Source organism: Diadema antillarum, unplaced genomic scaffold (genome assembly GCF_040938485.1).
Source record: "Diadema antillarum isolate AM-2024a unplaced genomic scaffold, OU_Dant_1.0 scf00000204, whole genome shotgun sequence".
Taxonomy (NCBI): domain Eukaryota; kingdom Metazoa; phylum Echinodermata; class Echinoidea; order Diadematoida; family Diadematidae; genus Diadema; species Diadema antillarum.
Window position 1 is genome coordinate 942,229 of NW_027271093.1, and position 65,083 is coordinate 1,007,311.

A 65,083-nucleotide genomic window follows, 5' to 3' on the forward strand; every position below is an offset into this window, starting at 1 on the left:
GCTGTTATTTTCATGTGGATTTAATTTTCAGGAATTTTGTGAATCACTCTTGGGCCACAACTTCAACAAAACATGAAAATTATATGTCGCCATCTGATATTGATCGCATAATGTTTGCGGCGTGCAAATATCAACATGCTCATTTCGTGGCATTTGGCACCTTCCAAGCCTGGGCAAAACCCTGGCCATGGCTGGTCAGATACACTCATGCTAGTATGTTTAATGTCACGCACATTCTTCCTCATCAACGAACCTCAAGCGCAAGATTGCAGTGTCTTGGTTGCTGGGTGTGCATGCTGTGTGTTTGTACAATGTAGTGAGAGTGATAGCCGCAGTGTCCAATTGCGAAAAACATCTTGCAAAAATGTCTGTGACCTCCTCATTTGTGATTATATCTGTACTCAAAAATAAAAGCTTTTACAGCAATAGTTTAGCCATGTAAAAAATTTAAAATCCTTCAGGAGGAATAATGGGCAAGTCCAAGATAAGGTCCCCTCAGAAGGCAAAATTTCATCTTTGCTCAATATTGACATGTTTGGTATCATTTTGAAGCTTATGAGTTGAAGTTTTGATATCCGTGAAGGAAAAAATTATATTATGTAAATTTATGCAAATTTCAAGAGCTTCATTTGCATAAATGTGAAACACAGCGTTACGTATGGGACATTTATAAAAATTCATATTAATTCAAAGGAAAGCAAATAATATTTGATTAATATGTGGACATAAGAAGTTCATCACATAGTTTAACTTGGTATGAAAATTTAGGGATTATGCAAATGATTATGCAAATTAGCTCGTGTCCTATCATGAGATGTCCCATACGTAACAAAATGAGGTCATTTTTTTAGGTTTTCTCTGAAATTGCTAAGGTTATTTTAATGCCCTTTTGGAAAGTTCTAATTTATCGTTTAGAGAAATTAAATACCAGAGAAAAAAGAAAAAAAAAGTAAAAGAAATATTTTTTATTAGGCATTGAAATAATGTTACGTATGGGATAAATGCGTTACGTATGGGACATCCTCATACATATTGCATGGGAATGCATGTAGCTACATGTAGCTGGGAAGGTCTCTCAGTACACAAATGGTCAATCATCCTGAAGAAAGCATCCCAACATTGTAGCTACTTTTTGAGTTATAGACACTTGAAACAATACATGAACTTGACTGAACAATTTTCAGAAAGGGGGAGGGGAAAATGGCAAAATATACAATGAAAAATCAGCATTAAAGGGATGGTATAGTTTTTTGTAGAAATGGGGATTCAATTTTCAACATTTAAAGAGATGATTGGAAACCAATGATATGAATTACTTAAGAGCATAAAATCCTAAGACTAGAGGAATTCAAAGTTTATGTGATGGAGATCCAATTTGAAATGGTTGTGATATATATATAGAAGAAAAATAAAGTAAAATGATTTTTTTTTTTTATTGCAAGTGATACACAAATTGTCCTTATTCAGTTTTCAGTAGTAGCCACAACAAAATTCATGGGTATACATACTGAGTTGTGACTCGAATCAATGACCTGACTGCTAGACAGACATCATATATCAACTTGATCACTGGGGTTCCATGCAGCAGGTATTGCTTATTTGTTAAACTTAATATTTCTTGTGTCAAGTTGTTTTTTATTGAAAGTAAATGGCAAACTGCCCTTCATCAATGCAAGTAAACACTTTAAACTATTCAATTTTTCAGTAGTAACTATCTTGATAAAAATAGGGCATACATACTCAGGTTGGTCATAAAAAATATATGATTGAATGTGATTATGATGGTAAATATCTGGGGAATATTGTTCCCTTGTCAATCTGGATCAGTATTTGAGTAATTTCAACTGATTCCACCTCAATAATTATGCAAAAATTTGTTTAAATGGGTATTTTGCAAAATCATTTTGCAAAATACCCATAAACATGGTTCTCCACACACTAAACGAATGGGGGACAAAGGGCATGCATACCCAGGTTGGTCATAAACATATAAAAATATGATTGAATATGATTATGATGGTGAATATTTGGGGAATATTGTTTCCTTGACAATCTGGATCAGTATTTGAATAGTTTCAACTGATTTTACTTCAATAATTATGCAAAATACCCATAAACATGGTTCTTCACACACTAAATGAATGGGGGACAAACTGTCCCATACGTAACTGTCCCATACGTAACACGTCATGTCTGTCTTTAATTAGAACCTGTAATTAGAGCTTTTTGCCTAATGACATGAAACTTACCTGTTATAATCTTGAGTGTCGTGACTTTCATCACAGTGAGTTACAAGTTGTAGAATGATATACTTTCAGAGAGTTTTGAGGTTGAAAAAAATGTTCAAAAAAACAAAATTTTTCTGGTCCCATACGTAACGGCACATATTTTCTCTTCTAGAATATAATTGTCATGGTCATTTTTCTCAATTTTTTACATGATTATACTTCTTCTAGATATCAATCACCATGATGAAGTTCAATATGATCAAAGGCCATTAACACTATTTTTCAGGTCATAAAAGTCTCTGAATGTCCCATACGTAACGTGCGCGTTATCTTGGACTTGCCCCTATCTATAAGTTTTCTCCTCCCCCCCCCCCCCCCCCCATATGAAGCCCATATAATAGTTTGCTGAAAACGTGTCAATTTCATAAATATTTCATTAAAGTCCATTTCTATCTTGGCCTGGATGTCACCACACCTGGTCACGCGTCCAAAAATCTGGGCAGAACTTTCCAACGACATTGCATCGCATGTGCTAATTACACAAGCGCAAGAAAACAGAATCACAAACTGTTTAAACCATAGAGGCATAATACCTTGGCCCTATATACATTTGCAGATATAGTCATTGCACAATATTGAAGAGGCTCCCACATACATTGTACATACAGAAAACAGAAACAAGCACCAAAGAAGAAGAAGGAACCTTACACAAGGTTAATGGTATCCCCTCTTAATATTGACATACAATTGTATTAAGCGTATGGGTGAAACCACACAGGAAGGATACCAAAACACACCCGATTCAAAATTCCACAAAGCTTGAAATTGTGACAATTTGACACGACGTAGCGTTGCAAATGCAGACAAACGATGAAGACTCCACACCAGTAAACATCTGAGAACAGCTACCCAAATTTGGTGGGAAAAAATACAAAAATACAGACTTCTAAAAAAGTTAAATATCAGAAGATTTCTTCTTTCAAAGCATGTGCAAAATCGACAGAATTTAAATTTCAGATATTTTTGGTGGCCCAAATAAGTTCGCATGTTTTCAAGGTGCTTTATACCCAGTAGTGTAAAAGGCAATGAAGTTTTCCCAAAAATAATCTTTTGAATCCTAAATTGCCCATCGTCACAAATGTCATATTGTGTATACCATGGAAAAATAAAAATATAAATGCATCAGACGGATATGTATTCCAGAATGAAACCACAGTCTCAATCATGGCAGAATATATTAGATTTGGAGGTCTCCCCATGTTACATCAACTACAAGAACAGATAAAAAGATAAGAAGTAGTGAAAGCCAAAAATGTGAAAGATACATTGTATGCCTTGCCAGAGACTAGTCTTGGATCAATGAGGCACAAAGGTTAATATTTCTCTTGTCACATATCAATTCACAATTTGCACTTGAATACAGCTCTAATGCTGCTAATCTTGCCCCACGGACAGATCTGGGTCACCAAGTCTACTGTATGAAGATTACGCAAGGCACAATCCACCAAGCCCACAGTCACCTTGTCATTATCAGTGCGGTGTCCAAATGGCTAGTTCTCGCACGGCCATCCACTGACCCTGAGATTTTAGCACCAATATCCGCACGCAGGCCACCTTGCGGGGAAAGCGGTCGGAGACATCCGCGACGTCTAGCTGGCCGGCCAAGAAACGGCCGACCTCAACATACTCACCGCACTGTGGGAGAGGGTCTGCGCCGCTGTTCTGCAGTAATACCGGACTCAGCTCCAGGGATCCCTCCAGGAGGGTGTCGGCAGGGTGGTTGGTGGAGCCTGTTGTCACGGCGATGCGGGTGATGGGCGTCGGCTTGTCGAAGACGAGGATGACCGAGTCGCCCTCTTGAGGGGCAACCGCCCAGAAGAAGCCCGGTTGCATGCTGTAGCACAGCTTTGGCAGGTACATGCTGAAAGCCTTCATGCTGCTGTACACGACACCAGGAGGGTTGTCGCTGCCGCGGAATTGCCGTTCGTCCGGCTCGAAGAAGCGGTCCTTAGCATCCATCTTCTTGTCCTTCAGCGACGACTGCATGCCCATGTGCTGGAAGAGCGAGGGCGCTCTGAGGTGTGTGTCCTGCTGGCCGTTGAGAGCATAGAAGTACTTGTACAAGAAGTCGATGGGCTGGTCCTCGTAGAAGAACATCACAAACTGGGCCAGGCGGTCCAAGTCGGACGAGTGAAACAGCTTCCCGATGAACCCCAGGACTGAGAACTCCAGTGTCACCCAATCGACGTCTCTCTTCATGTCGATGTACTCCCGGATGGCGCCGACAAACCCTCGCGTCGTCACCACGTCGTCCTCGATCTGCATGTAGTAGTCAGAGAGGCTCTGCGCGTAGAGGAACATGAAGGAGAAGTCGACGGCCTGCTTGGCCCGCCACCGCACACGGTCGTCCGTGTCCCCAAAGTTATTCTTCAGCTTGTCCAGGGGAGGGTAGAAAGAGGGCGGGGCCTGGACGACCTGCATGAACCCATCCTCCAGGTACTTCAGGTATTTGTCGAGGAGCGCGTTCTTGATGGCGTGCCGCTTCTCCTCCTCCTGGTCGGCCAGAAAGATGAGGATGCCGAGGTCTGCACGCTCCTCCGGCGTCGTATTCTCGATGAGGGAGTCCAGAGTGCCGAAAAAGTAGGTCTCGCTCTCCCTCTGTACCGTGGGTATTCCGATGGTCAGAAAAACTACAAGCGGAAAACAAAATCCCAGTCAGATAGACGTTCAAGTTCAGTACTCAAGTTTCCATAGAATCCCCACATTGTTGAAGCAGGTTTACCAATCCTAATTGTCAGCAGTTTCCATAAAAAACATATAAATTGTTCTGGATGGCTGGTTGCAATGCTAGTACATAATTCTAAAAGATAAAACAGTATGCTGTGCATGCAGACTAATGGAAATGTACCCAAAAAAATAAAATGCAAAAATTAAACAAAAAATCGTGTACACCACGCCCAACAAATTTACCACAATAAATGTTTTATTGAAGGGCAAGAGAGCAAGTAAAAGCTAAGTTTCCATTATGAACATAACTCTGAAATGAACAGGAATCAGAGTCATACCTCACATTTCTTATATATGATTTCTCATTTCCACTCTCTGCTTTATGAATATCTCAAAAAATTTAGAACCATTCAACCACATACAGTGTCACTGATACAGGGAATAGGATGCAAATTGAAGACCTACCTGGTACTTCTCGTTTGTATCCCAAGACGAGGGATTTCTCAAGGTCCAAGTTGCTTGGCTTTGTCCATAGTTGAGGTTTATTACATGTTGTATTCTGTAGCATCAACATGAAAATTGTGGGAGCAGTCCAAAATGACTGGCATTAATAACAACAATATGAAACATTTTAATACCCAAAATACATCATTCCGTGCTGGTGATTATGCCCTTCAGCATGCTGTATGTGTTAACCCAGCACAGACGGCTCATCATATTCTGTCTGAGAGTCCCAACCTCGGCCCATCTGCAAGGTGAACCAGCAGGGTTCGAAATTGCCGATGGTCCGCTGGCCATTGGCCACCCAAAATCATGTCGGACTAGCTAAAAATCATAAAATTCTGAAGTAACTAGTCCGTCTGGCTAGCCAAAATATTGCTTCAGTGTCAAAATTGATTCTAAGTAGTCCGCCTGGCTAGTTAAAAAAAAAGTTAAGTGCGACCCCTGACCAGTCTCTCTGATCAAATCCTATACCTGAAAAACCCTGTCCTGGATCTGGCAGCTCCACAACATCATACAGAGTACAGACCTCCCAACCTTTCTGCCTGAAACATAAGGATGATTTGGCTCAAAAGTGGGAAAACAATTCCCAAAGGAGTGTACAGTACAATTATCACGAAAAATAGGAAACTTCTAATGAAACATAACTGGGAAAGGTCAAAATTCAGGGTTTTTTTTCTCTAAATTCAGTAAGGTTGGGAGGTCTGAGAGCAGATCATACACTATACAACAATGAAGATGCTCTTTGGGTGTGAATATCACACAAAAATTGATAATGGTGTGGGATGGGCAAGAATTTTTGCTGTTGTTGTTGTTAGAAGGGAAGGTTAATTTGCTGAACTCAATTAAAGCCTTTAGTTGTGTTGCACAAAAAAAAAATGTACAGAATACTCCTAAAACAGAATGTTTGAAGGATTTTAGCCCACACATTCATATTTTAGCATGTCATCTTGACTTGTAAGCAAAGTCAAAACATTCAGTCTCATTGTAAAAACAAAACAAAAACTGAGAGTAATATGAAAAGAAGAGAATAGATAAAGGACACATGAAGAGAAATCACAACAAAACAAAAATCTTGCCTCAGTCCCTTGTAGGACTAACAACAGATTTCTTGTCTATAATACAACACAAAATTCTGCCATTGTACTGAAAAAAAAGACTCTGAAATATGGGTGGGCATTTCAAAGTACCCATTTATGAAGACTTGAAATCACTAAGTTGCAGAGGCACTGGCAAAATGCTACTACTGACAGACAGAAACTTAAAGGAAGATTCATGCACTAAACAGCAAAAGGAGTGGTCATTATTGCCAATCCATCAGCTAAGCTGAAGAAGCGCCATTGAGGAGTCATGAAACTGTTCTGACAATGATTTACACTGGAGGCCAATCGATGAGATTTAACCCACAGTTGACAAGCTTTAAAATAAAAAACTTGAACAAACTGTAATCCGCCTGATATCTTACCTTGCCATGAAGTTGTTTACTGTCCGTGCACTTCTGGCGCAGGAGGCTAACTGTGTCTAAAAGAATGTCACGCTGACCCACCACCTTTTTCATGAAGTCTGCCTGTTTTCCTGAGAGGTTATTATCTGGGAATAAAAAATAAGAGAGACACAAACACCGTGGGAGTGCTGCAGAGTAGTTGACAAGACACTGGATTTTATAAAAACAGATCTTCACAGGTCCCCTTGTATAACAAAAGATGTTAAGATGGCAACTCTTGCTGGAATAGCAACTTTACGTAGCAACAGCCCATCAGGAAGCTGGATTCTTGTCATTACCATGATGTCAATTGCCATTCCAGCAAGAGTTGGTATCATAGCAGTTTTTTATGAAATGGGGCTCTGATCTTGGCTTTATATCCTGTGCAGAGTATTCACCCTTGGACAAGATGTCTTGTCAACAATGTCCCCGTAAACTACTGAGCTTCTGCCAGTCAGCCAGTGCTGATTCTAATCCTTATAGCAGAGGCTCCTGCATACTCCAATTAAAGCATTCTTGTATCAAGTTGGTTTTGTTGCAACTGATAGACAAATTAGTTTCTGTACTCATATACATGAGACCATGCATCACAAAACTAACAAAAAGTCGCACCCCTTGATTTTTACGTGACGGCTCAAAAAAGGTAAAATGGGTCAATCAGGTCATTCTTTGGTTTTTCAAAATTTTCTGAAAGAGCTATCCTTCTACATTATTCTTTGGTTTGGGATCATAACATGAATGGGAAAGTGTGTTTTAAGCAGTTTTTCTACAACCCTTTTTGGGGGTAGAGTAGAATGATCAGGTATGTCTTAGAGGCCCCTTCTCATTTCTTGCAATCCTTTGCACACTCTTCACTTTGAAACTTAAATTAGACTTTCAAAAGTCTAATAACTTTTGAAAGGATAATACTACCTGCTTTGAAAGTTGGCATTAACCATGGACAGAATGTATCGAATAGAACATGCTCAATTACAGCTTAACCTGATAATCCTTTCATTGTTGTTGCTCAGACGGTTTACATCCTGTGTTTTATCCCTGTCATCTCACAGCTGGCACGGCTTGGTAAAGATTAAGCGTTTGAATAGACTCTGTACTTCAGAGCCTCTAGATCTTTTCTCAATACACACTCTTCCAGAGCAAGAGTGTGTGCTCTCTTTCAGTATTTAGGTAGGTTAGGGGAGTCCATTTGAATTGAGTTATACATCATTTGAAAGCTTAGAGTCTGCTCTTTCAGAATCTGCACTTTACTAAAAATCCATGTCAGGCGACTTGTTGTTGGTTTTGTGATGCAGGGTCACATTCACATATTATAGTGGGTATGATGCCTGTCTGGTTTAAATCAGGAGATCATTGGTTAGAGTTCAACCCGAGTATGTATGCTCATGATTTTTTTGATTTTTTTTGATTTTTTTATTTTTTTAATCATGACTTCTACTAGGTAAAAATACCAAATATCCGGCGCTTATTTATGTCTATTTCTTTTATGTTATACTATTCATAAACCCAAACGTATACATGATCATCACATTAAGTTTACTTTTTAAATAAATCCATATAACATAAGATAAGTGAAACTTACTGTCACATCTCATGTGGCTAGCTTTCGGAAACACATTAGTCACTAGTCTTGAATACAAATGACATAAACCCGACATATGTTAGAAGTTATATAACCTGCAAATCTTCTTCAAAGGTGTCATTTTCGTAAGTTCTTTTCCCCAATGCTTTGACATGTGCCATCTGCCCATAAGATGGCCACAGAGATCACTATACTTATAGAAAAGGTCATTATAAAGCAAACTACATTCTTACAGGGCTGCCAACACTGGGAACTAGTTGAGAGTGAGACTCCCATAGGCCAATGCTATAATTTAGGAGTCAACATGAGTGAGATCAATAGAAATGCATGCAAATGAAATAAAGTTTTAGAGTGAGAAAGGACCAAAATGAGTGAGTCTCACGCTCCATGCGTGAGAGTTGGCAGCCCTGTTCTTAACGAATGGCACATACCATTTGAGTTGTAGAGTAGTCTCGCATTCCAGCAGCTGACAATACACAGGACGACGACGCCAGCATACAAGAGCTTGTGGACGAATCGTGAGCGGCCCATTCTGGCATCCCGAAGCATTTCCTGCGCAGGAAATCGTGTGTGCATCGCCCCGTGCGTTCAGCCTGAGGACAGCCCTTGAAGCAAAGCGGCTCAGTCAAACCTTGTCAATAGACTATGCATAGAGAGCCTTTCATGCCTTCACACTGTGTACTCAAGAATGGTGCATTAACTGCATCAATACCAAGGCCTTTCTTTCATCAGAATTTGTGGCATTTCTGGGTTGGGAGAAAAAGAAAGAAATAAAACAATGTATATTAAGTGTCCAACACAGCAGCAACTTTAACCGACACCCCTCTATTTATAGCACTGCGAGTAAAGAACGAACTTTCATGAATGAGACTATGTGCAGTGCCAGTGGTTTTGCATTCTTCACAGGGGATTTGATGATGCCGAAATATTACTGAAAAACAGATAATAAACAAGATCAACAGCAAAACAATGATACCATAGATTATGAATGCACATTGGAAAAGCATTAACTTATGTGCATTTCTTACGTATTGTCAATGGAGGGTAGGGGTGTTGGTTTCAAAACTACGGCCAACTGAGCGCCTCAAAATAACAACCCACGCATTCGAGGCAGACGTCATCTTGGAGCATGTAATTTACCGCAAATCGCATTTTGAATGCGCGCTTGTGAATTCAGAGTATTTTCTTTAAATTCACATGTGAGTAAAATTTCAGGCAAAGGCTTCTAATTGTTGTGAGATATTTTAAGTATCTATTGATAGAAAAAACATCAGGGTGTCTAGAGTTCTATGTGTTACGTGTTGGACACCCACCTGCCCAACTATAATATATTCTAAAAACACAGCATAAACTGACTTTGAAGTGACATACATTACTTGTAACGAGTTACAATTGCATCTAACTGTTAATTTAAGTTTAATACATTGCATTTATGAGCCCTGCGCCTGTCAGCCATCGTCCTGGATCCCCAGCCAGCAGCTACGTAGCAAGCAAAAAGGTAAACACGCATGGTAAAATCATTGCCCATATTGGCAGAGTAGAACCTAATAACGTCGTTAGGTCGGACGTCAGGTAGCATCTAACCCTGTTAGTGTTAGAGCAGTAAATTAGTGTAAGTTGTAAAATCTCTAATTGTGACATTGCATTGGGCTAATCGACTGGGTTTCAGCCTTAATTGCCCTTATTGATAGTTACATTGTAGTAGTACGTTAGTATTAGTAGCCCGACAGCTGAAATGGCTAATCTTTGATCTCTGATATTAATGTGCAATTTGCTCATGTAAATTACTGTAGTGTAGTTTACGGGCATTCTAACGTAACACTGTGAACACTGAAACAGTTAGAAGAGTAAGATTAGATCATAATCTAGTCATACTAACAGTGGTTTCCACTGACAATTCGACAAGCTCACAAGCTCCTCAGCTCAGCTCACCTCAGCGTCAGGTATTTTACAGGTCTCTCTACTCTATACTATAGCTCAGCTCAATGATCAGTGCAGTGACAGGGATCAGCTCGCTCATCCGGGTTGTGGCGTCTGCAATCTTTGCACTTTCACAGTCAGTGGAGAGCTAAATCAAAGCCTGTTTTTGCTATGCTGAGCAAGGTTCGCGTTTAACACACCTATCCACAACACAAGTTCTGACACATGAACGGACCAGGCATGGTCCCTCTACATCACCACTGGAATCAAGCTAAAACCTCTGCCTAAGCTTCATCATGACGATGATTAATTTCCGCAATCCCTGTCGTCACACTTTCACACGTATCAATCCATCCCTACACACGACCGACGAACTCCTACCACCGCAGCATGCACAGTGGAATACTGTAGTACTGCAGTACTCTCACTTTCCATGGTGTCTGCGAAACGCAAAAATATGCAGACAAGATTAGCGTTCTGACCGTTCGCTCTTTGGGCTTACCTATTTGCTGTTCAAGTCGGTTGCATGATCGATGAGTTACCCCCCCCCCCCCACCCGTTAGAATCTTTACCCCCCTATCACAGGTTTTTGATAGGGAAACTGACAAAATTGAGCCTATTATACCCCCTCAATGAAGGAACATTCTTAAAAATGAAATGACACATCAATATTTTAAGGTTGTCACTCCTCCGACCTTTTTGGAACTGTTAAATTTAGCACTCAAAATATTAGATGTGCCAATTCCGAAATGGTAGTTCAACATTTTGAGTGTTGAATTTAACATTAACAAAATGTTGGAGGAGTGGCAACATATAAATATTGATTTTGGGGACTTTACCATCTTATTTTTTTTTTCGAGTGGGGTGATGCCAAGGTGAAGATCGAATGTCCACATCAGCACTTGCATGCATGGACAAGAATATCGTTCGAGACTGTACGTCACATGCTGAATATACCAGAGAAGATATACTTTCCTGCGATAAGAAGGCCAGCCCGGCATTCTTTGCTGCAAAATATGCGTTGGAATAGGGGGCAAACACAAAAAAAAAAGAAGCCGCACTGCACCTATATTTCGGGGGTTTTCGGGGATTGACATTAATCCTGCTCGGGACCCTATTCCAAGATTGTTGGGGAAAGACTTGGAAACTACCCCTGATAAAAATATTTCAAATTTCTATGAGACCCCCTATTTCAACGGTTTCTCGGAATTTTTCCCCAAATAGAGCTCCTAAAATACACCTCTTTGCCCGAAAATCTAGAAAAGCGTATGAGGTACATTGGGACGACCACCTGAATTGGGGGAGCTGGAGGGGGGGGGGGGGGATTCCGTAAATCAATGCAATGATGAAACAGTTTGTTGGAAACTAATTCTTACACGCTGATGTCATTACGTCTTTGCCCGGGGTCTTCGGAAGTTTGAATGGAGCGAGTGTACTCATGCCAACACCATACATGGCCGGCGGATTGGGAACCGGGGGGGGGGGGGGGGCATTTTTTTGCACCATACAAAGGAGTACATAGTAAGGTGTCACCACTAAATTTGGGCCCCTACCCCAGAAGTGCGTAAGTGGCACTAGAAAGAAATAGATAGAAACGTTGAAGTGTGAGCGCGGTAAGGTTATTTTTGTTTTGTTTTGCTTTTTTTTTTTTTTTGCTTTTTTTTTTGCGCTGAAGACCCCCTTTTTTTTCTTTTTTTTTTGCTTGTCAGCTGAAGAAAACTAAATTTGGGCCCCTACCCCAGAAGTGCGTAAGTGGCACTAGAAAGAAATAGATAGAAACGTTAAAGTGTGAGCGCGGTAAGGTTATTTTTGTTTGTTTTGCTTTTTTTTTTTTTGCTTTTTTTTTTGCGCTGAAGACCCCTTTTTTTTCTTTTTTCTTTTTTGCTTGTCAGCTGAAGAAACAGTTGCGCTAAAGGACCCTTTTTTTTTTTTTGCTTGTTAGCTCATGTAACCCGGAAGTGCCTCTCCCCCTTTTGAAACGGACATAATAGCCTATAGTGTGTCACCACCGTAAAATGTTGCGCAAAATACAATGTAAAAGTAACATGAAAAAAAAAACTGGCATGATCACTCTTGATGGTAGGGTCAAGGGTAGCCTGGTCACACAGAAATATTCAGAGTTTACATATTCCATGATTTTCATGATGGATATTATCCTGTCATCATATTGAACCTGATCCATGGCGACAATATCTTATTCAACTTAACAAATCCATGAGAAAATTGTCAGATGGAATTGACACTTCTAGAAAATAATGCTTCATAATAATAATACAGATTTTGAAATAAATTATGCATTTCTTTATTCCAGTATCACTGTCATACTTAACATCATGAAGCGGATGCCACCACTTTACCCTTTGTTGGAGTGAAAGGCATAGGTCAAGGTAGGTCAAGGTGACACTGTCATACTTAGGGCTGTTGTGCACATTTTTATTTAAAAAAAAATCATTAAACAGAAATTTAACATAGAGAGTTTTTGCTTTGTTTCAACATCAAAGAAATCATAAAGATACAGCACGCGGAGGATTCATTCTAGTTTCTTGCTGAATTGCTCCCTTTTAGATGTTCAGAGCTCAAACCCCTTTTGATTCCATCTTGATGAAAGTCACTATTAAACTCCTACTTCTAGTATCTTTGAAATTCAGAGAGACAGAAGAATATCGATTGTAGAGATGAGAGATATTTTGTAAAACCTAAGCACTGCTACACTCAGCAGAAAGCTCAGAGATTTTCAATATAAGTTATTACATGGGGCAATTTACAAAAAGAAGCATATCTCTTTTGTTTGATTTTGTTGAGGACTATCTGTGTTATATTTGCCATCAAGGCACATACACTTTTTGGAATTTTTCAAAGATGCAGTCCTATACCAGGAGGTCACTGACAGTTGCTATATTCAAGGGAACTCAGAAACGGAGATTGGTATACTATTCATTTTGGTATAGAAATGATCTCTCTATGAGAACAGATTGCTTCTCATGCGGTGATCTGTCCTCTCGGGACTGCGCTTTATAATAAAAAATAATGATAGATAAAATAATTTCACATCATGCATTACGTAAATCGACAGCTCTATGTATAGATTTGTTGAATTTCATTGTGGTCCTTGAACAGTGAAAAAATACTCCGAAAAATCTTAAACAAATTACACTGAACATTGTTGATGACATAAGAGCCTCACATATTTCAAAAATGTATTAGTGTAATTCCATTACAATACCACTTGCTTAACAAGTTCACCTGTGTGGAATGTATGTATGCCATCTTTTGCTTCCTTTAGCCCCAACTCACGCATTCTTATGGTGAGGTTGACATGTCATCATCCTTGTTCATTGCAATTTGTTGTAAATTTTGAAAACATCCTTATTCCTCAACCAATCACTATAAATTCTGAAACTCTGTACTCGGTATAACTGATTTGTAGTTGTTCAAATGTAAAAGTCTGAAAATCACCCGGAGGTCTCCTTTAATGATGAGAGCCGCGACTCAGTGATCGCCCCCTCAATCATGACTATACCCGGTCATTTCAGGATTATCCACATGAACATTCCACTTCTTATCACACCGATTCACAACACAAGAAAACTCCACTCTCCTTCCTTTTAAGTTGCCTTTTCACTTACCCCATCTTTTCTCTCTACAGTAATTTTCAGGACTTCCCCATCATGGTGTATCGGAAATCTCTCTCTATGTTAGAATACAGTAATACGCAGTACAGTTATTTTCATGATCAAATATTTATCGGGCGCGATCAAAATCAGCCATTTCTTTATTGCCTTAGGTAAAACCAACATTTAAGTTATATCGTGTATATAGGGAAAAGGAACAAATATGCACTACCAAAATAGAAGAAAACTAGGGAGTTCATTTGCCGAAACGGAAAGGTTTAAGAAGAAATTGCACATCCTTGGTATTTCATTAAAGTCTTTAAGGATACTTCAGGCCTATAAATGTGTATGTACGTGTTACTGAATGCCTACATAACTAAGTGTGTATGCATACATCACATACATTAAAATTTTATCAACACGGATGTCATAATAGTAATCTGAATTGTAAGCAGGCCCAGGTAAGCAGGAAGGTTCTGATGCGTAATAAGTTGATGTCAGATGCTCGTATGAGGTATTATGCACGTGTGTCGTGACGGTTAGCAGACAGATCTAACTGTGTGGGTGTATGGAGATAATGTGGGTGCATTATGGCTGAGGTGAGGACTTGGAAATAGTGAAGTGTGTCTTGCATGGTGCTGATAATATTATAAGTGCATGACATTCTTGTGCTTTATGGGCGACAATGACAAATGTAATGGCAATGTCAATGACAATGACAATAACTGTTTTATTTCTTATACGGCCCTTAATTGGGGCGAGGAAGAAATACAAACATGGTCGGTTAATACTATAAATATCATAAATGGCAATATTGGCAAAATACTATAATGATTAAATCTACAATGAAATCCCATTAGTGAAAGAAAATTGATAAATGGCGGGAAAAAAATTAAAGGAGACTTCAAGATTATTTTCAGATTATTGCAAATGTAACAGTAGGCTATATACTCCAACATATCAAAATCAATCACACGTTGAAGAGAGTTTCAGAACGATGAAATAAAAGCTTTTCATTGAGAATGTATGCCCCAAAACGCAACCCAAGAGTGAAATTTCTAGAAAGTCATGTGAAGGGTCCCCTTAAAAACTTTGACAAGAAAAATATCAGATGTAAGGCATTTCTATGTTTATTATGGATTGGGGTCGAGTGAATCAAGAGCTAGTTTCTTTTTCTTCTTTTTCTTCTTCTTCTCCTTCTTCTTCATATACTTCTACTTTTTCGTAAATCCCATCAGAAGTGAGATCCTCTTGCTTGTTTTTTTATTGTTGTGACACTACTCTTTCGCTTACAGATATTTTCGCGAATGACGAGGTCATAGACATTTTTGCGAGATGTTGTTTTCGCGAATCGACACCGACGCTTACGTTAATGTTCTATTAACAAAGCGCATGGATACATTTTCGCGTGTTGTTAAATTCGCGATGCAACTGTGATTCGCAAAATTCGCGAAAATTAAACCCTCGCGAAAATAACAGCTTATACAGTAGGCCTATTATAACCACGCAATATGAACTTATTACCTCCGCCAAGGGAGGAGGTTATGTTTCCGTTACTGTTGGTTTGTTTGTTTGTTACCTCCGCCAAGGGAGGAGGTTATGTTTTCGTTACCGTTGGTTTGTTAGTTAGTTAGTTTGTCCGTGTGCAAAATAACTCAAAATGTAGTTAACGGATTTAAATGAAACTTGCAGGAAAGGTTTAGAATAATACAAGTAAGAGATGATTAAATTTTGGAATTTGGGGGGAATTTATGAAGGATTTTTTATATTTGGCAGGTAGGGTCAATGAACTTGGGAGTTCAGGGTGCGCGTATTTGAGGTTTACATGCGCGCACTAAAGTGAGTGCCAGTGGGTTCTCTAGTTTCTGCTAGAGAAACTAGAGAACCCCAACTTCCCCAACTTCCCCAACTTCAAACGACCCCAACTTCCGATTGAAATATCGGAAGGTGTCAATCAAATGAAACGACTTAAGAATAACAAGGCACCAGGCCTTGATTTGATTTTGAATGAACTTCTGAAGAATAGTTCAAAAAATTTGGTCAAGTTGATAACCAAATTGTTTAATCTTATATTCGACAGTGGCATTGTCCCAACAGATTGGGTAAACGGTTTGATAAAACCATTGTATAAAGGGAAGGGCTCACGAGATTGTGTTGACAACTACAGAGGTATTACATTATTGAGCTGTGTTGGGAAGCTATTCACGGCAGTATTAAATGATAGAGTAACTTTGTTTGTAGAATCACAATGCCTGTTAGGAGAGGAACAAGCTGGTTTTAGATGCGGATATTCAACTATGGACCATGTATTTTCATTACATGCTATTCTTGATTTTTATTTACAGAGAAGGAAAAGGGTGTATACAGCTTTTGTTGATTACAAAAAAGCATTCGATTTGGTTGATAGATCTTCACTGTGGTTGAAATTGTTTGACCATGGAATTAATGGTAAATTACTCCGGGTCGTTAAGGATATCTATAGAAAGTCAAAATCCTGCGTTTTTTATAACAATTCTAAATCAGATTTTTTTAAAGAGTAACATAGGTGTAAAACAAGGCGAGAATTTATCACCATTATTATTTTCGTTGTATTTAAACGATTTTTCGTCATTTCTGTCTCAGAGATACCCTGGCCTGGATTCTCTTTCGTCAGGTATCAATGAAACGTGTTCTACCGAAGAAGTGAATATGTTTGTTGATTTATTCACATTACTATATGCAGATGATACGATTGTGTTGGCTGAAAATGCTGAGGAACTCCAGTTAGCTCTTGATGCTTTATTTGATTATTGCCAATTGTGGCATCTGACCGCTAATACTGCTAAGACTAAGATGGTTATTTTTTCCCGTGGAAAAGTTACAACAGCTCCTACCTTTCTTTTCGGAGATGGCAAAATTTGTGTCTGCGATGATTATGTTTACTTAGGAACGACGTTCAATTATAATAATAATTTTAAGAAAGCTATAAACAAACAAGTAACCCAAGCCAAAAGAGCGTTGTATTCCATGAAAAGTAAAATTTTACCTCTCCTCCTACCAATCGACGTAAAACTAGAGCTATTTGAACATTTGATCATGCCTATTTTGCTCTACGGCAGTGAAATTTGGGGTTTTGAAGACCTCGCCCAAATTGAAACTTTCTTTTGTAGATATTGTAAGGAACTTCTTGGATTACATAAGCGAACTCCGAATTGTATGGTTTACGGAGAATTAGGTAAAGATAGACTACAAAAAACAGTGACCCTTCGGATGTTAATGTTTTGGTTTAAACTTGTTAACAGTAATATGTCAAAGATAGCGCATGTTTTGTATAATTTTCAATATGTTTTATCGGCGAGGCAAGAAAATTCGATGACATGGATAATTAGGATAACAGAAATATTTAACAACTTAGGTTTAACTGCAATTTGGCACAGCCAAGCATCACATCTCACTTTAGCTGGCTTCAAAAGTTTACTTAGTACCAGATTAAATGATATTTATAAACAAAAGTGGCATAGTAATGTAGACAAAAATTCTCAATGTTTAAATTATCGAATTTTTAAGCAGGATCTTTATTTTGAGAAGTATTTTCGACACCTTAATGATTCACAGGCAAAAAATTTATGTAAATTCCGTTGCGCTAATCATAAACTGCCAATTGTTTCTGGAAGATACAATCAGATTCCAAGAAACGAAAGATTTTGTACCTATTGTAATGAAGAGAAAATTGGTGATGAATTTCACTACCTTTTTCAGTGTAGACTCTTTAATGAACAACGAAAGAAATACTTTAAAAAATATTACTGGAAATACCCAAACACTATGAAGATGGATCAATTATTTAATTGTCAAAAGAAAACAGTCCTTTCCAATTTAACCAAGTTTTATAATTATATAATGACACATGTTTAGATTATTAGTATTTTTTATCCTTTTTGCAAATACTACATGCCTTTTTTACAGGCTGTGCCTTCTTTACAATTGATATATAACTTATTTGTCTTTTCACTCTCTCCTCCTTTTTTCTTCCACCTCTCTACTTCTTCTTCTTCTCGTTCCCGTCTCCATATTTCCTTCATTCTTGTTCACTTAGCGTATGAATTCATTTCCGTATGTCTTTGCGTTTTTCTTTTTTCTGTTTCTATTTTTTCTTTTTTTTTCTGAACCAAAAGTCACTCGTATATCTTTTGTTAATTCACCGGTCTTGTGTCCTTCTCACTCTCCCTCTTCACCTCCATATCCCTTCTCTCTCTCTCTCTCCTCTCCCTCTCTCTCGTCATATTTCCCTTTCTTTGTTTTGTTTTGGGTTTTTTTTCACCATATATCGTGTATATATTGTATATTTCTGTACATTAATTTTTTTTTTCTTTTCATCAATCGCATTTCATTCTTATTTTTTTTTTTGTTATAGTTGTTTTGTACACTTTTCAGAGTTATTTGCAATTATTATTTATTGATATCGTAATGTGCTATATGTTTTTCATTGGACTCCGATACCCAGAGTTTGGGTTGTGAGTAAATAAACTTTCAAACTTTCAAACTTTCAAACTTTCAAACTTTGCTAGTATAGGGCGAGGCGCGCCGTGCAGCTGGTGGTTTATGACGTAACAAAGGCTTCTATATTGGGAAATAGGGCGCCTTTCAGCACACAATGCTATAGAAATCACTGAAATCTCTATGGAAGAACAAGATCAGTGGTGGAAATGAGCTGCATGCTTAGCGGAGGCAGTGGCGTATCTAGGGAAAACGGCGCCCGGGGCAAGCGCGAAAATTGCGCCCCTATTTTTCTGAAAAAGTGTTCAACCCCAACCCCATCCCGGTAGGGACTTTAAAAAAAGTCCACATGATATGCTTTTTCAAGCACTTAAAAGGGGTCTTTTGAGGGTGATTTAAATGTAATAAATTTTGATAAATTTTGGAGAGCGAGCGCAGCGAGCGAGCCGAAAATTTTTGTATTTCAGCTTACAAAACATGGAATTCTTGTTATTTTTTGGTTATTAGATCTTACAATTCTAATCAAGATATAGTGACGGCCCTATAGATAACGATTTATACCAACAAACTGAGGACTTGAAAAAATACTCTAAATTAGTACGAGCGAGTGAGCCGAAATTTGTATATTTCCGCGTCATCATCACGTTTGTTCTTATCTTTTTCTTCTTTTTTTTTTGGATAAATTTTGGCGAGCGAGCACAGCGAGAGAGCCGAAAATTTTTGTATTTCAGCTTACAAAACATGGAATTCTTGTCATTTTTTGCTTATTAAATCTTACAATTCTAATCAAGATATAGTGACGGCCCTATAGATAACGATTTATACCAACAAACTGAGGACTTGAAAAAAAAATGCTCTAAATTAGGTCGCGCGAGTGAGCCAAAATTTGTATATTTCCGCGTCATCATTACGTTTTCATCTTGTTTGATTTGGTTCCCCCCCCCCCCGTATGTTCGAAACCGTTGGCGCCCTCTTTTGATCCAATCGGCGATCGCTTCAGAACGAAAGAAATTGCAGCCGCTGCTTCATGTAACATTTTGCCTGCTAAATATAAAATGACATGTGTGAACACAATACTCTCTAAAAAAAAAAATCGTGTGAAAATATTCACTCTTAAAAGAGTGAATACAAAAAAGGGTGAATTTAGAGTGAAATTGGAGTGAATTTTGAGTGAAAATGTTCATTTTCACTCATTTTGGAGTGACCTCAGGGATCATTCGAAGATTTTGGAGTGATCCCTGAGGTCACTCTAAAACGAGTGAAAATAAACATTTTCACTCAAAATTCACTCCAATTTCACTCTAAATTCACTCTTTTTTTGTATTCACTCTTTTAAGAGTGAATATTTTCACTCGATTTTTTTTAGAGAGTAGACATTTTCATTTTGTCCGCGTCATCATCACGTTTTGTTCTTATCTTTTCTTCTTCTTTTTTTTTTGATAAATCGTGGCGAGCGAACGCAGCGAGCGAGCCGAAAATTTTTGTATTTCTGCTTACAAAACATGGAATTCTTGTCATTTTTTGGTTATTAAATCTTATAATTCTAATCAAGATTATTGTGACGGCCTTATAGATAACGATTTATACCAACAAACTGAGGACTTGAAAAAATACTCTAAATTAGTACGAGCGAGTGAGCCGAAATTTGTATATTTCCGCGTCATCATTACGTTTTGTTCTTATGTTGTTTGATTTGGGTTTTTTGCGCCCCCTCCCCTATGTTCAAAACCGTTGGCGCCCTCTTTTGATCGAAGCGGCGATCGCTTCAGAACGAAAGAAATTGCAGCCGCTGCTCCATGTGACATTTTGCCTGCTAAATATAAAAAATATAAAATGACATGTGTGAACACAATATACATTTCACTTTGTCTGCGTCATCATCACGTTTTGTTCTTATCTTCTTTTTTATAGTATAAATTTTGACGAGCGAGCGCAGCGAGCGAGCCGAAAATTTTTGTATTTCAGCTTACAAAACATGGAATTCTTGTGTGAACGCAATAAATATTGTCATTTTGTCTGCGTCATTATCATGTTTTGTTTTTATCTTGTTTGATTTGGTTTTCTGCCCCCCCCCCCCATTCTCCCTTCCCCCGTTGTTGTTGTTTTTTTTTTTCTTCTTCTTCTTCTCCTTTTTTTTTTTTTTTTTTCGTTTCTTCGTTATTGGCGCCCCCAAGGAGTGGCGCCCGGGGCATGTGCCCCCCTTGCCCCCCCCCCCCCCCCCCCCCCCCCCCAAGATACGCCACTGGGCGGAGGTCTGCGCTCTCACTGAGTCTCAGAGTGCTTTTCTAGTTGCCTTTAATATGTGATCGATGTTGTTGAACAGTTTAAAGGAAGTCGAGTAAAGATTTCCGAAAAACAAAAAATACAATGATCACTGGCATTTAGAGATTATTTATAAGAAGTAGAGAGTATAAGAACTAAGCTCTTTGATTCGCGTTATAGTTTATAAGAAAAAAAAAACCAAACAAACAAATGTATGGTATCCTTGAATTGATAATGATGAAATTCTTCTGTTGAATTTTACTCACGTAGTCTGGTGTAGCATAATCGACGTGTAACGTTACGTGTCTGCTCAGCGTATCATTTGAGGCCAATCTTTTCTCTTCTTTCTAGACCTGCTACATATTGTTTTGTGCAAAATTCACGGAATGGAAGAGAACAATAAAAAGGTAAATATGTTTTACTATTAGCTAAGTACCACCACCTCTTGCCAAAGATCGTAGCGTAGGCGTAGAGACCAACCACGTATGCACGCAAGTCACACACCGCTTAGTCCCACGCCATTCAAAATGATGTTGGGTGACCACAAAATTGATATGAAGAAAATATTTTCATATTTCTGGCAAAATTAAAGAGTGCTTGATTTTTTTTCTTTCAAAAAGCATAGTGAACAATACTACCCTTAACATGTGTGAGTAATAAGTAGAGAGAATTCGTAGTTTTCACGAAAAAAAATAATTAAATTTTGCAGAATGAATGCCCTTGGCCTTGTGCGTCGCTGTTCTTCTTCTTCTTCCAATAAGTATACATCACTCTCAAAGAGTATTGTCGTACTGGGTGCTATAGGTGTGACTACAGGAACAAACATCACATCTGGTGCAAGAAGATAAACTTAATGGTGCAAGTAAAAGAAAACCCTCCTTAGTATGAGGGTTATCGGAGTGTAAGTGGTTTCAAACTGCTCCGAAAGGTCTCGAGAGACGGAGCTGAAACCACAGCTGTGGGAAGGCCATTCCAGATGCAAACAACACTTGGGAAGAAACTGTGTTGATAAGAGAGGATTCTGCAGTGATGTTAAGCTTGCGGAATCCACAAAATATCAAGCAGCAATTTCTCACGTCGGTGAAAATCAAGATCTGAAACTCTAGCGAAAAATATTACTCCGACGACGAGTCTTGGTTTTATATTAAAGGCCTGCACGCTTAGATTGCGGTTGGTAGATGTGAGCGATGCTTCCAGAGTTTGTAACCTTTGCAGCGTCCAAATATCAACATGATCACTATCGCAGTATCACGTACCACTTTCAAAAGTATCAGTCATCACCACATTTTTATCTTGGAAGTTTGGTTTTGTAGACAGCATGCATCTAACAAAGTCTGTTTATCAAACAAAATAGTTCCAGATGGCTTGTCATGAACAGAATCATGTCGATAACAATAATTCATATACTGTATACATCACCGCATTCTGTCTTGGAAGTTTCGTTCTGTCATGCCATGTCTCATGCAAACATAGAAATTGCATATGTGGGACTGAGCCAGGTTGGCTTTTTCACGATGGCTGCACAAGTCTTGATGAACACCCGCGAATCATCCAGAAAAAGATTGTAAAATATGCATCCAGGAATGACAGATTTTCATTCAGAATAGGTCTAGGTGGCCAGTCATTAATATTTTCAATGAGGTTTACTCAAGTTAGTGACTTAAAACATGTAAACAGTGAGAAAATATAAAAAAATTTTGGGAGCACGAGAGAGATGTGTGTTCCCGCGATCACATCCCATAGCCATAGTTTATTGTAAATTTTACTTGTAAATTAAGGGAGTAAACTAGGACGTAGACTTAGTTGTACTTTTCTAGTTGTGTGTAGTCTACATATATAGACACGACACTAGCTTACTAATTGTTCCAAGGAGATGGGGAGGTGATTTTAAGACAGATGTCTTGAGGAATTTTATAACATTCCTCCTCCTGTGTAGGAAAGAATTCCATTAAGCCAGACATATGATATAGTCTCTGTGGAACATGTCCCTGACAATAAAATACAGATTGATCTTTCGGTCAAACCAAGGTCAAGGAGGTACGGCTCCAACTGGTATGAGCTGGTCGCCTAGTAGTACCTCCTTGACGTAAACCTGATGTGACATCATAGACTGAAGTAGTCTTCTCATCCAATGATGGCTGCACAAAAACTTAAAATTTGTAACTTTTTAACAGAGTCAGTGTTGCGCGCGTCCGATATTCCCTAAAAATGATGTGTTCTATTATTACATTGCTGCATTCGCTCCATCCACACATTATTAATTTTGGTGAACATGCCCTTTATATCAGTGCTGCTAGTGTTTGTGTGATCGTGGCAATCACCTCTCTATTCTGGATGAGAACCCTGGTCTGTAGCAATTGCCCCAATGGGCCCCAATGCATTATGAAGCTTGGCATATTTTCAAGCTTTGAACCACTGACTGTAAGTGTATTTAAATGTCCGTATCAGTGTCTACTGTGTTTGCTGTTACAGCTCTGTAACTTGATTGGGGGGGGGGGGGGCATTGATCTCTACACCATGGGTAGTTGAGGTTGTACCCTGACATTCTATTTAGATCTTCTACTCCTCTTGAACCCCAGCTAGATTGTCGCCAGTGTCATCTGCAAAGTGTAGATTTATATTGATCTGCCTCCAATACTGGCAGATCCCTGATGATGCATATTTATACCTCAGGGTTAAAACCCAACACTAACTTTAGTGAAGTGAGAGCATAGTATTAATCATGAGTCAAGCTATCCCCTATTTCATATGTGGGCTAAGATTGATTAAAAAATTTGGACTTTTCATTACAGCCAGCTACATTATTTTGCCTGACCAATTCAGTGCATGAATTCACACCATAAATTACGTAGAGATTTCCAGAAAAGCATGTGCTCCAACTAAGACTGATAAATGTGATGCACATAACTGAGACTCAGAAACAACGCATTTTACTCTGACAAATTAAGTGCAAAAAATGAAAAAAGAATGGCTAAAATCAGTACAGTTTGAAGCAAATACTTGCAATGATTATGTTTTCTTTATTTGTTTATTCTTTGTTTGTCCAAACTTTCTCTCATGACTGTGGGGATTTTTTTGTAATTTGTAGTAAAATGAATGTAATAATCATTGAATGATTTGGTAGTTTTTTTTTCAAAACTAAACAGTATTTCACATACTGTTTGTGTTAGATATGTATACAGTAGTTTAACCACTAACATCTGCATACTGTTTATAGGACATCAATATTGTGAGTGTATTTTGCAAATTCTTATATGAATTTGCAAGTGCTAAATTTACCATTGAGGATCACTTTCATAAAATGCCATAGAAATACCACTTTTTGGAAAGAAAAAGAAAAAGAACATATCTTACCTTGGATACAAAAAAACAATGCAGTAGTGTTACAGGAGGCAGTTTGGTTTTTCCCCCAAGCTGTTAAATTTGCAAAATTTACAAAACTAACAAGTAATAACAATGAAATATACCTCATATGTGACAAATGAAATTGCATTTGTGCAAATTGCAATAAATATAATTAATGCACAACAGCATCTAATTCCATTACATACTCTAGGAACATCCCCGTCAGCTGATTCCAGAGTTACTTGTCCAGTTCTACAATCTAGGATGGGTGACTGGTACTGGAGGGGGCATATCCATCAAACATGGGTAAAGTTTTAAAACACTTTATTTGTCACAGAGAGCTTCCCATCACATCTGCGCACCATTTCATAAAAGATGTTAGGATGACAACTCTTGCTTGGAATGGCAACTTCCCATAGCAACAGCCAATCAGGAAGCTGCATTCTTGTCATTACCATGGCAATTGCCATTCCAGCGAGAGTTGCTATGATATCAACTTTTTATGAAACGGGGCCCTGATTTCTCAGGTTTTATACAAACTAATGCATTTTTTTTTTCAACTAATTCTTAAACACGTATGTTATTTAATGCTTTGAATCCAACTTTTCTTTCATCTTTCGATGAGGATGATATTTTGTTGTGCTATGTAGGTAGAAATGTTGTGTAAATTCCTTATGTAAATGCAATTAAGTTAGATGTTAATTGTACAATATCAAGATGGGATCAATAGTCAGTGCTTTGTCTAATTTTGTTCATACATGTATTTTCATTTCCTGATTTCTCAGGTTTTATACAAACTAATGCATTTTTTTTCAACTAATTCTTAAACACGTATGTTATTTAATGCTTTGAATCCAACTTTTCTTTCATCTTTCGATGAGGATGATATTTTGTTGTGCTATGTAGGTAGAAATGTTGTGTAAATTCCTTATGTAAATGCAATTAAGTTAGATGTTAATTGTACAATATCAAGATGGGATCAATAGTCAGTGCTTTGTCTAATTTTGTTCATACATGTATTTTCATTTCCTGATTTCTCAGGTTTTATACAAACTAATGCATTTTTTTTCAACTAATTCTTAAACACGTATGTTATTTAATGCTTTGAATCCAACTTTTCTTTCATCTTTCGATGAGGATGATATTTTGTTGTGCTATGTAGGTAGAAATGTTGTGTAAATTCCTTATGTAAATGCAATTAAGTTAGATGTTAATTGTACAATATCAAGATGGGATCAATAGTCAGTGCTTTGTTTAATTTTGTTCATACATGTATTTTCATTTCCCAATTTCAACAGATTTATACAATTATATCTAACTCTTATAGAGTTCTTGTACCTGTTTGCTCATGCTTTATGATATTGTACATATCTAACTCAGTAAAGTTTTCAGCTCTATGTTTGTGTACATATAAAATGCCATGAAGGATATAATTTCCCCCTTTCTCTTTTTCTTTCAGAAATGATATTTACATAGCGCCCTCTGGTGTCCAAAAAGAGAGAGTTCAGGTACGTGAAAGATTTTTGCCTCTTTTTTGTCTTTGTTTGAGTTTTTTTTTTTTTTTTTTTTTTTTTTTTTTTTTCAAATCTTCCCAGTATTGAAAGAAAAAAAAAATACTTCTGTTTTGGAACAAGGTCGAGAAATCCCCCAGATAGAATACTGTAGCTGAAGACTTACAGTAAGTCTGAAGCAAAGGCTGACAGGGTGTTTAAAAGTGAATTCCATATTCATCCAAGTATTTGCACAAGAATCTGCAATGGTTTCATTCTTGCTAAAATAGCAGAGTTCTTTCTCTATTTTAGCAGTAAAGTTATTTCATTTCTGTAGTGATAGATAGGTAATGCTGTAAATCATAGCTCTTTCCATTATATACTGATCAATGTTTTCATCAATTTGCATGCCTCTCAGGTATATTGTTGTATATAGGTACGTTGTCTGGTTTGTTTATTGTAGAGATTGACGTGTGTCTGTTTTTGATGAGAGGGTTTTGCTGTGCCCATTTCTAATTTTCTATGACATTTAGAAAAAAATGTGACTATGGGATTAAAACAGTTACTGTCTGTGATACAGTAACTTTTGTGTTGTTTTGCTATATTTTGTTTTGTTTTATGTTGCTTTTAGTCAGAAGACCTCTTTGTGACGAATATTGAAGGCAAGGACATTAGTTTGCCGCCCCCAACCAAGAAGCTCAAGAAGAGCCAATGTACTCCGCTCTTCATGAGTTGTTATACACTAAGAGGTACCTGTTTGGTTGTTCCTTTTTTCTCCTCCAGAGAAACATTATCATCATCAAATTGCAAACTATTATGATAATAGCATCTCTGTCTTTTTCCCATTTTTTCTTACTTCTACTATTACAGCTACTTTTTGTGCTTGTTTTTCATCATTATTATTGTCATCATGTTACGAATATGTTCATGCTATGAATATTATGATGATCAAATCATAAGTAATCATACATTGTATTGATGTTGTCATTGGCACTATTACAAATCCACCTTCCCGGGACTTCTATATGCTGCTTGTGATGGTTCCCTAAAAAGCCTCTACATCCCAAATTCCATTGTTGTTATAATCATTTTTGTCATCAATATCATTACTCCTACAAGTAGTACATAGTAATGACATATGTAGTGTATACATTGTAGTGCTGTCAGTTTTATTCTAATGATGTACCATAATCTTTGTTAACAGCTCTGTCATTGACTTCCTTATTGAAAACTATTTTTGCATATAAGACTCTTTACTGCAATGAGACTGAAAACAATCAGAGCGAAACAAGATAGTAACGCAGTTATGACATCATAAGATAGGGACAAGAGTTGGGCACTTTGATATTCACGATGGTTTGAGTATGGCAATGAGACAACTTACTCAACCTCCCACTTGTCCAGTTTCTACAATAATGATGATAGAAGTCTCTTTTTCAACCTACTTAGAGCATGGTGAGGCATATGCACATGAAACAAATACATGTAGTGTATGATCATATCATGTATAATAACTTCCTATCTGTAACGAATTAGCCATGGTTTCTATATGAAAAGCAGGAGCGTCGATCCACTACCCCCCCTCCCAAAGAAAATATGGGGGGGGGGGGGCAAACATACCATTTGCCCCCCCCCCCCCCATAACTTCCGAGGTGTGGAAATTTTCTTGCTTTATTTGATTCTTTTTTCAAAAAAATGTCCTAATATTTCAACATACGGATGCACCAGATTACTGAATTTCAATTCTGAAAATGCAAAAACTCCCTTCGTGGGAGAGGGGGATACCGCCTCCAACACCCTCCCCCGCTCGGTCCATTCCCATAGACTTAGTACATGTGTACACTTTTAAACTGACAGATTTCCGAATATTTCACCACAAGTGTGCACCAGATGGCTGAATTTCAGATTTGAAAATACACAATTAGATTTTCCCTCGCGTGCGAGGGGGCATATCTAAATCTTGTCCCTCCCCTAGATTTAAAAACAGATCGACGCCCCCGATGAAAGCTAAAAGTACCACTGCATCCTGATTCTGGAGATAGTCGACCCGCGAGTCGACATGTACGAAACTTGATTTATGGCACAAGCCGCCAGAAGTATTACAATTGTGATTATCATATTCTACAAATTGGCGTTGCTGTCTGCTCCTCGGCAACAATTTGCTTCCTTTTGAAGGAGCTGGGGCCTGCATTCACACGCACTCCAAGTACGCAGTCCTGGTGACGTTACTCTCCAAAGGAAAGGAGTTCCGAATTACGCACCAAGAAATGATCAAGGGAATTAAGAAGGAGAGAACAGGTGGATACTACAGGTAATCAACATCATCAATCATCCACGTGTACATATTCGCAAGCACACACACACACACACACACACTCTTATTATACAAGCAATCCTTTGTAGTATTACCCTTAACATATAAAAGTCGATGGAATGTATGCTTGTCATTAAAAAAAAGAATTGTGGAAGTCTCCTTATATTTTCTTGATACTAAATGACGTCAGAAACTGTAGTAGTCGTCGATGATGGCAATACTCAGGGGCGGATCCAGGGAGGACCGCAACCGGCGAACACCCCCCCCCCCTTTATTTTTTGTTGAAACAAAAGAAATAAAAAGAAAAAAATGGGGGAGGGGTACGTGCGCCCCCCATTTAATTTTGTAAACGCGCCCCCTCTTTACGGAATTCCTGGATCCGCCCCTGATACTGGCATTGAATTTTACAAATTCTCAACCTTTTGCTTGATTGTCCAATTTTCTTCAAACTATCATAAAAGTGTCTTCAAATATTGTGCTTTCACTCAATACACATTTGGGTTTTGGTCTCCTTTAAAGTTATGGTATAGTGGTGGATATGAGGATTGAGCTTGTACAATTTTGCAAGATGCTAAGAAACCACTTATGAAATGTTACAGAGCATACCATTATAAGAATTTTAAATTTTATTTGATGAAAATCAGTTTTTAAATGGCTCAGATATCCAAAAACAATGTAAAACAAAGAGATCCTTGTAAAATGGGTCCCACCTTTTATTAGTATTGCTTGTTTTGGATATCTCGGCCATTTCAAAACCAATTTTCATCAAACAAACGTTGAATTCCTCTTGGAATTACATACTCTTTCATATTTCATAAAAGGTTTCTCATGATCTCACAAAAAAAAAGTTAGAAACCTGAAGCCAGGTTTCAACCAAAACTACATTGTATACCATCCCTTTAAAGGAGAATTAAACATGTGGATTTTGTGAAGGCAGCAATATCAGTTGAACTTGTCAACAAAGTTCGACGAAAATCGCACAATCCGGTTAAAAGTAAATGTGTAATAATGACGATGATGAATATGATAATGGTAATGATAATAACAATAACAATAATGATAATAATAATAATAATAATAATGATAATAATAATGATAATAATGATAATAAAGTTGAACACGTCAACGAAGTTCGACGAAAATCGGACAATCCGGTCAAAAGTAAATGTGTAATGATAATGGTGATGATGAATATATTAGTGGTAATAATAATGATAATAATTTTGATAATAATAATAATAATAAGTATGATAATAGTAATGTAATATGAACATTTGTAATGCGCAGGTTTCCATCAGGAATAGATGCTCATAGTGCAGAGAAAGGCTGAAAGAAAATAATTAGCAATCTTTTGGGCGTGCATTTTTTAACGGTTTTTGGTTATAACAGAAAATTCTCGCGGTCCCAACTATTGTATCTCGTTATAACATGGTTCGCTTGTATATAGGCATATTATTTAGAAGCAACGACAATATTCCTCGAGGGATAGAGATGAATGTTCTTGTAGGTCTTATAGCCATTTATAATTATCATCTATATTTTGTTCTTGGCATTTTGCAGATACGACGAGGAGCTGGTTGTACCGATCGTGGAGAACACGCCGTTTGAAAGGGATTTAAAGGTACGGTTTAACAGCGCTTTTCAGACACATCGAGTTACAGTTTTTTCATGCGACGTATTGATATGAGACAATTCAGAAACAACCTCCCAATATACGATATTAATCGTATGGCAGCATCAGATCTCGTGCACTTTCATGTTTCATTAAAAGTTCATTAATACGTGTCAGTCTCTCCCTTGCGCATTCCGAACTTTCGGCTTTGCACAGCGGGTTTTTTTGTTTTGTTTTTTCCTTTCTTTCTTTCTTTCTTTCTTTCTTTCTTTCTTTCTTTCTTTCTTTCTTTCTTTCTTTCTTGCTTTCATGACGTTGGCTCATTTTGGAAGTTCGCGCTATTAACCCTAGCGCAAGCTGCGGATGACCCTTGCCTGTAGGCCTGCTTTAATACACGACATATTGAACTGAGACTACTAGAGCATTTAGACACGAATTTATTATAGTATGTCGTATGAATATAAATATCCGGGCGTTCAGACACATAAAAACACCCTTTGTCCATACGAGAACTCTCCCGTGGGATCTTCCCCATATATCAAGTGATGGAAACAGGGCTCTGTTTCACTAACATTGAAAATGCTTTGAGCCAAGCAATGAACCCAAAATTGAGAGAGATTCAAATCAGATCTAGTCAGGAAGGATACACAGACATTCAAGATGTATTCTAGAGCGTGCAAGGTGGGCGCAAGATATTAATCCCAAAATGGCTTATTGAGACAATAAAATAACATCTGAGGACTGATTAATCCCAAAGTTGTCCCTAAGATCTGTTGAATTGAACAAAGGATTGATTTTAGTGCTTAGTGAAACACCACCCTGCTTTGCTTTATGTTTCATTCTTCTGTCGGGCCCTGGGAATTTGGTTCCTCTGTCTTTCCGAGGAAGAACCATACTTTCGGGGATTTTCAAACTCCGATGACGAATCTGAAAAGAAGTACTGTATAGGCAGTCCGACCTCTGATCTCCTATCCGGCCTCCCTTTATCCGGATCATTCTATTATCCGGATGCGATCTCTGCGTGATTTCTTTTTTAAATCTAATAATTATGGGAAAAGGAAGATTTCAAGCTCAAACAAAGTTCCCACACAAACTCACATAGATTACATGTTGTTCTCAACATAATCAGTATACAATGTACATTAATATCTAATTTTTATCTAAATAGCATGTACGTTGGTACTACCCCGAAATTGCCGCCAGACCGTGGACAGAAAACTAAAACTTTTTATTAAATCAGGGCACGGACCAGGCGATCGTCCTTCGGCAGCTGCGTGTATCAAACATTGAGTCTCCAATATCCGGCCAAATCCCTTATCCGAATTAGCGCCGGTCCCGTCATGTCTGGATAGGAGAGGTTGGACTGTATTGAGAAGTCTTCGGTGGTAGTCCAGTGATCTCGTCTGGTTAGTGGAGGTCACACTTTGAAGGCCATTACTCAAAGTGCCCACCTTATCAATAAGCTTTCACATATTTTAGGTGCACTAAAGGGAGAAAAAAATAATGTATACCAAAAGCCCTGAATGAATAGGTATCAAAGTGTCTTCTCACTTTAATAGAATGGCATTGCCTGGGGATTATCTACAATCGCAATACAAAAGACCTTAGCCATTTCATCCACTCATAAAGGGCGGCCTTTGCTCTTTGAACCAGGTTTATACCGGTACGAGAGGTTGGAAGTGGTGGAGCGACATATTGTGCTCGGTACACATGAGAAATGTCTGTATATCATTTTACAAATAAGTATGTGTAAACATACAATTATTATTGGTATTATTATTATTATTATTATTATTATTATTATTATTATTATTATCATTATTATTGTTCTTATCATCATCATCATCATTATTATTGGTAGTAGTAGCAAAACAGTAGTAGGCTCCTATCAATTTTAGTGTTAGCATTTATAACGTTAATATTAGTATTAGTACAGTGACTGATATAAATGCCATTGTTGTCACTATTATAGTCATAATTCATCTTCTGCCTGTGACCGTTTCATGGTGACTGGACTCGTCTATAATGCTTTATGATAAAACAGCATCAGGTCTTGTCATATGTAGCGTAATTAAATTCTTAACATGTCTGAAATTTGCTATATAAAAACTAATTAATGTTATTATCGTCATTGTTGTCATATCATATTGTCATAATGATAATTAAAATAATAACCATATCAATAATATTATTCATAACGACAATAATAATAGTAATAATAATATTCTTATCATCATTACTATTTTTGTTATTAGTATTATGTTTATTATTATTATTATTATTATTATTATCATTATCATTATCATTATTATTATTATTATTATTATCATTATCATTATTATTATTATTATTATTACTACTATTATTATTATTATTATTGTTATCATCATCATCATCATCATCATTGTCATTACTGTCATATCTGCCTTTTCTCTCCCAGGGTTCATTAGAGAAGGCAATGGAAGAGTATCCAGACACATGCGCGGTTCTCGTTAGACGGCACGGCGTTTACGTGTGGGGAGAAACGTGGCAAAAGGCAAAGACAATGTAATTGACGATATCTCTCCCCCCCCCCCCCCCCATGTACTACTCATATTCGCCCATATTTGCAATGCATTGCACGCTGTTGATTTAATGAACACGATAGTAACGAAATTCGCGATACAACGAAGCAAAAATTCAGGACCTAAAATCATTATGTACTTTATGAAACCGCCAGTCCGGAGGACTTCATTATAACGAAAGTCGCTTGTATGTGCGCTCTCATAATCAAGAATTTTTTTTGAACAAGAGTTCCTCAAACAAGGGCGGATCCAGGAATTCCGTAAAGGGGAGGCGACTTTGCAAAATTAAAGGGGAGGCGCACCCCCCCCCCCGTTTGTTTCTTTTCATTTCTTTTGTTTATACAAAAAAAAATCCCCTCTGGACCCGCCACTGTTAAAGGTAGTACTTTGACAAGAAAACTGAATGAATTACTAGTAGATTTAGACGTTATCCTCCGTATCATTCCATTTAAAAGTTTTGTTTTTGAGACGGAGAAAAACTAAATCTCATTACACTTAAATCTCATACACAATAGTGTGCCAGGGATTTTGTATAGTGAGAAAAACGTCATGGGGTTTTCTTTGCCAAACAACACTCAAAGAGAAGTTTGTGTTACACAACCTATACCGTATGTCCCCCCCCCCCCCCCAAAAAAAAAAAAAAAAAATACAGCTGGACCCTCCGCATTGATATTAAAACTAGAAATGTTGCTACGGCGACTGGTATGCCTCCGCCATAACGCATTGTTCTCCTTATAGGTCTTTAGTACAATGTCTTGACAATGTGTGATAACAGTTCCACATAATTGGCAAAATATTAAAATGACAGGTTTGCCAAAAATGTGCTGAATGTTCACTTTCCTAGATCTAGGTTCAATTGGATGAATGATTAAAATGTCAGAGTGCACATATTTGGGGAATTGAGGATTTTTACTGGACTTTCGACCCTTTTATAAGTTTATGCATTGAGTGATTTTCAAGGTATGGAGAAAAAGTGTAATTTCGGTATCAAATGGTAAAATATTAATATCTAAACCTGACCTTTGACCTTTGACCTCAAAGTTCCAAAGAGAATCACTGTTAGGTAGAACATGCATAAATATATAAGGTTCATGATGATATCTGGAGTTACTTTCAAGATATGGAGGAAGAAGTGCAATTTGACCTTTGACCTTTTGGCAAGAAACTTCCCACAGATTATATATTGGGCAATACATGCACATATCAAGTTTAAAAAAAAAAAGTCCTTCAGGCATTGCATAGATATGACGGAAGTAGTGACATTTTGAGGAGTTGACCTTGACCTTTTACCCCCCCCCGACCTTTGCCCCAGACCCCCAACTTCCTTATAGATAATCACTGCCCGTCAGTACATGCGTATATACTAAGTTCCACGAAGATACCTTGAACCATTTGCGAGATATGGAGAAAAACATGAAATTTCAACCTTTTGACTTGACCCTTGACCTTTGACCTTTGACCTCGTGACTCAAAACTATCTCTGGAGAATCTTAATGAGATTTGGTAGTTCATATATAGGCCCTGCACTAAGTTTCAAGAAAATACCTTCAGGCATTGCATGGATATGGGGGTAATAGTGAAATTTTGAGCATTTGACCTTGACCTTTTGCCCTTTGACCTTGAGCATGTGCACCTTAAAGTTGATAGGCACAACTTCACCCACTCATACATATACATGCCTAGTTTCATTAAGATACCTCAAACGGTTTTTTAGTTACGCTGTCCACAAAATTGATTACGGACGGAAGGACGGACGGACGGACGGACGGATAACCTGAAAACATTATGCCTCCGGCACCACTTCGTGGCGGAGGCATGAAAAAAATAGTGAATCAATCTAAATACAAATTCAGGGTATGAAACTATAACTCGTTGCCCACATCTTACAGAAAATCCCATTCGATATGCTTCAGTGGTCAAAGAGAAATGAGGAGTTTTGTAGAGGACGTCAGAAATCTTTTCCCTCCAAGTTCTGTCTATTGTATTCCCACACAAGAGCATCGAAGTGCTAAACTTGGATGAATCAGACTCATGACATGCTTTACAACAATCCACATTTCTCTGTGACTGCTTAACCGAATTGAATGGGGTTTTCTGCAAAATAGAGCTAAGATGTCGTATTTTAGGACTCTGAAGTAGCATTTAAACAGTTTAATCATATTGGGTGTTATCAATGCGAAAGTATGATTGTTGTTTTTTTTTGGGGGGGGGGGGGTGGGGGGGGGAGGGACATACTGTATAGCCTGGAATGTTTCCGTGTTTTCATACTGGCATTGCTCCAGTGTCTGCGCTGCACAGTGGTCCTTCTTAGCATCGCGTGTTTTGAACATTGAAACTATCTTCACATTGTCAACCAGTTGAAGCAGAAGTGGAGTCCCATTCAAAGCATTTCGTAGCGTCCGGGGTAGCGTATGCATAATGATTAAATTTGCGGTTCTATCCGTGTAATAGAAGCAAATTTCAAAGCTTTAAGTATCAGCACTTGCATTAAATCAAGGCATTGTTTTGATCCAAGTACACATATAATAATATCAAGAGATTCTCTGCTCTGTGGAGTGGTCCTTTTGAGCATGGTATGTTTTGAAACTGTATCTACAATTGTCAACCGGTCGAAACAGAAGAGCTGTCTCACTTCAAGTATTTCGTAGCGTATACATAATGATTTGCGGTTCGATCCATGCATGTAACCTTTGAAACAATTTACAAAGCTTGAAGTACTGTTTCAACACTTTCATTGAATCAAGGCATTGTGTAGATCCAAGTACAAATACATGTACAATGATAGCGAGGGATTCTCTGCTCTGTGGAGTAGTCCTTTTGAGCATGGTATGTTTTGAAACTATCTACAAATTGTTAACAGAATATCAGTCCCACTTAAAACATTTCGTAACGTATACATCATGATTTGCGGTTCTATCCATGCATGTAACAGAAGCAAATTACAAAGCTTGAAGTATCAACACTTGCATTAAATCAAGGCATTGTGTAGATCCAAGTACACATATGATAATATCAAGAGATTCTCTGCTCTGTGGAGTAGTCCTTTTGAGCATGGTATGTTTTGAAAGTAACTATGTATATAATTCTGTTTATTTTGCTATCACATTCATATTATGATTGTGTAAATTAATTTATTTCTTTTGGTAGTAGAAATAATGATGACTGAAAATGTTAAATCTTTCTTATTCGCATAGTCCCAGTGTAACTCCACTCTTCAAGTTACTTTATTTGCACAGATACATGTGAATATTCAAAACTATGTGAACATTAACATGTTTGCTGCAGGGAATGTAGAGTTTGAAAGAGCAGGAATCCTTAAGGTGCATGCCAAAAGGGTTAAATCTCAACTTTCATCAAATACCTCTCACTTTTCCATGACAGGTGCGAGTGCTATGATTACCTGTTCGAGATGGCCGTCATGATGAAACAGCTAGGACTGGACCCTGCGAAAGCGCCGAGTGGACCAGAGGGGGGTATTGTAGGGTAGCGGGTGACTTGTGGGTGTCATCCCGTAAGACCGACACCCATGAGTCCTACAGCCCACGAGTCCTACAGCCCACGAGTTCGACACTAGGCAAATAAAGCCCATGAGACCGACACTAGGTAAAAACAGCCTACGAGTTCGACAGATACAACATGGGGTTTAATGTGTCGGCCTCGTGGGCCTTGTTTGCTTAGTTTCGAATTCATGGTCTGTATGACTCATGGGCTGTATAAGTTGTAGGCTGTATGACTCGTGGGTGTCGCTCTCATGATGTGCACCCTTGTGAGGGGGTGAGGGGGAGAGAAAGTGCCTATTGAAGGGGAAGGTGGCAATAGACAGGATGGCTTCGAGTTTTATAGACACTCAACATTTAACGTTAATAGTCGGGTTTACTGATGTCTGATACCATTGGCAGCTGTATCGGAATTTTCATGGAATATTCTTGCATTTACTCTAATTAGTACATTGAAGAGTTTGTTCGCAAAAACCGATAAGTCCATTTTTGAAGATTTTGAAGTACGGTCTCTGTCATAAAGTACAAAATAATACCTTTTAAATGATAAATTGGTCACTACATATAAATGTACATTTTTGAAGTTATTGTCAAAAGAAGCAGAAATTTTCTTATTATTCTCTTTATTTTTCTTGACCTTTAATCGCAAATATCTCCATTTGACAAATATGGACTTATCGGTTTTTGGAAACAAACTCTTCAGTCATGTATGTGTTCGTGCCAAAGACTGGTGATATTATTTATGTAATGTACCACAAGGATTTGAATCAGACGTCGTCCATCAGTTTCATTATACATTATGAAATGGGTTCAAGAATGTAGCCAAGTGGAAACGCTGAAATGAGTCACGTGTGCTTGTATTAATTTCTCACTAACGTTACATGCACGGCCTGACGTCACAATGTTTACACTAGCAGTGCGCACTCAATCAGTTGTTACAAGTGCGTCGCGCGCTACTATACGCGCTGGCAATCCTGTAAACAACTTCTAGTTTGGGCTGCCGGCTGGCCTTCCTTGTGTGCATGCATAACATGTGTGGCGTACGTATACTCTTATACGTACAGTACTTATATGTGCGGGATTTCCGAGTGCGACGTGCGTAAGTGTTTGGGCCCACAAAGGTACGTGAAAAATGCTGTTACAGTGTTAGTTTTCGACCCATTTAATAAAACAAATGATGCACAGCTAGATTATTTTGTGGCGTTAGTGGAGATGCAGCTCACTCTCGGGTATTTACAATGTAGTGCAACATGCACTCGGCTTCGCCTCGTGCATGTTTCACAATTGTAAATACCCTCGAGTGCGCTACATCTCCACTAACGCACTCTATCCTGTGCATCATTTATATACTATATAACAACTGTACATGTATTTCTATTGCTCTCCCTGAAATTCCAAAAATCTTCCACAGCCCTGATAGGTAATTTTTTAACCTGAAGCCAATATCATAATGCAAGGAATAATCTTGCGCTTACTGTAAGTAGTATACCGTGCAATCCCATTATAACGAACACGGTTACAACGAAGTAAAAATTCAGGCCTCAACATTATCCGCTCTAATTTTTTTATATTGTTTATTTGTTCGATTGTAACAAAATTTTGATATAACGAAAGAAACTGCCGGTCCCGAGGACTTCATTATAACGGGAGTCGACTGTACATGTAAACGTTCTTACAGAAGACTGTTAAAACTGATTATTTGCACACCATGAGGGATTTCTGCCATAGATATTATTTATTATGAAAACAGTGAAATGTAAAGATTGTTTGCTCATTGTTTTATCAAGTGAAATCGAGGTAAAGTCATGAATATCACGCAGAATAGTGGAGAGATAGAAAGATTCAATTACACAGTAAACCTCGCGTATAAGTCGACCTCGTACAAGAAGAAAAATTGGCTAGGTCGAAGAAAATTCTCCCAGGATTGATATAAAAACGTGTTAATGCTACTGTGTAGTTTGAAATTCAAGTGAGTTGAATAAGTCGATGTTGACTGTACTTGTTTGTGGTTGGAATTTGAGTGTACATGTGTGCTGCAATATTCCAGGTTCACGTCACATCGTACAATCTATTTCAGTGCAATCTTATTGCACTTACATCATATTATGTGCCTCATTATTATGAGTATTTACTCTGTAAGATAACAGGCTTACCTAAATTGGCAACTCTGCATTATGTGGTGATGGATGCCTTGAGCGTCGTAACCATGGTGACGGCGGAAGACTGTAAGTTTTAAATGCTTGTGTGTTTATGTCTGTTCATTCCAGCGTGTACAGTAAACTTATTTTTAAGCAAAGTCCCGGAGTCCCTGAGTCTTCTTCTTGTTGTTATTGTTGTTGTTGTTGTTGTTTGATTGTTTGATTGTTGTTGGGTGTTTTGTTTTTTGTTTTTTGTAGGAGGAGGAATTACTGTACATGCATTATGTTTCATCAACATTTGCAGATATTGCTTTGTATATGCTATCTTGTAAGAGGGCTAATTTTACAGAATTTAAAAAAAAAAGATCGGGTGATGTTCTCAAATTTGGGCCGATAAAGACACATTTACAGCATGTCCAGCGTAATTCCTTGAAATTTACATAACTTTCGAATTATTAAGAATAATGCCTCTTCGAATCATTTAAGTAAGGAGGACAAAATCGTGTGATTCATTCTGTCAAAGAGACCTCTAATTTTTGCAAGCAAAATAAATATTTGCTATACACCTGTAGTTTGATACATGTACAATATGTATTTCTTATTACGTATGTACTTTTTTGTTGTTTAGTTCTGGAATGTTTTTATTGTGGACGCTGGATAGAGAGGAACTTAAGGGATGGTATCGTATTGACGGAGCTGAGAATTTAGCTTTTAACTTTTTTGCGATATACTTGGAAATCACTTCAAGAAATGTTGGGAAGCATACAACTCTAAGAGGAATTCAAACTTAATTTGATAAAAGTTGGTTTTGAAGTGGCTGAGATATCCAAAAACAGAGTAAAACGAAACGATTCTAATAAAAAGTGAGCCCCACTTTTTATTAGGGTTGCTTGTTCTGGATATCTCGGCCATTTCAAAACCAATTTTCATCAAACAAACTTTGAATTCCTCTTAGAATTATATGCTCTTTCATATTTCATAAGATTTTTCTCATTACCACAAGAAAAAATGTTGCAAACCTCAAGACCCATCTCAACCGAAACTGTATCACGTGACCCTTTTATTTCGTGCGTGTGTGCGTGTTTGAGGTTTGAGTGTGTGTATTATCGTAAGTTTGTCAGGTAAGTACTGTATACATCAAAGGCCAATGACATTTACGATGTAAATGGTAATAACAAAAACTCGGTTTAAGTTGGTTCCAAGAAAATAATTGCCCTATATCTAGTTTGAATATACCATAAGACTCCACTGTGTTTTGATCTTAGCAGTACATTTTACTGTAATTATACACCTGTACTGAAACTGAGTATAGTGGAACATAACTATACGGTATAACAGATCCATCTGATAACAAAATGATTCTACAGGTCCTCTAGTGCTTCTTTGCTTTTATACTTTGATACGTGTACAGTGGGGAAACCTGATACAGTCAAAAATGACAGTGTACTCCTCTAACGAAATTCTAGTTACAACGAAGTAGCGATGCAGTTCCCCAAATCTTAATGTACTTTACTGTTGGGATATAAAGAAATTCCGATATGACGGAAGAAAACCGCTTGTCCCGAGGACTTCTTTATCACGGGAGTCCACTGTTTGATAATTATGAGGTAATTATATAGTTTTCAAGTGCTCGATATATCCTGAGAGTATTTCACCAAGCGTTTTGTCAGATTTTCTTTTCTGACAAATTTGCTCACAACCAATATCAGATGCAAGGATTTCAGTAGCTTAAAACAATTGTCGAGAAAAAAAAAATCGACAAAGCGCTTGATGAAATGCCCCCATGTTCCTCTGTACTAACTATTGTCGAAACCTTGGCCATATAGCACAGTAATCTAAAGTTAGGCCTTTTCCTCATCAGAGATTTGGTACATGTATCATAACCCATTGATATACACGTAATACATGGCACATTCGATTCCGATCCGATCTGAGGGGCGTGATTAACCCTTTCTGCGCCGACGAGTCAGATGCACAAATTTCACATACATTCCTATGGATAGGTAATTATTGTGGCACACATGAGGTTAAGAATCAGTATGAGATAGCACCTTTAAACGATGCTCGCATTCAATAAAATAATGATACTCTTGCGTTGATTTTTTTTTTTTTTTTTTTGGAAACTGATTGACAGATTGCCCTACATTGCCGTAAATAAGAATTATTTTTTGTTTAGTGGTAGCCATGATAAAAATTATGCATGCATGCCCATGACTTTTTTTTCTTTTCATCAGTGTTAATGTACAGCGTACTAAAACACTGATTAATTCGGTGCTTATTAATGCGTCGATGTATAGGGCAATTTGTCAATTAGTCGCGATGTTCGCATATTTCAAATAGATAGAGTGACCCAATATAATGTCTTTATCATGTTTATTGGGACTTTATACGTGTCCATTGTTTCCACTTCCTCATTTTGTCGCATAGAACGTGTAGTATATCATTTGGCTCATTATTTATGAAACAAGAGAAATGAGGCAATTTTGAGACACAAAGGTAAGTATGTTGGGCAGCGGTAAACTACAATCACTGACAATATCCCTCTGAAAAGGGGTGAGCATTACACGAGATTACAAATCTTTCAGTCTTCTTTTATGCAGTGGAAACTCGATATGAAATACTTGATGTAACGAACTTATTTCTCCGGTCCCAAATGGATTTATTTCCTTTGTTTTTTCTTGTTTATACTGACTAATGATATAACAAAATATCTGATATGAAGGACAAATTGTTTTGGTCCCAAGAATCTTGTTATACTGAGTTTCCACTGTAGCTCAGAATTAACAAAGCTGCTTGAAAAGTGAAATAAAGTAAACGATATGATTCGTTTTATATGACTATCACTCTTGTTTACAGTATACAACATGTCTATTCATGTACGTAATTAGGGTCAAATAGTTCATGAGTTATATAGGTATATTTCTATGTTACATTATCCCTGAGAGGTGTTGTGCCCATTTTTTTTTTTTTAAATATAGATCCTTAAGATTTCGTCTCATTGTGATTAGTTAAGAGCATGCATGAGTACAATGTACTACAATATATTTTCATTGCCAGAACGGCACTTTGCTACGTATCCAAGCTGTGTATTTTTATGCCTCCGCCACGAAGTGGTGCCGGAGGCATTATGTTTTCGGGTTGTCCGTCCGTCCGTACGTCCGTACGTCTGTACGTACGTCCGTACGTCCATCCGTACGTCCGTACGTCCGTCCGCTTTCGTTTACGCGATAACTTGAGTAATATTTACTGGAATTTTACCAAACTTGGTCCAAGTATCTAGTATGATGGGGCAATGATTTGATTAGATTTTGGGTGAAATTGGCTAAAGGTCAAAGGTCAAAGGTCAAGGTCAAATCATGAAATAGCATCCGTTTACGCGATAACTCAAGACTGGATGGAGCAAATTTCACCAAACTTTGTTGGAGGATGATTTATGATGGGACAATTACTTGATTAGTTTTTCAGTGAAATCGGACAGAGGTCAAAGGTCAAAGATCAAGGTCAAATCCTAAAATTTATCTGTTTACGTGATAACTCAAAACTGGATGAAGCAGCTTTCACCAAACTTGGTCCAAGGATGATGTATGATGGGACAATTAGTTGAGTAGATTTTAGTGACATTGGCAAGAGGTCAAAGGTCAAAAGGTCACGGTCAAATGCTAAAAATGTTGCTATTTCCCCCATATCTATGCAATGCCCGCAGTTATTTTCTTGAAACTTAGTGTAGACATGTACTACTGCGTAAAGATTCTCCAGAGAGAGTTTCATGTCATAAGGTCAAAGGTCAAAAGGTCAAAGGTTAGTTGAAAATGTTGCAATATCACTTCTCTCGCAAGTGGTTCAATGTATCTTCATGGAACTTGGTACATATGCATGTACTGACTGGCAGGGATTATCTAGGGAATTTAGGGGTCATGGGTCAATAGTCAGGGGGTCAAAGGTCAAGGTCAACTCCTCAAAATGTTATTATTTCCCTCATATACTAGTTTATGCAATGATTGCATTATTAGTTTTAAAATTCAATATATGTACATGTATTGCTTAATGGAGATTCTCTTGGAAATTTTCAGCCAGACGGTCAAAGGTCAAAGGTTAAGGGTCAAAGGTCAGGTTTAAATTTAAAAAAAAGATATATTTTGTACTGTAATTACACTCTTTCTTCATACCTTGGAAATTATACTCAATGCATAAACTTATAATAGGGTCGGTCAGAAGTCAAGTAAAAATTTTCAATTCCCCAAATATGTGTACCTGCACTCTTTAATAGACAATTATAGCAAACCCAGATCATGGAAAGGGAACATTCAAGATATTTCTGACAAACCTGTCATTTCGATATTTTGCCAGTTATGTGAAACTGTCATCACACATTGTGAAGACATTGTACTATACACCTATTGGGAGAATCATGCATTATGGCGGAGGCATCAGTCGCCATAGCGACATTTCTAGTTTTATTATGTCTTTGCTTGATTATGATTTTTAATTTGTACAACTCTTCTTTAATGTGCATGGAAAAATGACGTTAAAAACGTTGTGATTGTACAATCAAAGGGTGATCAAAGATTCTCTGAATCGTTGTTGAAATACAAGCGTCATCCCAGTTAACTGCCTATCCGTAAAATAGACACAGAATAAAGTCCATACACTCATGAATATTTCTTTTTTAAAAGAATTCTGTCTATTTTCTTGTGCAATTGTAAAATCATATCTAGAAATAAAGATATAAGAAGACATGCATAACAATCATGGTTTCACACTTTAAGCAAACTGTCCACTCTCAGTTTGGGAAACAATTTATTCAGCAAATGTCAAAATGAAAAAGATAAATGGTTGAGACTGGCTTGTCCTGTGCAGAAGGAAAAAATGGCAAGGGCTGATTAAAACAGATATGGCACGTGATATTATAACAAGCGATTTCCAACGGTGTACAAGTCCTCTATGACCATGATGACACTACAACTGTACTTGTATTCGAACATGTCTTGTATACTACAAGCTGGAAATACACTTGCACCACACAAAATGCCAAAATTCAAGATTGCCTTTGTTTTCCACAAGTGGGCCTATAATAATGTCTCACTTCTGCTCAGCTAATATACGATTGATTGGAGGATTATCAATATGCCGATCATTCATCGATGGCCATTGTTGTTTCAGTCGTTACTTTAAAAATAACGATAATAATGGTCATGCACGTCGTTATTCATAAAAATAACAATTACAAGCAACGACAAGGGTCATGTCATTATTGTAGTCACCAATATCTGATCATGGCCCTTTGGAAAACTTAATCATGGACCAAGCCTGCATGCTTGGAATGAAAATGTATGTGAAATTCAAGCAATAAATGTGGCATATGAAAGTGTGGACACAAAAATATACAATGATATTGGAAGCACACGTTTTGCAGTTCTGTTTTTCGGATGTACAGCTGTATTTACATCAATAGTTATTATACAGGAAATCAAAGACTTTTAAATTACTGAACATTCCACGTGTGTGTCCGTGTGTGACAGTGAGAGACAGAAAACTAGACAAAGAGATAGATAGATAGATAGATAGATAGATAGATAGATAGATAGATAGAAAGAAAGATGTAGCTATAGGTAGATAGATATTAGTTGTCGAATGATTTTCCACTAGTTGATCAATAGCCCTACATATAGCCTCTTTTCCTTTGTAATACAACTTGCTGTTTTCAGCTAAGAGTGAGTCTTTCACAATAAAAATGTTTAATTTTTTTTTTAATGATTTATAATCCTCACGGCAATCCGATATATGATGATGATACGAATAGGAAAGTGTTAGTAGATAACGTTTCCTCGCAAATTTCCTTGATGTATAAATGCATGATGGCCCACTTCATTTCAGAACACGACTCTGAGAATACGGTCACCAACTTTCGGAAACGATTGCCGTGATTGGAAAAAAACATTTGCAGAAGTGGATCGTTTCAGAAAAATCACATCAAAGATAATTATAGACACCACTGAGATAGAGATGGAAGAATTCAATTGTCTCTCGCATGGCTCTGCTTTTGAAAAGAGAGATTTTCACTCACTTGATTCGAAAATCGGTAACGAGAATGACGACGGAAAGGAATAGTGGCGCATTAAAGGCAAGAATTAGGCAGGACGCACAAAAAAAAAATACATATCTATCGAGCGTCGAAGAGGTGTTCACAAGTTTCATTCTGAACGAAAGTTGTTCACGTCACAACGTTATTGCAATATAGAGGAAAACACATGTCCTGATGAGAGTGGCAAGTTAGTGTATAATGTATCTCATCATAACAACTATTCTTCGCTAGCAAAATGCGAATACTTCTTAAAGAGTACTTTCCCCACCACATTTATGTCTTATTTCGATATATCAGAAATAAGCCCTTCTCCCTGTTGATAATGTTCATCATCATCAATTCTGCCTAAATACTGCTGTTTTTGGAATCCTTTTTAATATGCTGCATAAAGATTGTGATAACATATTCTGTATGATATATCTTTATGAATAGGGTGAGAATACTCCATTTGCATGGACTTTATACACAAAATCACGTTTTGAGCTATTTTCATGTACACTGTATGTATGAAAGGTCGTGCAGCGTCATAACGGTATGCGCGATTTTCGCCTAGTGTCAAAAGATGTGCGAGACTTGAAAGTAAAAAGTCAGCGAACGGCGCGGTCAAAAAAAAAATCGCGCGGCGGAAAAGTCGTAAAATGTCAGGGGGATTGATTCCATCCTCCTCCCCCCCCCCCCCCGGCCTTTTTAGGATTAAGGGCATAATTTACCATTTCCATAGGAAACAAAAACCTAGCATTAGTGCTTTGAAATAGTTCTAAAATGTGAGTTAGGGATAGAAACAATCACTGTAAAAATTTGAATCAGTATATTGATGTTAAGTATTGTTAAATACACAAAATGTGAACAATAATTCTAATAAGAATGCTTCCAGCTGTCCAGACTAATCCGTCTACAGTTGTGGTTTATTGAGGAAAATGATGTAATCTACATAATATATTTAAGGCTTTATTCTGAAAATTTGATATGGTAGGGTGTTTTACGATACAGCAGACATGCATGTATGCATCAAATGTGATATCTTGAAAATTTTTGAAATCACTGCTTCCAAAGGTAAACTGGTCCTTTAAGGAGAGAAGGCTACCGTTTGTCTCCAGTATGATGGAATATGCATGGGACAGATACGCCCTGAACTATGTTTGATATTCCGTCATTTCCGTTTTCTATTGTGTGAAATGAAAGTTGTTTTAGAGTCAAGTTCAGCCTGACCCCTACAACCGTTTTATAGTATGAAGAGGATCTCAGTCAAACACAGGAAAGAGAATACAGTTGAGAAATCAAGATTATCTAGATAAGATATAACAACAACAATAACAACAACAACAAATCAATTCAGGGGTATAAAATGGAAATGTGCAGTTTAACCTTGATGTGCGCGATTTATTATGATACCGGTTTCCTCCACGAGCCACGTCACTATAAACCTTCACGTGACGCTGAGTTTGAGCTTTCGCGAACACTTTTCCTTTCTTTAGATAAACAGACAGAAAAATCCCCAATTTTTTATTGACATCATTGAGAAAAGTTCACGTAGATGACGTAGATAATGGACGTCTTTACTGCACATGCTCAGTTTTATGAGCCAGTGACAAGATTCCAATTTCTATAAATATAAGCGTCGCGTACCAGCGTATTTCATTGCGCTCTCTCGTGCATGGTACCCACCTGCTTTCGACAAAGAAAGACTATTGGGCCCATGCAACTGAAGTTCGTCCGAGTGATCGCCCAGTCTCAAATTTGTAAGGTGAGTTGTAGCGGCAGGTGGAGCCTGAACATTGGTTTCATATGTTCCCTTTTACATTTAAAATTTATTAAATACGTGAATTTACTACAAAATATACATGTGGATTACGTGAGTGCAGCTATTATTATCAGAATACATCAGTGAAAGTTTGAGGAAAATAAGAAAATTTGTTCGAAAAAAAAAGTATAACTTTTTTTTGAAGTTTGGTGACGAGACGGCTGGATCAGAAGACTACTGCAAATAATACAGACAGTACATCCTACATGCACTGTGATGTGGTATGAAGAAAATAACAGAAAATTCCGTAAAATAGCATTTCATATGAAAAGTACACATTCCCTGGATTTGGTAGTGACTTAGTCGAGGGTAATATCACCCCCTCCTTTATGCAAGAGGTAAGTCAAGTGTTCTTTCATTATGCTGAAAAAGTGAAAATGTGTTTAATTTTCGAGTATAGTCTTCTAATCCAGCAGTCTCTGCTCACCAGAACTTCAAAAATTCATAAATTTTGAACGGATTGTCCGGTTTTCCCAAACTTTCACCGAAATATTATGCTAATATTACTGCTTTCACTCAATCAACGGGTATTTTGGGGTTTCATTCCTCTTTAACAAGAACAGCAGGATGTAATCTTTAAAACGGTGGCTTTTAGCTTTAGAGAAAGATGGCGAAAGTTATAAGTTCATGACGCTATTTTATCTTGCTCCTCGTATATGAAGCACTGTTAAAGCGAGAAGGTGAAAAAGTAACTTTGCGCAATCAGTGTATTTGGACTGATTCGGTTTGGGTGCTGTTTTGTTGTTGTTGTTGTTGTTGTTGTTGTTGTTGTTTTACATCTTTGTCGAGGCCTATATCAAAGTCAGCCATTACTGGTGGGTTCAATACACCCAACCTCAATTAAAAAGTGGGGCGCTGCGGCATAGTGGATAACACTCCCGACTCCCGATCGGAGGAACCGAGTTCGAATCCCGCCCAGCGCTTATGTCCTTGAACAAGATGTTTTACCCACCATGTCCCTCTCGACCCAGGTGTATACATGGGTACCTGGCAACGCTGGGGTAATAATAATGGCAGGGCCCTCTGGTAGAGCAGTGACAACACTGAAGAGGTTACCCTGGGTAAATCAGACCTTATTATTATTATTATTATTATTAATATTATTATTTTTTCATTATTACTATTATTATTATTATTATTATTATTATCATTATCATTATTATTATCATTATCATAATTGATGCACTTATCAATGCATCTGACTCAATCATAACGTATTGAATTATTTTTTTCTTCCAAAATTGGAATCCCCAAGTTATGAAAAACATAAACTACAGGGTATGCGGTGATAAGACCTTTGGTAAAGATACAATTTGCGTACTTTTCTATTCGAGTGAAATCACGGCAATTAGTTTTCACAACTCTTCGAAAAAATATGAATATCTGTTCTTGTATTTATTTCAATATTTTTTTTTTCGAACTACGGCGCGAAATGAGCCTTCTGAAGCGCATGGAACTGAACTCCCCTCAAATACTAGTATAGGTCCACACTACATATTGGGAGTCAGACTGAAATTCAATGTATCCATTACACGCATAGCTACTTAATACTAATACTCGACCACGTCAGTTCGGGTTTTGTTTGCCTGTGTGATTGTTTTATTTTGTTTGTTTGTTGTTGGGGTTTTTTTTTTCTCGAATCTGTCATTTCGATTTCCCGTCCTTCCGGTAACTTTCCTGACGAATAAGCCACATTTCCCTATTAAAACCCAAATGCTGCTGAGTGTTCACGTGCTTTGGCTGGGATTCCCTGTGTCAGAATTACTATAAAACGCTCTTCAGAAAGCCCTTCCCCTAAATAAAAACAAGTTCTTGATTTGAGATTTTAAATCATACTGTAATTATAATCAATACTGTCTATTGTTATCAGAAGTTGCGTCGAGTTTATATCCTCCATTCAGGTAACTTTTTAGCATTTACCACTGATTATGTAATTACAGTGATAAAAATTAAGATAATAATTAGCAAAGGGCAGCCTCTCCCAATCATCTATTATTCAACAATAAATTGATTAAAAAAACATACATCAAGAAAAGGAATAACACAAAAGTAACCACTTTTGGGGGCTTGTTACTCCGAAAGCAAGAGATGCGTTTTACAATATGTAAGATGTGACACTACCTAGTGCTGAGAAATCGGCATGTTGACAATTATTGTGTACGATAGGACAAGTGCATCTTTTATACACGCACTAATGTGTGTTCGTCTATCAGCCTGGATGATGACTAGGACTTGTTATTCCGAAAGTTTGCTATTCCAAAGATTCGTTAGTCCGAAAGTTTGTTAAACAAAGGGTGAAATATGATCCGTTTATGCGAAAATGAAATAAGGCTTGCTTAACCGAAAAAAAAAAATGATTCGTTATTCCGACGGTCTGTTAGTCCGAAAATAACGATAATAATTAAAAAAAAAGATTCGTTATTCCGAAGATTTGTTAATCCAAAAACGACATAACGTTTTTTATACTTAAGGTTTCTTAGTTCATTTTCCGATTAAAGAACCTTCGTAATAATGGAGATTTCTAATATTGTACGGATAAACTTATAAACTTCGAAATAACATAATTCTATAATTTCGGATCGATTGACGAACATTTGGAAGAAAAACATATATTTCATATGTAATTTCGCAAGCATTCCGCATCTCATTATAACGGAACAGATATCTTTCATGTATTTTCATGTATAAACTAACAACTAATGAATTACCATCTGTTTTTATCCACATGTTCAAAAGGAATCGCTCTATCCACTGTTATCCCACTCGCCAGAGTGACGCCTATCACCTTCCCCGTACTCGCACTATTTTTGCAAAGAAAACAATTATATTTACTGGACCCAGATATTGGAATGATCTCCCTCTAGATATCACTTCTTCCTTATCTTTATTCACCTTCAAACGCAAATTAAAACAGTTATTACTTAGTGGATACACACTACCAAGCTTGTAGCAACTTTTTTTATGCTCCCAGTCTTTGTCCTTGTCCGCAGCACCAAGTTATTCAAGCTATTTCATGGTACCGATACATCTTTTAATAATATAGCATTTTTTGTTTTTCAAACACTGCGAGATTTGTATGCAGTCTGGTTTGTGCGATATCTGTGTGGTTCATTAGTTTATTACTTATCGATTTTTTGTACTGGTGTAATTTAGTTGGTCAAGACAAACATATCCGTTCTCCGTGTAAAATTATATGCCTATGAACTCGGGAACCTACAGTTTTACAAGCTTTAAAGCTTTTAGGTAGGCCCCATCATATTTCTTATACTTAATAGTGACATTTTCACACGATATGACCATGTACATTTGTGTCAAGTATATATATTTTTTTCTTTTTCTTCTACAATCAAAAGACATGATTGTATATATTTTGTATTCTTGTTTTGTTGTCAATAATTTTGTAATTTCATCATTGAGGAAATGGAAATATGAAATAAATTTGAACTGAACTGAATTTTATTTTTCTTTGGCAATGGCACTGGGAAATAATATTTTTTGTTGTAACGATAATTTCGCTTTAGCCGTATTCAATGAAAGCGAATCTGACCCCGTAAAATAGTATATCATAAAATAGACTTTACTGATAATAGTTTTGGAACCTAAATCTTTACTTCGCTGTAACGAAATTTCGTTATAAGCGTCTTCGTTGTAAAGAGAATGCATTGTACAAAGTATACCGCCATAGTATTACAACGTGGTTGACTCACTAATATTTCTAAACCTGCTCAGGTCTGCTCCAGGGAGAGTCGTTAGGTAAGCAATGAGAGCGATGTGGATATCAGATCGAATGGCGTCGCGCCCCGCCAAGAACCGAATCTTCCCCGGTCTCTTTGGACTGGTCATCGTTGCAGCTATGGTCACTGATGCTGTCTACGCAAGCACGTCATCAACGGGAGCACTGGACTCGACTCCTCCGACAGCATCGACATCAAGTCAACCTGCACTGGCGGCTTGTGGACTCGAAATACTTCTAGATGATGAGCTTGAGAAATATTTGAATGGGTCGGCACAAAAGAATTCAGATAAAAACGACCACATGCTCGTATTCAATGTGTTAATCAACGGCTGCGACATTTCAGACTCCTCTTCCTACGACGTTGATTGCCAGTCAACGTCAACGTGGTTCCTGCCGAAGGATAAATTTGGCAAATTTCTTCTAGATACGCCCCGAAATAGAAATAGTCTATCGTTTAATAGTCTGCCCGAGAATCCGCCCATCACTTTTAACTGGACCCTGTACTTAAAAGACAAATCGTCCTCCTGGCAAGCCTGGAAGGACGAGTGCGTTGCCAAGGTTTTACTCGAGGTAGCGAAAAAGAGTCTGAATAAGAAAACTTTAAGGCTATGCCGACTTCAAACATTGGATGATTTGACTACATCTGATAGATTGAAGCTTCTCATGTTTGACTTTCACGAAAAATTGTCTGTTTACAATTGCTACCACTCAGATTATCCAGATGTAGAAGTCGAACAATTGGGACATATATTTTACGAACTCGTTGCCAGCATGGGCATTGTTCTGCCCTCGATGGCATTCTTTATCTTTCTCGTCAAACACTTCTACATTTCAGAAAGAAAGCGCGAGCAGGTGGAAGTGGTCATCAGCGAGCGCGAATCGGACCATAGGCAAAAGCAAAGAATTGGCGGTGATTCTTCCGATCTCCCCCGTCAATTGGCTCCATCGGATGATGCTGAGGTACAACCAACTCCTGACGAGCTGGAGCGTGGGAAAGCAGAGCAGTTGGCTCCTCCACCGGACGATGGGCAGAAGGAACCAAGAGGAGAGTTGAAAGCAGTTGATCTCTACACCGCATCCTCTCGATCCACAGAGACCGCAACTGACTACAAGTTGCTGATTCTTCTGGTCATTTTGGAAATTCTGTATTACCTGCTGTACGAATATTTTGTGGATCCATCTTACATACATGCTGTATTCTCCTCCACATGTAATGACCATCTCATAAACCCATGTTTGAACTTTATTACCTTTAATGAGTGTTATGTCGCTGGCTGCCTGCTGTTGATTTTTAAGATCATATGTATTAATACGGTGAAAGGGTTGAAGGGAATCATCACATATATCGTTATATATTTCTTCTGCGTATTGCGAATATGGACCGTGATGATAATGATACTCGAAATATTCATCTTATCGCTTGCAGGGTTGATCTATAATAAGAGAGAGATGATTTTTTGCTAGCTGGTATAATTGCATTTATTCGTACGTCTTGAATAGGTCACAAAAGTGGACCGAGGAATACTCAAACGTTTTCATCAACATTTTTGATATGGCTAAAGAGGTAGATTCCTTGAATAACAGAAACGCGATACTGTACTATTGCCTATCGCCAGATATTGATAATTCGTATTATGCAGGACTGGGCGATCATACACCCACGTTTGTTTCCCGTGTGCTGCTTCAAGCGCTAGTCGACAAATATCTACCCTTTGGGAAATTCCTCCTAATGCGGGTAATTGCCTACATCCCATTGTTGGTGTTTGTAATTCTTATAACAGTATTCTTCTTCTATCCGGAAGAGCATGTAGATATTAAAAAAAAAATGGATTGGGCTTGTAGCAACACTGGCGGTAGCAATCTTAACGCGCGTTGCTATGCAGCCGCTCTCGGCAAACTTTGACTTCCCGTCTGACGACGAGAATTCAAGACGTAAGCGGATTCTTTGCATCAAAAATGACCTCCTCCTCTACTCGAGAAGCAAACAGACACCTCAGTCTGTAAAATGGAATTGTAGTACCCTTTGGTCACACACACACACACACAAAATTATCACTGTAGGAATTTTCTCTCGCAAAACTGAGCAGTTAAAAGTGTGTCACCAAAACGCAAACAAAAATGAGGTCCAACTTCTTTGCCAGGAAATAGCGCAGAGCAAGAGATGTAATAGATTGCTCAGAAGGGCTGCAATTAGTGAAATAAGTGAAAAAAACAGCCCTAATACTCCCAAACCATCAGCGCTTAACCCAATCACTTTAAGGAAAAATATCCTCGGTTCCTCCCTCTGAAAGACCTCCCCCCCCCCCCTTTCCCCGACTGCCAAAATGACTAGCCCCCCCCCCCCCCCCCCCCCCCAACTTTTTTGCGGGCCCTGATTTTGGTTGTATTGTGACCGGGTGAGTCGACGTGATCAACAAGACTAAACTAATTCATATCAAGAAAAGAGAATGTGTAGATATGAATAACAAAAAGGTATAGATAATTGTCGACGTTCTTGCAAACATATACAACATTCCATCATATTCAAAGTCCACTCTCCTTACATCTTTGAGCGTGTTAATAACACAACCTGAACATACTTACCGGCTGTGTGTCACGCGAACCACACTGCGAACCACAGTAATGAAATTGCTTATGATAATACTAATGCTCCATACGATTCGGTGTAAACGTGTCCTAACTCGAGAACATAAGTGTGGCACTACTTTAAAGGACTTTACAGTTCTGGTTGAGGTGAGAATTAAGCTTTTAATGTTTCGTGAGATGTTCAGAAACCACTCTATTAGATGTCAAATGCAATATTCTAAGGGGAATCAAAAGTTTATTTGATGAAAATCGGTTTTGAAATGGCTGAGATATCCCAAAACAAGGTGAAACAGAAAGATTCTAATAAAAGGCGTGGCCTGTCGCCTTTTATTGTTATAACATTTTTTTCTTTATATCTCAGCCATTTGAAAACCAATTTTCATCAAATAAACGTTGAATCTTCTTAGAATTACATGCTCTTTTTCATATCATAAGAGGTTTCTCATTATCTCAATTAGGAATGTTATAAACCTGAATCACACCTCAACCAGTACTGTACAGTCAGTTTAAAGCATGTCACGTCTGAACATCAACCTACAATTCAACATCACAGTCTTTCGTTTTTGTCGATTCCAACGTTTCTTTCTGCGCATTTCTTTAGCAACATCATGACGTGGCATACTTATATTCAACCCCCTTTTCTTAAATATCTTACAATAGTAGGCTTTATTACACTTCATTTCTATCTTATTCTTTTACAGCCAGAAATTATGTGCTGTTTTTTTTTTTTTCGCACGTGAGAGCGTGCTGGGTATATATAAATATGTGTGTGTGGAATTGTATCCGCAGGGGCTGCTGAACCGTGGGGTGCAGATTTCCCCAACCCCTCCCCCCCCCCCCCCCCAAAAAAAAAAAAAAAAAATATTCCCACAACACCCATACCTTTCTGAGGGTTCCTGGTGGAGACAACTTCCGTGGGAGCAATGGGGGGGGGGGGGGGGGGGGGGGTGGAATATACAATTAACCTTTGACGCAATCACGAGCACTACCCTTGCCCCCCCCCCCCACAAACACACACACACACACACACACACACACACACACACTGAGAAAAAAAGGTTCCGCAGCCACCTGATCCAACTTCAAATCATGATCTTCAAAATGGGGCCAAATGTTGTGCTACACGACGACAAGAAAGAAAAGTGTCCGCTTTGTGCTACTGTCTTCAGATGACTTTGAATGTTTGATAACGTTCCCCCATCAAATAATAATTAAAAAAAAAACATATAAACTATCAGTTCTGTGTTTGCGATATCCAGATGTCATTTGAAAGTTCTGGTTTACATAGCGAATGATCATGAAATTGAATTCAAATCATCAAAATTATTGTCCGAACATCATCATGTATACTCAAAGTCAAAATATCGCTCATTCACCAACATTTTGTTTTTGATCCTTCTACTACATACGCAGCCTGCACACGCCCCATTCAACACATCATATCAAGCATGGTACTGTCGTATAGAAAATTGTTCAAGCTGTAAGACGATACCAAAACAAGATGTCTGTTATTCTAATTTTACAGAAATATAAGAGATCAAAATGGAGTTTCCTTACTTTTTGTGCTGTTTATAGTTGTACCGATAGTCTTCAATCACTCGATTTGAGAAGGCAGCGGAATCGAATTTTTTCCATTGATTGTGCCAGAGTGGAGATCAGAATCGAAGTCGAGCAATTGATAATATTTGAATGAGAATAATATAGGCCTATATATCTTAATATATCTTTATACCTGTGCCCCTGTATGTATATTATATCGCAATATGTAAGGCCAAATAAATGATAATAATAATCATTACTATTATAGGTTTTCCCATCCATTTTCGCACTTTTGTCATTCAATTTCAAAGATTTATTATTCAATTTCGTCCCGAGAAGCACGTGGAACGCAAATCCTAACCTCAATTTCGTCAATTGTCATTGTAATTCGTTTTTCGTCAAACATTTTCGAAGACATAGCAGTCAGAATCGTCAATCGTCATTCCAATTCATCCCTCCCGCTGACGGATCGCAGAATGTGAAGATTAAATTCGTTTTTGTTCACACAGTTTCATGAATTTTTCATTCAAATTAGTCAGATGTTGTCGATTGTTTATTTTGACGGTGAAGCAACTTTAAGCCGACATATTTTTACTTTCTCTCGTAAATTGTATCGTTACACATTATTCCCAAACCATTTGCTTAGACAATACACACGAAAAACATGACTGTCAACCAAAATTGAGTGAGGGATAAACGACAGTCAAAAGTCAGTGTCACCTTTTGAGCTTTAACTCGTAATGTTCAGGTTTTCGCATCATAACGCATGAAGCAAACTTTAATTTTTGTACCCTGGAATGCAGCAAACATAATTATGTTATCCATTCTTTGACATTAAACAGGCTACAATTCTACACTTAAATTTTGTCATTAATTATGTTTGACTAGAAATCGTTTGTCAGTGTTTTCGTTTGCGAGACGGTACGTCTGTTTGTATCAGTGTGTACTCGGATTGCTTGTGTGTGTGTCTGTATCTGTGGTTCTGTGTGTGTGTGTGGGGGGGGGGACCACTTATGTGTATGTTAACTCCTGGATGTAAAATGTGAACGGTTACACACACAAAAAAAAAATACATGCATGACTGGAAAATCACATCGGATAGAGATATGAGACGAATATAAATGAACATTTAACGAAAATGATCCACAAAAGACGAAATCGATCCTGCTGTTTTGAGTGCTGCGAGAGAGACTGACGAATTTGAACTGTAAATGAAGAAAATGTAAGCCAAATGACTAAATTGAATGGACTTTATTTGAAATTGAACGACGAAAGACGAATTTGAAAGTAAGATTGGCCTATTCCCGATATCCTGCGACGAAATTGAAGTAAAAATTTATGACATTTAATGAAGAAAGTTTGAAAATGAATGGTAAAACCAATTTTATCATAATAATGATAAAGGCATATTTTTTTATTCAATAGTTGTTGTTTTTTAATAACTTATAGGCACTTAAAAATTATTTTGTTTGAGAGATGCTAACATCAGCGTGAGAGTGTAAGGATTTTGTGAAATACATCCTCCCCTCATGATGACACGCTGTTTATGGTCCGGTAACCTGTCGGGGGCTCAGGGGTTCAGCACCCCTATGGAAAAAAAAAATATTCCCAGGGGGCTGAGTACAATTGTATTTCACCAAGAGTTTTGTCAGATATTCTTTTTCTGGCAGATTTGCTCTCAGCCAATCAGATGCAAGGATTTCAGTACCTTAAAACAGTTGTCAGAAAAAAAATCTGACAAAACGCTTGATGAAATGCCCCCATGTTCCTCCGTACCGACTATTGTTGAAACCTTGGCCATATAGCACAGTAATCAAAATTTACCCCTTTTCCTCAGAGATTCGGTACATGTATAATAACCCATTAATATACACATTCGATTCTGATCCGATTTGAGGAGTTTGATTAACCCTTTCTGCACCGATGGGTCAAAAATGTGCACAAATTTCACATAAATATTCCTATGGATAGGAAATTATTGAGGCACTCATACGCTTAAAAATCAGTCCTAAATAGTTAAAAAGAGATAGCCCCTTGAAAATTTAATGATGCTCGCACTCAAATTAATGATATTCTTGCGTTCAGTTGCTTTTTATTGCAAATGATTGACAGATTGCCCTACATAATCCAACGTAATCACTAATCCAATATGTATCACTGGTAGGCACGATAGAAATGTATACATGCATGCCCATGATTATTTTTTATCACTGCTAGTATGCTTCAGTGTATTAAAACCCTCATTATTTCTGTGCTTACTCGTGTCTATATGTAGGGCAGTTTGTCAATTAGTCGCGATGTTCGCATATTTTTAATAGAGTGACCCAATAGTGACTTTATTAGGACTTTGTACGTGGCCATTGTTTCTACTTCCCCATTTTGGCGCATATAACCTCCAGTATAATTATTCGGTTCATTATGATACAATTAAGACAAATGAGGCAATATTCAGTCACAAAGGAACGTATATTGTGTAGCGGCATACTACAATCACTAACATGACTGACAATATCCCTTTGAGAATGGGTGAACATTTATGAGATTTAAAGTCTTTCAGTCTTCTTTTATACAGTGGAAACTCGATATAAAGATATCTGCACTCTAAAAAAATCCGAGTCAGAACTGACTCGGAAACGGGTCCGTTGGGGTCACACCCCGTTTCGGGTCAAAAACGACTAGGAGTTTGGTCATGAAGACCCGGAATGGGGTCGCCCTGACCCAATTCACGACTCTGAATGGGGTCATATCTGACCCCATTTCTTGTCATTTCTGACCCGGAACGGGGTGTGACCCCAACGGACCCTTTCCGGGTGTTCTGTTTTGATTACTGATTACTGATAAGTATAACAAAATATCTGATATAAAGAACAAAATTGTCTTGGTCACAAGAATCTTGTTATACTGAGTTTCCACTGTCGCATAGCTCAAAATTAACAAAACCACTTGAAAAGTGAAATAAAGTAAACGATATGATTCGTTTTATGTGGATATCTCTCTTGTTTATACAACTTTGTTTGTATGTCTTTTAGCTTCTTTTGTTAGACACACATCATTCCCCGGAGTATAGAATTCGACGCGTGAACCGAAAATTACTTCTGTGAGAAACCTGAATTACGACGCAAAGCTCCCCAAAACATCTGGTCTAGCTCATATATTAATTGAACAAAGTCGTTTTGAAATACATCGTACGATGAAACCTACAGGCATTCTTAATACCATGACTTAATTCTTAAAACATCCGAGTCAGGACAGACCCGGAACTGGGTCCGCTGGGGTCATACACCGTTCCGGCCGTCAGAAATGACAAGGAATGGGTTCACATATGACCCATTCAGAGTCATGAATTGGGTCAGGGTGACCCCATTCGGGGTCTTCATAACCAAATTCCAAGTCATTTTTGACCCGGAACGGTGTATTGACCCCAACGGACCCAGTTCCGGGTCAGTTCTGACTCGGATGTTTTAAGAGTGTTTGCTCCTCCTCCTTTCACGCTCAATAGTGGGATTAGAGGTAGGCCTTTACATACAGTCACATATCGTTGAGACGGTATAGACCGGGGGCCCGGAAGATTTATTCAGCTGAAAAGGGTCACACTTTTTAATAGTCTCATCGTATAAGGATGTGGCCAAGGGTCAATAAAATGAATTGCTGGCAAGTCACATCCTGTACCGTAAGCCTAGGGGCCACAAAAAGGGACCCCGAAAAATGGATTTATTCAGCCGAAGGGGGTCACGGACAAAAGTTGGTGGATATTGTTCCTTTGGGTGTATTTATCATGAAAACAGCAATGCCAGCTATTTTATCCTGTACGGGGCCCCAGACAGTAGCCCCAAAGGGCCCCACATATATGGTGTTTTTCAGCTGAAAAGGGTCACGGCTAATTTCTTTTGCAATGGAAGTAGTTCCCATCAGAGATATCCAAAACACCAATGCCAGCTATTTCATCATGTACGGGGCCCCAGACAGTAGCCCCAAAGGGTCCCACCCCCCATAGGCCCTACGTACAAACACACACAAACATTGATTTTATTCAGTTGAAAAGAGTCGCGGCTAATTTCTTTTGCAATGGAAGAAGTTCCCATCAGAGATATCCAAAACACCAATGCCAGATATTTTATCCTATACGGGGCCCCAGACGGTAGCCCCAAAGTGCCCCACCCCCATAGGCCATACGTACAAACACACACAAACATTGAATTTATTCGTGCAGCTGAGAAGGATCACGGCTAATTTCTTTTGCAATGGAAGTAGTTCCCATCAGAGATATCCAAAACACCAATGCCAGCTATTTTATCATGTACGGGGCCCCAGACAGTAACCCCAAAGGGTCCCACCCCCCATAGGCCCTACGTACAAACACACACAAACATTGATTTTATTCAGTTGAAAAGAGTCGCGGCTAATATCAAAAACACCAAAGCCAGCTATTCTATCCAGTACGGGGCCCCGAACAGTAGCCCCAAAGGAGTCCCCCCCCCCCCCCCCCCCCGGCACACACACTCACACATTAGTTTCATTCAGCTGAAAAGGGTCACGGCTAATTTCTTTTGCAATGGAAGTAGTACCACCCATCAGAGATATCCAAAGCACCAAAGCGAGTTATTTTATCCTGTACAGGGCCCCAGACAGTAGCCCCAAAGTGCCCCCCCCTCTCCACATACACACACATACACACACATACACACACACACACACACACACACACACACACACACACACATTAGTTTCATTCAGCAGAAAATTGTCACGGCTAGTTTCTTTTGCAATGGAAGTAGTACCCATCAGAGATATCCAAAATACCAAAGCCAGTTATTTCATCCTGTACGGGGCCCAAGACAGTATAGGCCCAAACACGGGTAATTTCTTTTGCACTGGAAAAAGTACGTATCAGAGATATTCAACACACCAAGGCCAGTTATTTTATCCTGTACAGAGCCCCAGACAGTAGCTCCACAGTGTCCTATCCATTATACATGTACTGTGAATCAGCTGAAAATGGTCTTACAAATTCTTTTGTAACGTAAATATCACGGCCTACTGAACAGAGATATCACAAACACCAAAGCAAGTCATCTTATCCTGTATACGGGATCCTACAGGTTACAGTGTAGCAAAACACCCAAGAAATTTTGCAAAGGAAGCATACTTTTGTATAGTGCACAACCGAGATGACCATATTACGAAAACCAGTCATTTCATACTGTACTGGGCCCAGTACAGTAGCCATAAAGTGCCCCTCCCCCACATAGTTATTATGACATCATTTAGCTGAAAAGAGTCATAGTTGTTTTTCTTTTACAATCGAAGTAGGCCTTAGTTTACATCATAGATACCCAAAACATCAAAGCCAGTTAGGTTTTCCCAACCAATTTCGCACTTTTGTCGGTTCATTTGATAGAAGGTTCGAATTCGTAAAATGGGTATTCAAATTGGCTGGTACCCTACGTTCATTCAAATTCGCCTTGACTTGCCGAAAAGGGTATTTCAGTCATTAAATTTCGCGAAAGACAGTCAAATTCCAAACGTGTTCATTCAAATTCAAATCATGCTATTTCTTTGTTTCAGATCATTTTAACGTGTCTTTCTATGTGTGTTTTCGTTTCATCTATAAATGACTGTTATAAAGCAGTAAAAGTATCATATTTCTTAATATCTAGTATATATAACTGGACTTGGTTGTTCTGTAACCAGACTGGTAACGCTCCTTCTCTTTCATATACATGTCATTATAGGCCTATACGTGTACCAGTAATGCAGATTAACTTCATTTTTTATAGTCATGGCAGCACAATAGATACAGACGTATATCTCTAGAAGACATAGAAAGAATTATTTTAAAAAAAAGATTTGAGGATCATAACCTTGACTTCCTGGAACTGGCCGACCGCTCGTAATAAAGCGCTCGTAACTTCTTCGGATTCAAAAAGCACGTTAAAACTAGAAATGTCGCTATGGCGACTGGTATGCCTCCGCCATAATGCATGGTTTTCCAAATAGGTCTAAAGCACAATGTCTTGACAATGTGTGATGACAGTTTCACATAACTGGCAAAATATTAAAATGACAGGTTTGTCACACATGCATTGAATGTTCGCTTCCCTTGAACTAGGTTTATTTGGATTAATGGCTATACTGTCTAATAAGAGTGCAGGTATCTGGGGATTTGTACCCAACTTTTGACCCTTTTATAAGTTTAAAGCAGAAGTGAAATTTAACACTTTCACTTGACCTTTGACCTTTTGGCCTTTGACTTTTGACAAGAAACTTCCCAGAGAATCTGTATTGGGTAATAAATGCATACACTAAGTTTCAAGAAAAAATCCTGCTGGCATTGCATAGATAAGAGGGAAATAATGGCATTTTGATGAGTGGACCTTGACCTTTGACCCATGACCTTTGACCCATGACCTTTGACCCATGACCCCTAAATTGATCACTGCCAGTCAGTGCATGCATATATACTAAGTTCCATGAAGATACCTTGAAATATCTGTGAGATATGGAGAAAAAAGTGAAATTTTAACATTTTCACTTGACCTTTGACCCTTGACCTTTGACCTCATGACCCAAAACTCTCTCTGGGGAATCTATATTTGATAGTTCATGTATACATCAAGTTTCAAGAAAATACCTCCAGGCATTGCAGAGATATAGGGGAAATAGTATAATTCTGAGCATTTGACCTTGACCTTTTGACCTTTGACCTCGAGCGTGTGCACCCAAAAGTTGCACAACTTCACCCACTCATACATATACATGCCAAGTTTCATTAGGATACCTCTCACAGTTTTTTAGATACGCTGTCCACAAAATTGATTACGGACGGACGGACGGACGGAAGGACGGACGGACGGAAGGACGGACGGACGGACGGACGGACGGACGGACGGACGGACAACCCGAAAACATAATGCCTCCGGCGACACTTCGTGGCGGAGGCATAAAAAACTGATGTCAAAGTCTCTTAAACGAATACGAAAACATGAACTGTTATGATGCTTACAAAACAATAACTACGATGAAAGAAAATAAGGAAAGAGGTCAAGCATGAACATATCTGTTTAATTGACTGCAGAACATGTTAAATTAGATGGCCAGAAATCAATTTGAATGAACGAGCGCGGCATGTGATCACGTGACTATATCATTATGAATTTATGAATGAACGGATAGTGGAATGGTGCTTGTCTTTTATATGGATTTCAGTTGAAAAAGTGTTATTTAGAATAAGGTTAGAGGTTATGTGAATGTTTCAAAATGAATTTGAATGAAGAGATTATGACATTGAACTACCATGTCATCTAGGCAAAATTATTGCTAAATTTAATTCAACATTAAAGAATTCGATTAAAAGAGGTGCGAAATTGGCCCGGATGCAGGGCCCTTGACAGGTATAGCCCCAAGGTATTCCCACCCCATATGAATTAAGTGTTTTTAGGTGAAAAGAGTCATGTATGCCTATTTTCCTTGGCAGTGGAATTAACAGCTGAGATACGTAAAACACAAACCCATCCAGTCATTTTCATTCTTTAAGGGGCCCCCAGCCAGTAGCTGGAAAGTGCTCCCGTATTATTTCATTCTAAGTGAAAAGAATCACTGCTATAATTTCTTTTGCAATGGAAGTAGTACTCAACGAGGTATCAAAAACACCGAAACCAGTTATATAGCTGTACGGGGCCCCACGGAGTGTTCTTAAAGTGTCCCCACATGTAATACCACTATCAAGATCTGCATCCCGATCTATTCAATCTGTCAGATCGGGAGAGAGCGGCAAAAGTGTACGGGGACCGGGAGCATCGTAGCAGCAGCGTTTGGGTGATGGGGTTGGATCTGGCAATTTTACAGATCGGGAAGAAATTTTGAACTGGTTCAAAATTTCTTCCCCATCTCCCCATCAAGATTGACCTATTCAGAATCGTAGCTCAAACGGGGAGAGAGCAGTGACAGTGTAAATACCGCGGGATGAGCGTAACAATCCAGGTTTTTCTGACCGTAGTAACAGCGGCACAAGAACGGGAAGTAGTCTAAACTAGACACCGACGACATGGTCCCGCTGCTGCGCCGCTTTCTTGATCAAAGCACGACCTTCCCGCTTTAACGACGCTCTCACTAAGTTCACTACTCTCGTATAAAATCAAGGCCTGTTCCTATACGACGCTTCATTCCTGCTTCGATAACGCTGTTGGCCGCTTTAGCTATACGCTGTTCCTACGCTTTCCCAGACTCAATTACGCATGTCTTCGGCTCTCGCCGCTCTAAAATCGAACGTAGCCGATACGCTGGAAAATGTTTGCCAGAACAGGAACACTGATGATGAGGAGGAGGACGTTGTCGTTGCCGCGAAAATGAAGACGAAGGAGCGCATATTGAAGAAGAAGGAGAGATGCAAACAATAAAGAGAATATTAAAGCAAAACACTTTGGAGCTATACTGTCTGGGCCCCGTGCAGGATAAAATATCTGACTTTGGTATTTTGGATATCCGATGAGTACTACTTCCATTGCAAAAGAAATTAGCCATGACCCTTTTCGACTGAATGAAACCAATATGTGTGTGTGTGTGTGTGTGTGTGTGTGTTTGTGTTTGTGTGTGTGTGTGTGTGTGTGTGTGTGTGTGTGTGTGTGTGTGTGTGTGTGTGTGTGTGTGTGTGTGTGTGTAGGGGGCACTCTGGGGCTACTGTCTGGGGCCCCGTACAGGATAAAATACCTGGCTTTAGTGCTTTGGATATCTCTGATGAGTACTATACTTCCGATTGCAAAAGAAAGTAGCCGTGACCCTTTCTGGGGGGGGGGGGGGGGGGGAGGGGTAAGGGGCAATTTGGGGCAACTGTCTGGGGCCCCGTGCAGGATGAAATAACTGGCTTTGGTATTTTGGATTTCTCTGATGGGTACTACTTCCATTGAAAAAGAAATTAGCCGTGACCCTTTTCAGCTGAATGAAAATATTGTGTGAGTATGTGTGTAGGGGTGGGGGCACTTTGGGGCTACTGTCTGGGGCCCCGTACAGGATAAAATACCTGGCTTTAGTGCTTTGGATATCTCTGATGAGTACTATACTTCCGATTGCAAAAGAAAGTAGCCGTGACAATTTCTGGGGGGGGGGGGGAGGGGTAAGGGGCAATTTGGGGCAACTGTCTGGGGCCCCGTGCAGGATGAAATAACTGGCTTTGGTATTTTGGATTTCTCTGATGGGTACTACTTCCATTGAAAAAGAAATTAGCCGTGACCCTTTTCAGCTGAATGAAACTATTGTGTGAGTATGTGTGTAGGGGTGGGGGCACTTTGGGGCTACTGTCTGGGGCCCCGTACAGGATAAAATAGCTGGCTTTGGTGTTTTGTATATCTCTGATGGGTACTACTTTCATTGCAAATGAAATTAACCATTGCTCTTATCAGCTGAATGAAGTCAATGTGTGTGTGTGTGTTTGTACGTAGGACTTATAGGGGGTGGGGCACTTTGGGGCTACTGTCTGGGGCCCCGTGCAGGATAAAATAGCTGGCTTTGGTGTTTTGGATATCTCTGATTGGTATCCCTTCCATTGCAAAAGAAATTAGCCGTGGCTCTTTTCAACTGAATAAAATCAATGTTTGTGTGTGTTTGTACGGAGGGCCTATGGGGGATGGGGCCCTTTGGGGCTACTGTCTGGGGCCCCGTACAGGATAAAATAGCTGGCACTGGTGTTTTGGATATCTCTGATGGGAACTACTTCCATTGCAAAAGAAATTAGCCGTGACCCTTTTCAGCTGAATAACACCATATTTGTGGGGCCCTTTGGGGCTACTGTCTGGGGCCCCGTACAGGATAAAATAGCTGGCATTGCTGTTTTCATGATAAGTACACCCAGACGAACAATATCCACCAACTTTTGTCCGTGACCCCCTCGGGCTGAATAAATCCATTTTTCGGGGTCCCTTTTTGTGGCCCCTAGGCTTACGGTACAGGATGTGACTTGCCAGCAATTCATTTTATTGACCCTTGGCCACATCTTTATATGATGAGACCATCAAAAAGTGTGACCCTTTTCAGCTGAATAAATGCTCTGGGCCCCCGGTGTTGAGATAAAGATGCTAAGATGGACAGGATAATGCATACAAGGTCTGTGTCAATTAACTCACAATGTACATGTACATTATCAAGTCAAGGAACTAAAATGGAAATCCAGGATTAATATGACACAGACAATCTAAGTTTATACACCTATTTCGCACTCAATGCAAGCAATGGAAGTGTTAAACATTTACAATGTATTTTGTTTCCAACGTGTATTTCCTGGTTTCGGATGCTTTCAAAACATCCAGTCCCGTTATACGAAACCAAAGGAGTCTTAATTGTTTTATCTTCTTTTTCTCGATCTTTCCCCTGTGACGTGTGATCATTGTGTCTTTACGTAAAAGAATAATGTTCTTGTGAAGATGTTGACCATCGCGGTGAATACTATGACGTTAGGGAAACAATTATTCATTTGTCTCGCGAAGAAGATCGTAGAAAGGTGTACGACGTTTCGCTCGCTACTGCTGAGCTTCGTCAGGTACAATAAGACACGTGGTTGGTTGGTGGTGGTGTTTATTGGCGCCTTTCAATCAATCTGATTATCTGCGCCACGTCTTCTCCATGCTATAGTAGGAGTCCATGAAAGAGTCTATGAGCTCAGTTCGGTTGATCCACGTCACACTCACTCTGTTTTAGGTTTCGGCTCACCTGTCAAGTGGCAGTGTGTGAGATCAATTTCCCTCCACCGTTAATAGTGCAGTTTGTGCAGTGCATCTATATACATATACATATACATATACTCTTTTGTGTGTGTATATTTTTTAACAAAACATACGAGCACACAAGGTGTGCGTATTGCTAGTAAATACTAACAATATCAATAACAATAATCAATCTTTATAAACGCTTTGTATTATTCAAATACACACACAAAGCCCTAAAATTATCTTCTATACTAACCTTCATTATATTTCTAATATTCATTACATTTATTTTCAACATTTTTTGCATCAATTTTCTTTCATTTTTATACCGTTTACATTCCAATAAATAATGTTCTATTGTTTCTGATACTTGACATGAATCACATAATCCATTTTCGTGACAATTGATATCATAAAGATAATAATTCAACCTACATTTCCCCAGACGAATTTGGTGTACTAACACTTCTTCCTTTCTACTCATTCCTTGTAACTGTATTCCCTTAGATATCTGTGACTGTATTCCGAAGAAATCTCTTCCTCTCTCTGATGTTTCCCATTCTGTTTGCCAAATATTTCTATAATACGACACCATATATTTGGTAAGTTCTTGTCTCGTATGAGCAATATCTACATTTATATTTTCTTTAAAAGACCCCCTTTTTGCTAAATTATCAGCTATTTCATTACCTTTCACTCCTCTATGAGAGGGTATCCATTCAAAATGAACATCTATATCCTGTAATTGTAAACATTTCAATTTCTCTAAAATTTCTACAACTAAAACATTAGTAATAGAGAACAAATTTTCTAGCGCCTGTAACGCAGCTAGAGAATCAGTTAAAATAACAACTGAAATACTACGAAAACTCTCTAACCATTCTAATGCCATTATAAT

At 38.3% G+C, this 65,083-nt stretch overlaps 2 protein-coding genes across 2 annotated transcripts; one reads left to right on the forward strand and one right to left on the reverse strand.

Moving 5' to 3' along the window:
- Window positions 1-3,487: 3,487 nt before the first annotated feature.
- LOC139723981 (alpha-1,3-mannosyl-glycoprotein 4-beta-N-acetylglucosaminyltransferase C-like) lies at window positions 3,488-10,777 on the reverse strand. The gene is made up of 5 exons (XM_071635180.1): window positions 10,451-10,777; window positions 8,950-9,264; window positions 6,922-7,046; window positions 5,421-5,514; window positions 3,488-4,918 (listed from the first exon to the last, which is right to left on the reverse strand). Exons 2-5 carry the CDS (start codon window positions 9,092-9,094, stop codon window positions 3,759-3,761), a joined length of 1,524 nt encoding a protein of 507 aa, XP_071491281.1. The 5' UTR covers window positions 9,095-9,264; window positions 10,451-10,777; the 3' UTR covers window positions 3,488-3,758.
- A 10,291-nt stretch (window positions 10,778-21,068) lies between these two features.
- Window positions 21,069-35,966, forward strand: LOC139723982 (methylthioribulose-1-phosphate dehydratase-like). The gene is made up of 8 exons (XM_071635181.1): window positions 21,069-21,194; window positions 24,344-24,438; window positions 25,592-25,640; window positions 26,254-26,371; window positions 27,798-27,933; window positions 29,497-29,557; window positions 31,989-32,095; window positions 35,494-35,966. The coding sequence occupies exons 1-8, from the start codon at window positions 21,174-21,176 to the stop codon at window positions 35,597-35,599; spliced, it is 693 nt and encodes a 230-aa protein (XP_071491282.1). The 5' UTR covers window positions 21,069-21,173; the 3' UTR covers window positions 35,600-35,966.
- The last annotated feature ends 29,117 nt before the right edge of the window (window positions 35,967-65,083 follow it).

What these genes read in the sequence shown, in the direction of transcription:
- LOC139723981 (XM_071635180.1), bottom strand. Translation starts at nt 9,094, where the DNA reads ATGCACACACGATTTCCTGCGCAGGAAATGCTTCGGGATGCCAGAATG. An exon ending in ACTACTCTACAACTCAAATG is followed by an intron (nt 7,047 to 8,949) that starts GTATGTGCCATT and finishes TTTTATTCCCAG; the next exon opens with ATAATAACCTCTCAGGAAAA. An exon ending in ATACAAACGAGAAGTACCAG is followed by an intron (nt 4,919 to 5,420) that starts GTAGGTCTTCAA and finishes TTCCGCTTGTAG; the next exon opens with TTTTTCTGACCATCGGAATA.
- LOC139723982 (XM_071635181.1), top strand. Translation starts at nt 21,174, where the DNA reads ATGGAAGAGAACAATAAAAAG. An exon ending in GAGTTGTTATACACTAAGAG is followed by an intron (nt 26,372 to 27,797) that starts GTACCTGTTTGG and finishes TTCCTTTTGAAG; the next exon opens with GAGCTGGGGCCTGCATTCAC. An exon ending in TGGCAAAAGGCAAAGACAAT is followed by an intron (nt 32,096 to 35,493) that starts GTAATTGACGAT and finishes TTTCCATGACAG; the next exon opens with GTGCGAGTGCTATGATTACC.